General features: G+C 39.9%; 1 protein-coding gene and 1 long non-coding RNA gene across 2 annotated transcripts; one reads left to right on the top strand and one right to left on the bottom strand.

The window, feature by feature from the left end:
• Nucleotides 1-20,641: 20,641 nt before the first annotated feature.
• Nucleotides 20,642-23,758, bottom strand: LOC138907384 (golgin IMH1-like). The gene is made up of 3 exons (XM_070197982.1): nucleotides 22,586-23,758; nucleotides 22,193-22,351; nucleotides 20,642-21,073 (listed from the first exon to the last, which is right to left on the bottom strand). The coding sequence occupies exons 1-3, from the start codon at nucleotides 23,756-23,758 to the stop codon at nucleotides 20,642-20,644; spliced, it is 1,764 nt and encodes a 587-aa protein (XP_070054083.1).
• A 12,238-nt stretch (nucleotides 23,759-35,996) lies between these two features.
• LOC117275861 (uncharacterized) lies at nucleotides 35,997-60,388 on the top strand. Its single transcript, XR_004506087.2, has 2 exons — nucleotides 35,997-36,128; nucleotides 60,141-60,388. It is a non-coding gene; the product is annotated as an uncharacterized lncRNA (long non-coding RNA).
• Nucleotides 60,389-72,089: the final 11,701 nt, after the last annotated feature.

Here is a 72,089-nt window from a genome sequence, read left to right as displayed (position 1 = left end):
ACGTTTTAACTCATGCAACGCTTGCTGGCATTCTGGTGCCCAGGCGAAGTCGTTCTTCTTTTTAAGTAGGGAGAAAAATTTATGACTTTGATCTGATGATTTTGAAATGAACCTGCCTAAGGCTGCAATTCTACCCATTAAACTTTCATGCTGTCCACGATGGTAATGTCTTCGATGGCCTTTATTTTGTTGGGGTTAATCTCGATTTCCCGATTTGACACCATGAAGCCGAGGAGCTTGCTCGAACTGACCCCGAAAGCACATTTCTCGGGGTTGAGTTTCATGTTGTATTTCCTCATAATCTCGAACGTTTCCTGTAAATGGGTCAAATGGTCCTCTGCACGCAGGGATTTAACTAACATGTCATCAATATAGACTTTCATTGATTTACCTATTTGTTCTTCGAACATTTTATTTACTAGGCGTTGATAAGTAGCTCCTGCATTTTTTAGTCCGAAGGGCATTACGTTGTAGCAATATGTTCCATATTGGGTTACAAATGAAGTCTTTTCCCGGTCGTCCGGGTTCATCTGAATTTGATTATACTCGGAATAGGCGTTGAGAAAAGTGAGGATCTCGTGGCCAGCCGTGGCATCGATCATGCGATCGATGTTGGGCAGTGGAAAGGAATCTTTGGGGCATGCCTTGTTCAAATCTTTATAGTCTACACATATTCTAAGTTTGTCCCCCTTTTTAGGCACTACAACCACATTGGCTAACCATTCGGGGTATTTTACCTCCCGAATGGACCCTATTTTGAGAAGTTTGGTTACCTCATCCTTTATGAATGCGTGCTTTCCCTCGGACTGGGGTCTTCTTTTTTGCTTCACCGGTCTGAACCTAGGGTCCAAGCTTAGCTGGTGCATCGTTATATTCGGCGGGATCCCTGTTATATCTAGATAGGACCATGCAAAACAGTCGATATTATCAATAAGAAATCGAATGAGTTTCTTCCTGAGTTCGGGGCTCAAACCCATCCCCAGGTATACCTTTCGCTCGGGCCAACGTTTGATCAGTATGATTTGCTCCAGTTCCTCAATCGTTGATTTGGTGGCATCTAAATCATCGGGGGTTACGAAGGATCGAGGGATCCATCGATCATCATCTTCTTCAATGTTCCGCTTACCTGACTGGGTCGAAGCCGATATCTGTGATTGCTATTTGGCATTCTGTTCTTCGATTGTATCTCCTTATGAACCCGTTCCTTTTATCGGTGAAGATGAAGATATTAATTTTGCTTCCTCGACGGCAAACATTTCCTTTGTGGCCGGTTGTTCTCCGTACACTATTTTGACACCTCCCGATGTAGGGAATTTGAGGGCCTGGTGTAGGGTCGAAGGTACAGTTCTCATGCTGTGGATCCATGGCCTTCCGAAAAGGGCATTATATATCATATCGCCTTCGATCACGTGAAACTTTTTTTCCTGGATGGTTCTGGCCACATTTATCGGTAGGGTTATCTCGCCTTTGGTGGTTTCACATGCCATATTGAATCTGTTTAGAACCAGAGTTGCGGGTACGACCTGGTTCTGCAGGCCGAGCTGTTCTATGACCCTCGATCTGATGATATTGGCTGAGCTACCTAGATCAATTAACACACGCTTAATTTTAGTTTTATTCATGAGTACGGATATTCCCAGTGCATCGTTATGGGGTTGGATGATTCCCTCTGCATCTTCATCATTGAAAGACAAAGTCCCTATGGGTGTGTAATCTTGAGTTCGAGATCGCTTTTCCCTCACAATCGATGTTTTAGTGCGTTTAAGCACCGGTCCCTGAGGGGTATCGACGCCGCCGACGATCATGTGAATGACATGTTGCGGTTCTTCTAGCTCATTTTTCTTGCCGAAGTCTTTGTTCTTGAACTGATTCTTCGCCCTATCACTCAGAAATTCCCGAAGGTGCCCTTTGTTAAATAAGCGGGCTACTTCCTCTCTTAATTGCCTGCAATCTTCCTTTCTGTGGTCATGGGTGCCATGCTATTCACACATTTGATTGGGATTCCTTTGGGCAAGATCGGTCTGAAGTTACGATGGACGATACGATGGCGGATGTATCGACGCTGATGTTATATTCCGATAATAGAGGAACTTCTACAAGATCAACATATTTATCAAAGCCGCTCTTACTCATAAGTCCCCGAGAATTTTTCTCTCGATCAGTCCTTCGGTTGTTCCGAACTGTATCACATGCTGAACCGTTATCCATCCGATCTGTGACGTATGGTTGGTATCGGTCTCTGTTTGATCTTTGTTCTCTGTTGATTTCCCTCTGATTTTTACTGACAGTGCGGTTCTGATGTGCGGGTCCGTACGGGGCTCCCAATTGGTCATCTTCGACCCTGATTTTTGATTGGTACCGGTTATGTACATCTGCCCAGGTTATTGCCGGGTACTCGATCAAATTTTGTTTCAGCCGATGTGATGCTGTCGAACTTAACCCGTTCAACCCTTGAGTGAAAGCTTGTACGGCCCAATCGTCTGTGACCGGCGGTAAATCCATACGTTCCATTTGGAATCGGGATACGAATTCCCTCAGTATTTCGTTACCCCTTTGTTTTACTTTGAAGAGGTCTGATTTCCTTGTTGCAACCTTAATGGCACCAGCATGTGCTTTTACGAACGAATCTGCTAACATGGCAAAAGAATCAATGGAATTTGGTGGCAAATTGTGGTACTAGATCATTGCTCCTTTTGCGAGGGTTTCTCCGAATTTTTTCAACAACACGGATTCGATTTCATCGTCCTCCAAATCGTTGCCTTTGATGGCACATGTGTAGGAGGTGACATGTTTATTAGGATCGGTTGTACCGTTATATTTGGGAATTTCGGGCATACAGAATTTTTTGGGGATTGGTTTTGGGGCCGCGCTCGAGGGAAAAGGTTTTTGAATGAAATTTTTCGAATCAAGCCCTTTTATCATCGGCGGAGCCCCCGGGATTTGATCAACCCTAGCATTATATGTTTCCATTTTTTTGTTGTTGGCTTCGACTCATTTTGTGAGTTCCTCGAGTAATTTAGCAATTTCAGGAGTGGTTCCTGATTCTTGCTCGTTTGTTTTGACTATGGCGGGCTCCGTTACGGGGGTGACATCTCGAAGAAATGGATTGAAGTTCGGCCTGCTTTGCATATGAGTTTGGCTTTGTAACTGAGCTATCACTGCTTGTTGGGCTTGTAGCATATCGAAAATCATACGCAAGCTGACCCCGATTTCCCCCATGCTGTGGGTGTCTAGGGCTATGGGTTGAGCATCGCCCTGAACGCTTCTTTCCGGTTCAGAACGTTGATTCGCTTCTAGAGCTATTTGTGAATTGATATCCAATGGTACTTCGGCTCGAATTTCAGGCTCTTCAATCGGAGTCTCGTTGCCGTTGTCAGGTAGCCTTCCAGCCTCGGGCGCCAAGTTGTTGGTTTCATCTTGAAGGCCGGCTTCGAGGTTGATAGGTAGAGCCATTGCTGGTTTGAGGTTGTAAGCTGGAGTGTACTGTAGATTTATATCAAACAATCACTGTTACCCTTAGCCCCACGGTGGGCGCCAAACTGTTTACCCGAAAAATCGGGAAACGTTGAATTTAGGTGTGGTTCTAAGGATACGTAAATTCCTTATGATACAAAAATGACAATACCAGTATTTTGCTATAAAATGGGAATAATCAATAGCAAGACTCAATGAGCAACATGAACTCTTAATGTATCTTGGGGAGAATGAGTCTGTTGTAGTCTATCCCCCTCTTTTATAATAGAGGGTCACTACTTTATCTATAACAACATAATAAAATAATGTATATAGTGGAGGACCCATGATGGTTTGTCTCTTCCTTGATTCCTGCCAAGATTCTCTCCCTTGGTGCGGTTATGATGACTTTTGTCGGCGAGCTCTGCATTGGCCCGAGCTTGGTGTTAGGTCGAACCCCCGATCTTGGTCTGAGCCCGTTCTGCCTTGGGCATCGATATTCGGGGCCTGTGTCAGTTGGAGTTGCCTCGTAATTCGATTCGGGTACGGGCTCGATAATGATGCCGAGTTTTGCCATCGATCGGTCTTATAGCTCGAAAATCGACGCCCTTACTCCGGAATTCGCCCGAGCTTGATATGTGGATACCCTTCGATCGAGATGTCATTGTCTTGGTCAGTCTTTATGACTGAGAATCGATTTTGACTGTACACAAACATAATAGTGTAAAAGAAGTGTCACGACCCAAAATCTCACCTATCGTGATGACATCTATCTCAATACTAGGCAAGCCGACAATCTCAATAAACCACCATATCTTTGAAGTTTGAAAACATAATATTTAAATTCAGTGGAAAATCACTCACAAATACAAATATAAATATTCCCAAAATCCGGTGTCTCTGAGTACATGAGCATCTAATATGAATATAAAGTCTGACTGATAAAACACTGTCTGAAAGTATAGAACAATACAATAACTAAGAGAAAGAAAGTCAAAGTCAGCGGACTCCAGGCGACTACCTTGAAAGTCTCCAACTGATAACACTCTGAGATCTAACAGTCGCCGTGTCCGAAAGCACCTGGATCTGCACACGAGGTGTAGAGTGTAGTATGAGTACAACCAACTCAATAAGTAACAAGACTAACCGTTGGGCTGAAAGTAGTGACGAGCGCCGCAAGTACAATCCAGTCTAAATAATGATACAGAAATCTAGGCATGCTTTCAAGTTCAGCAGTTAAACTAAGTACAAGTGAAATAGATCAATATTGTATGATATGAGGAATATGTCATCTCAGTGGAAAGATCTCATATAATACTGGTCACAAATCATTCGGTCCCTCGGTACTGTTTATGGCCAATCCAGCCCAGGGATATTGCATCCTGTATATATATACACATCGACTGACAGTCAGTCACTCAGTACCGTATAAGGCCAATCCAAACATGGGAAATTTATCCCCAAATATAAATTATACGAACAAGATCCATGTCCATGGAAATTCATCACAACATAAATAAGTAAGGCAAGTCCATGCCCTGGGAAATATTTATGAACGCACAACTCGATCCCATAAATATCCTCATAAATGATAAAAATGACTGAGTGTGAAATGTACATTTTCAAAACAATTAATTTAACATCAACACGACCCCATGGGTCCCAAAATATCGGCACGTAGCGTAAACATGATCTTTAATAAGAGCCTTAACTCAATTTCTCTAACACGTGAAAAATGTTCAGATAATAACATGATTCTTTAATTTTTACAACTTCATAGAATTTACTTAAGTCACAATTTCAATGGTGCACGTCCACACGCTCGTCAACTATTATGTGCGTCACCTCCAAACAATTTATATAACACCAATTCGAGGATTCATACCCTCATAACCAAGTTTAGAAGTGTTACTTACCTCAAACCGTGTAATTTCTTACTCCGCGCCCTTGCCTCGTGAATTGGCCTCCAAACGCCTCGAATCTAGCCACAAATAATCTGATTTAGTCAATAAAAATTATTGGAATTAATTCCATAAGAAAATACTAATTTTTGAAAAACATTCAAAATTTAACTCAAAAAGAGCCCGTGGGACCCACGTCTCGGAACCCGACAAAAGTTATAAAATCTGAAATTCTACTCAACGACGAGTCTAACCATACCAAATTTACCAAAATCCGACCTCATTCGACCTTCAAATCCTCAAATCTTATTTTCAAATCTCTAGGTCCAAAACCCCGATTTACACCTCAAAAACATGTAATCTAGTCAGATTAGTCGATGATAATTCAATATTATGGAGTAGAAATGATCAAAAGTGACTTACCTCAAGTTTTCAGTGAATTCTCTCTGAAAAGAACCCCAAAAACCGTGCTTGAAAGTCCAATAATGGCAAAACTCGGAATCCTTTCGAAATGTTTATTGTCTGGGGGTTCCGCACATGCGACTCACTTAGCCGCTTCTGCGGTCTCGCAGGTGAGAGAAATCAATAGCTTCTGCGGTTTTCCAAGACCTCCACTGCCTTAGCTTCTGCGATCTAGAAGCCGCTTCTGCAGGCTCGCATTTGCGAGGCTCTCTCCGCTTATGCGGAGAATACGCTTCTGCGTCCATCTGTCCTCATCTGCGATCACGCAGGTGCGGAAATTCCCACGCACCTATGACCACTGCCTCATAGCCCACTGCCCGCATCTGCGCTTTCCAGGCTCGCTTCTGAGATCTCGCGTTGCGAGCCCATTTCCGCAAGTGCGATTGCATTAGATGGCAGCAGGTTTCCAATTTTGCTCTAAGTCTGAATTCGATCTGTTAACCATCGGAAACTCACCCGAGACCCTCGGGACTTCAACCAAATACACCAACAAGTCCTAAAATATCATACGAACTTAGTCGAGCCTTCAAATCACATCCAACAATGCTAAAAACATGAATCACACCCCAATTCAAGCCTAATGAACTTTGAAATTTCCAAATTCTAAAGACGACGTCGAAACCTAGCAAATCATGTCCGATTGACCTCAAATTTTGCACACAAGTCATAAATGACATAACAGACCTATTCAAATTTCCATAATCGGATTCCGACCGCGATATCAAAAAGTCACCCCCCCGGTCAAACTTCCCAAAAATTCAAATTTTGCAATTTCAAGCCTAATTCCAATACGGACCTCCAAATAATTTTTCGGACACGCTCCTAAGTACAAAATCACCATATGGAGATATTGGATTCATTAGACTTCAAATCCGAGGTCGTTTACACATAAGTCAATACCCGGTCAAATTTTCCAACTTAAATTTTCAATTATGAGACTAAGTGTCTCATTTCACTCCGAAATCCTTCCGGACCCGAACCAACTAACCCGGTAAGTCATTAAACAATTGTAAAGCATAACTTGAGCAGTAAATGGGACAACGGGATTATAATACTCAAAATGACCGGTCGGGTCGTTACATTCTCCCTCTCTTAAACAAACATTCGTGCTCGAACGAATTTAGAATTATACCTTGAGTCTCAAATAGGTGTGGATATTTGCTTCACATCTCCTGCTCAATATCCCAAGCAGCTTCTCCGACTGTCTGGCCTCTCCACTGTACCTTCATTGATGCTATCTTCTTTGACCTCAGCTTTCAAACCTGCCGGTCTAAAATGGCCACCGGCTCCACATCATAAGTCAAATTACCATCCAATTGCATTGTACTGAAATCCAAAATATGAGACGGATCCCCGACATACTTTCGGAGCATGGATACATGGAACACTGGATGAATACCTGATAGACTAGGTGGCAAAACAAGTTCATAAGCCACCTCTCCAATTTTCTTAAGTATCTCAAAAGGACTAATATACCGAGGGCTCAACTTGCCCTTCTTTACAAACCTCAACACACCTTTCGTGGGTGAAATCATGAGCAGAATCTTCTCCCCAACCATGTAAATAACATCACAGACCTTCCTGTCGGCATAACTCTTCTGTCTAGATTGCGCGATGCAAAGCCATTCCTGAATTGCTTTGACCTTCTCCAAAGCATCCTGAACCAAGTCAGTACCCAATAGCCTAGCATCACCCGGCTCAAACCAACCCACCGGAGACCGACACCGTCTCCCATATAAAGCCTCATACGGAGCCATCTGAATGCTTGATTGGTAGCTGTTATTGTAAGTAAACTCCGCGAGCGGCAGAAACTGATCACAAGAACGCCCAAAATCAATGACACAAGCGCATAGCATATCCTCCAATATCTGAATAGTGCATTCGGCCTGTCCGTCCGTCTAATGGTGAAAGGCTATACTCAACTGAACTTGTGTGCCCAATTCTCGTTGCACTACTCTCTAAAACTGTGATGTAAACTGCGTGACCCGATCTGAAATGATAGACACAGGCACACCGTGTAGATGAACAATCTCGCGGATATAAATCTCAGCCAACCGCTCCGAAGAATAATTAGTACCAACTGTAATAAAATGCACGGACTTGGTTAACCGATCTACAATCACCCAAACAACATCAAACTTCCTCAATGTTCGTGGAAGTCCAACTACGAAATCCATGGTAATACGCTCCCATTTCCACTCTGGAATTTCAAGTCTCTGAAGCAATCCTCCCGGTCTCTAATGCTTGTACTTTACTTGTTGATAATTTAAACAACGAGCTACAAATCCAACTACATCTTTCTTCATTCGCTTCCACCAATAGTGCTGCCTCAAATCCTGATACATCTTCGCGGCACCTGAATGAATGGAGTACCGCGAACCATGATCTTCCTAGAGAATCAACTCACGCAAACCATATACATTAGGCACACATAGCTTGACCTGCATCCATAATACACCGTCATCCCCAATAGTGACCTCCTTGGCATCACCGTGCTGAACCGTGTTCTTAAGGACAAACAGATGGGGGTCATCATACTGACGTTCTCTGATATGATTATAAAGAGAAGGCTAAGAAACCACATAAGCCAAAACTCGACTCAGCTCTGAAATATCCAATCTGACAAACTAGTTGGCCAAGGCTTGAACATCCAAGGCTAAAGGCCTCTCTGCTACCGGTAAGTATGCTAACCTGCCCAAACTTTCCGCCTTACGACTCAAGGCATCGTCCACCACATTGGCCTTTTCGGGATGATAGAGAATGATGATGTCATAATCCTTAAGCAACTCCAACCGTCTCCGCTGCCACAAATTAAGATCCTTCTGTTTAAACATATGTTGTACACTTCGGTGATCGGTATAAACCTCACAATGGACACCGTACAAATAATGCCGCCAAATTTTTAAGGCATGAACAATACTTGCTAACTTAAGGTCGTGGACCGTATAATTCTTCTCATATACCTTTAATTGTCTGGATGCATAGGAAATCACCCTACTGTCTTGCATCAGCACTGCACCGAGACCAATATATGATGCGTCACAATACACAGTATAAGACCCTGAACCTGTAGGCAACACCAATAATGGGGTTATAGTCAAAGTCGTTTTGAGCTTCTGAAAGATCTCTTCACACTCATCCGACCACTTGAATGAAGCACCTTTCTGGGTTAATGTAGTCATAGGCATCGCAATAGACGAGAAACCCTCCTCAAAGTGACGATAATAACCAGCCAATCCGAGAAAACTCTGAATCTCAGTAACTGAAGATGGAATGGGCCAACTCTGAACTGCCTCTATTTTCTTTGGATCCACCTTAATCCCTTTACTGGACACTATGTGTCCCAAGAATGCCACCGAACTAAGCCAGAATGCACATTTAGAGAATTTGGCATATCGTTTCTCCTCTCTCAGCCTTTGCAATACATTACCCAAATTTTGTGCATGCTCCTACTGGCTACATGAGTACACAAGGATATCATCAATAAATACCAAGACAAATGAGTCAAGATACGGCTGAAATGCGCTATTCATCAGGTGCATAAATGAACTGGTGCACCCCAAGATGACACACTAGTCCTAATAAACCCCTTATTAAGAAGTTCGTGAAGTTTCTCTTTCAATTCTTTTAACTCAGATGGTGCCATACGATATGGAGGAATAGAAATAGGTTGAGTACCCGACACCAAGTCAATACCGAAATCAATATCCCTGTCGGGTGGCATACTCGGTAGGTCTGCAGAAAATACATTCGAAAAGTCTTGCACTACCAATACTGAATCAATAGTAGGGGTATCTGCATCAACATTTCTCACAAAGGCCAAATATGACAAACACCCCTTCCCCACCATATGTCGGGCCTTCAAATAAGAATTTACCCTACTGGGAACATAATCTAGAGAACCTTTCCGTTCGACCTTTGGCAATCTCTGTATCGCCAACGCCATTGTTTTTGCCTGACAGTCCAGAATAGCATAACATGGAGACAACCAATCCATACCCAGGATTACATCGAAATCAACCATACTGAGCAATAAGAGATCAACTCTGGTCTCCAGTCCCCCAATAGTTAGCACACACGACCGATATACACGGTCCACAATAATAGCATCGCCCACCGGCGTAGATACACAAACTGGGGAAACTAAGGACTCACGGGGCATATCCAGATAATGAACAAAATATGATGAAATATACGAATATGTGGAACCAGGGTCAAATAATATAGAAGCCTCTTTGTGGCACATAAAGACAATACCTGTGATCACTGCATCTAAAGCAACAACATCTGGCCTGGCAGGAAAAGCATAAAATCGAGTCTGATTGCTACCTGATCGGCCTCCCCCTCTTGGGCGACCCCTAACTGGCTGAGCCCAACCATGAGCTGGCTGGGCGGCTGGTGGAGCAATATGCGTAGAAGTAGTAGCCTAACTCCACTGCTGAACTGGACCTCGCGTAAGGCGGGGACAATATTTCCTCAAATGACCCAACTCTCCAAACTCATAGCAATCCCTCTCGAAAAATGGTGGCAAGTTCTGAGGCAGACCTCGAGAACCAGAATAACTACCAGAAGAACCTGGTATAGATGATCCTTGAACTGAAGGAGCACATGGCGTACTCTAGGATGGCATGGCACTGAGAGATGACTGACCCTGATGAGAACTGTATGAACCATAGCTGGATGATGCACCACGGTGAACTGGATGACCCATCTGAGCATGCCTGTACAAATGACCCCTACTGTGGTAGGACTGTCCTCCAGAAGGTACCCCACCTGAACTGCCCGAACCTCGAAGCCTCTTGGAATCCCTTTCACCACGCTCCTACACATCTATCTACCGAGCAATGTCAACTACCTTGTCAAAGGTAGCACCTGACACCCTCTCCCTAGTCATAAGAAACTGGTATGTAAGGCCATCAATGAACCTCATAATACTTTCCCTATCATTGGAAACCAACCAAACTATGTGACGAGCCAACTTAGAAAATCTCATATCGTACTGCATCGCAGACATGCCATCTGTAACTTCTCGAACTGTCTGCGCAGTTCCTCTCTGTGAGACTGCGGTACAAACTTCTCTAAAAATAGAACGGAGAATTCCTGCCATGTAAGTGGTGCTGCACCGAATAGCCTGCGCCTCTCATAAGCCTCCCACCATCTGAAGAGAGCCCCAGAGAATCGAAAAGTAGTGAACGAGACCCCACTGGTCTCCAGAATACCCGTTGTCCGAAGCATCCGCTGGCACTTATCAAAAAAAACCTGAGCATCCTTTGACTCAACACCGCTAAATGATGGAGGTCATAGCCTCCCAAATCTCTCAAGCCTCCTCTGCTTATCATCTTCCATAATGGGGACTACCGGGGTCTTAATAGATGCATCCGGTTAAGGTGGTAGTGCCCCCAGTTTTCTTAAGTCCCTGCACTACATGCTCTGGAGTACGGGCAATAAGGGTATGAGTACCCCCCCCCCCTCCTGAGAGATGGTAGGTGCGGCCTGAGCCGAAACCACTTGAGCAATGCCAGTGCAAACTGTCAATATCTAGGCCAAAGCCTCCTGAAGTCCTGGAATAACAATGGGAACAACTGCTGCCTGATCTGGTCCTGTCGGCTCAGCTATGTCTGGAATTTGCTCCTGGGCTGGAGCAACTAGTGGTGTTGCTCCAACTGCTGTACGAGTTATACCTCGACCTCTACCCCGGCCCCGGCCTCTCGCGACCCTAACTGGTAGCACTGGTGGCTGACCGTCCGATCTGGTAGTACGTGTCCTTACCATCTGTGAGAGAATAGAATAACAGAAATTTAGTTTCCGGAATCAACAAATTCGCACGACAGAATGCAAGAAGGTGAAATTTTCCAAAGGGTTCGACATCCTCTCGAAGATAAGTACAGACATCTCTGTACCAATCCGCAAGACTCTACTAAACATGTTCATGACTCGTGAGACCTATGTAGCCTAAGCTCTGATACCAACTTGTCACGACCCAAAATCTAACATGTCGTGATGGTACCTATCTTAATACTAGGCAAGCCGACAATCTCAATAAACCACCATATCTTTGAAGTTTGAAAACATAATATTTAAATTCAGCGGAAAATCACTCACAAATACAGATATAAACATTCCCAAAATCCGGTGTTATTGAGTACATGAGCATCTAATATGAATACAAAGTCTGAATAATAAAACACTGTCTGAAAGTATAGAACAGTACAATAACTGAGAGAAAGAAAGTCAAGGTCAGCGGACTCCAGGCGGCTACCTTGATAGTCTCCAACTGATAGCACTCTGAGATCTAACAGTCGCCGTATCCGAAAGCACCTGGATCTACACACGAGGTGCAGAGTGTAGTATGAGTACAACCAACTCAATAAGTAACAAGACTAACCGCTGGGCTGAAAGTAGTGATGAGCTCCGCAGGTACAGTCCAGTAAAAATAATGATACAGAAATGTAGGCATGCTTTCAAGTTCAGCAGTTAAACTCAGTACAAGTGAAATAGATCAATAATGTATGATATGAGGAATATGTCATCTCAGTGGAAATATCTCATGTAATACTGGTCACAAATCATTCGGTCACTCGGTACTATTTATGGCCAATCCAGCCTAGGGATATTACATCCTGTATATATATACACATCGATTGATAGTCAGTCACTCAGTACCGTATAAGGCCAATCCAAATATGGGAAATTTATCCCCAAATCTAAATGATACAGACAAGATCCATGTCCAGGGAAATTCATCACAATATAAATAAGTAAGGCAAGTACATGGCCTGGGAAGTCCATCCCCAATATATATATAATCATCTATGCTCACTAGGGGTGTGTACATAATACGGAGGGGCTCCTTCAGCCCAAACGTGATATAAAGCCGATATGGCCTACTGCAGGCGGGCAGTCCCGGTCCATATAATAATAAAGCCTATAAGGCCTGCTGCAGGCGGGCAGCCCCGATCCATATAATAGTAAAGCCTATAAGGCCTACTACAGGCGGACAACCCCAATCCATTTAATAATAATATATATATAACCAATATGGCCTGCTGCAACGCACAACTTGATCCCATAAATATTCTCACAAATGATAAATATGACCTAGTGTGAAATGTATATTTTTAAAACAATTAATTTAACAACAACACAACCCCATGGGACTCAAAATATCGGCACGTAGCCTAAACATGATCTTTAATAAGAGCCTCAGCTCAATTTCTCTAACATGTGGGAAATGTTTAGATAATAACATGATTCTTTAATTTTTACAACTTCACAGAATTTACTCAAGTCACAATTTCAATGGTGCACGTCCACACATTCGTTAACAATCGTGTGCGTCACCTCCAAACAATTTATATAACACTAATTTAGGGATTCATACCCTCAGAACTAAGTTTAGAAGTGTTACTTACCTCAAACCGTGTAATTTCTTACTCAGCTATGCCCTTGCCTCGTGAATTAGCCTCCAAGCGCCTCGAATCTAGCCACAAATAATCTGATTCAGTCAATAAAAATTATTGGAATTAATTCCATAAAATAAAAAAAATTCCAATAAAATTCGAAATTTAACTCAAAAATCCCCATTGGGGCCCATGTCTCGAAACCTGACAAAAGTTAGAAAATCCAAAAGTCCATTCAACGACGAGTCTAACCATACCAAATTTACCAAAATTCGACCTCAACTCGACCTTCAAATCCTCAAATCTTATTTTCAAATGTCTAGGTCCAAAACCCCGATTTACACCTCAAAAACATGTAATCTAGTTGGTTTATTCGATGATAATTCAATATCATGGAGTAGAAATGATCACAAGTGACTTACCTCAAGTTTCCCGTGAATTCTCTCTGAAAATCACCCCAAAAACCGTGCTTGAAAGTCCAACAATGGAAAAACTCGAAACCCCTTCAAAAAGTATACTGTCCGGGGGTTCCGCACCTGCGACTCACTTAGCCACTTCTGCGGTCTCGCAGGTGCAAGAAATCAACCACTTATGCGGTTTTCCAGGGCCTCAACTGCCTCCGCTTCTGCTATATAGAAGCCGCTTCTGCGGGCTTGCATTTGCGAGGCTCTCTCTGCTTCTGCGGATAATTCGCTTTTGCACCCATCCATCCGCATTTGTGATCACGCAGGTGCGAAAATTCCCTCGCACCTACGACCACTGCCTTATAGCCCCCTGCCCGCATCTGCGCTTGCCGGGCTTGCTTCTGCGAGCTCGCACCTGCGAGCCCATTTTCGCATGTGCGATTGCATTACATGGCACCAGGTTTCTAATTTTTCTCTAAGTCTGAATGTGATCCGTTAACCCTTCGAAACTCACCCGATACCCTCGGGACTTCAACCAAATATTCCAACATATTCTAAAACATCATACGAACTTAGTCGAGCCTTCAAATCACATCCAACAACGCTAAAAACATGAATCACACCCCAATTCTAGCCTAATGAACTTTGAAATTTCCAAATTCTACAAACGACGTCAAAACCTAGAAAATCATGTCCGATTGACCTCAAATTGTTTGTACACAAGTCATAAATGACATAACAGACCTATTCAAATTTTCAGAATAGGATTCCGATCCTGATATCAAAATGTTAGCCCTTGGTCAAACTTCTCAAAAATTTAACTTCCGCCATTTAGAGCTTAATTCCACTACGGACCTCCAAATAATTTTTCGGACACGCTCCTAAGTCCAAAATTACCATACGGAGCTATTGGAATCATCACAATTCAAATCCAAGGTCGTTTACACATAAGTCAACACCCGGTCAACTTTTCCCACTTAAGTTTTCATTTATGAGACTAAGTGTCTCATTTCACTCAGAAATTCTTACGGACTCGAACCAACTAACCCGGTAAGTCATGAAACAACTATAAAGCATAACCTGAGTAGTAAGTGGGGGAACAGGGTTATAATACTCAAAACGACCGGCTGGATCATTATAAGAAGTTTAATAATTATTAGATTCTCTAGATAATGTAATCACTCATAAGAATCTGTTGTAATACATAAAAATATATAGGTACATTGTAAAAAATATTTACATGGTTACGTGTAAACTTAAAAATTAATGCATATTAACGTTTATGTTATACATAAATTAACAATAATACCAGCATCTTGAACATAATAGTTTTACACAAAAGAATGTTATAGAGAACATGTATACCTGAAGTGGAATACATTATCACAGAGAGAGTAGAAGCATTAGTTTGAAAAGTTGGTTTTTACCTCCTTGCGAGTTGCCCTAACCTTACGTTACTACGGTCGTTAGTGATGTTTTATACTTCAATGCCACACAAGAGGGGGGAGGGTGATTGTGTGGTGTCCAATTGTTTTGTGCACTGATTATAGAAGGACCTGGTTCTTCTAAGTGTTCCTTATACTACTGTTGCAGAAATAGTAAATGCGAAAAGTAAAGAACACAAGTATTTTTACGTGGAAAACACCCGGCTCAAAAGGGGTTAAAACCACGACCTACTACTCAGTAGAATTTTCCCCAACACTTCACTAAATCACTGAGCCAAAATAGCATTTATAAAACTTATGCAAACCTAAGGATTAACTCTAATTCCGTTGAGGCAACCAACCTCTAACTATTGCGACAACTTCAAGTTAACTCTAACTTGAATACTTAGAGTACCTAATACAATTTCTTCTAGATAAAGCTGTAAGGTACAAATTGAAAACACCTACTACAATTGAACTAGAATAAAAGACATACGCTTGGAACTAGTTCTTCTATCTAGTTCATGTAGCTTCAGGTTCGCACACTTGAATCACACAAGAATTGCTTGCAAAATGCCTTGCTATTTTGCTCTCAACTCTTGTTAACTTCAGTGTTTGTGCGTACCTGTAAAATGAGAAGTTCTACAATTTATAGCGTTAGTAGAATAAGAAATAACTAGAGTTCTAATGCTACTCTTCCTTAGTGGAAGAGTTCTAGTTATTTTCAACTTCTAACTCCTCCCTTATCTTGGATAAAGTTCTCTTCAAGCAAGGAGTCCTTCACCTTTTCATTTATGCAACCTTTTCGATTAGGAGATATCAGATATAACAACCTAAGCTTATCTCCTTCACATGCATCCTTTATGCTCGAATCTTCCCGTGTCTGTGTATACTGTGTATGGACCTAGTTCATGCACCAGTTCCTTTGTCAATCATCAAAACAAAACTTCACTTGGGCCACCAAATTCCCCCATTTTGATGATGACAAACTCTGTGCATTTCATAAGCATAGGCCTTATATCAACTCAGCTCAACACCAACACAAGGTTAGAACACTTTTCATTTTAATATCACAATTCATCAAGGACCAGGTTCATTAGGTTATAAACATCACAGTCCAATGTAAAAAGCACAACCTATCTTCCCCATTTTGGCATCATCAAAAAGTTACATAATTATGTTAGATAACCAGATTTAATAGAAATTACGCATGGCCACTGGGGCTACTTTAAATGCAATCATGGAGTCAAGCATCATTTATCAATCTAATGATATTAGCCATCTAAGAAGCATCAACAAACAATTAGATCACAAAGATAGTTAATTATCATTGATACTTAGTCATCCACAAGAATAAAGAGAAATAAAAACACTAGATCATGAGCAAAATAAACAACAAACAAATCCCATCCGGGTCACTGGTTGGTCTAACTAGGCTAGGAAGGCTTAAGACTGGGAAGGACCAGGTTTTTGGTTCTTGGATTGAAGCAATTTCAGCATATCCTGATGAATGCCATCATTATTCTCATTTTCTTTTTCTAGCTCACCTCTGAGAGCATCCTTCTCAGCTTTTACTTCTTCCAACCTCTTCTTCAGCCTTTCAATTTCAACATCCTTAGCCCCAATCTCTTACACCATGGATCACACTTTGCTGTTCACAGGTACCTTTTTGGATGAACCAAGTTCTTTGGGAGTGGTATGGACTTCATAGTCACAAGTTGTCAAAGTGTTTGCCCCAAAGTGATCCTTTCTTGTACCAACTTCCCATTTCTTGATGGGTACCTTAAAGTGTGCGAGTACAACCGTGAGAATGAACCTATAGGGTATGACATGAGTTTTGATGCCAGTCAGAACCCTATCGAGAAGCTGGATGATGAATCCAGGCCAATTTATTTGCCTCCCAGTATCCAAACATTCCATAAAGACCAGGTCCATGAATGTGTCAATGTGCCTCTTTTTCCTGCCTAGGTAGCACAACTTTGTTAACAAATTCGAACAACACTTTGTGGGGTGGCTTCACCTCACTTTTGTACACAGCCTTGGGCTCAATCTCTTCTTCATTGTCACCAAACTTTCTTGTAATGGCAATGGAAGTAGGGAGATTCTCTAGACTTGGCCATTTGAGTTTCTTGTAGTCATTGTACCCTACAGTAGGCACACCCAAGATCTCTCCCAGTTCTTTGTCATCAAAGCTCACTGTCACCCCCTTCACCACACTGGTGACTCTACAACTTTTGATCTCACAATTTTCCATGAACTTCACTATCTCAGTTCTGGCAAGATTTCCATCCAACTGAAGGACCATGTCCTTCCAACCCTGCAATTGTAACTTCTCTAGCAGCTACAACATACCTTCCTCCTCCAAGTCCCTAAGGAGTCTACCTTTCAAGATAGTTCTCTTCCCAAACTTAACCATCTTATCCTTCTCAACATCAAATTTTTCTTCTTCTTCTTCTTCTTCTTCTTCTTCTTATTCTCCACTCCATGCTACTTCTTCCACTATTTTCACTTTTCAGGACTTCAAGGCAGACCTTGTTCTTTTGACCAAGGAAGATGGCCCTACAAACTTTGTCTTTGAAAGCGACTTCTTTGTAGAAGTCTTGATCTTCTTTGTCTTTGGAGTTACAACCTCCATCTCTTCTACCTCCTCTTCATCCTGAAGACCCAGGTCCATCTAATCAATTTCAACTGCCTCCAGGCTCAACCACCTTCTTCTTTCCCTTAGCAGTAGCTTTTCTCTTACTTTCTTCTAAGGTCTTTTCTAGTTCAGCCTCACTCTACTTCTTATAACTCCTCGTAGCTCTTCCTACAGTAGAAGGAGTCTCCACAGGGATAGACGAGGGATTCTAACTGATGAACTCTTTTTTCTTTTAGGATTGTAACTGTCAAACACCTTTTTTTTCAGTAAGTCTTCATCAGGTTCCTGCTCAAATGGAACAGGTTTTTGAACCTTCTTCCCCAATCTAATTAACCCCTCAGCAGCTTCTCTAGACCCACTTACCTCTTTTTCTTTTTCAGCCAATTCCTCAGTCCCTCCTTCCATAACTCTAATTTGTTCAGTCTGGCTAACAGGGGTGGGTAAAGATTCAGCCATTCCTTGTCCCATTCCCCTTACATCACCTTGATCTCCCTCACTCTCCTTTTCTTTTCTCTTTTTATTTTACCACCCATTTTCTCAGACTCAACAGTCTCTACCCCAACCATTTTTCCAACCAGAATAAATCTAGTTTCCAGATTTTCAGTAGCCTCAAAGGTTACTTCAGATGTAACTTTAGAACCAGATTTTACCTGCTCTATTTCAGATGAAACAATTTCTTCCCCCTCAGTTGCAGATTTGAACGAGTCTTCATATTTTTGAGGTTTAACTCCCTGACTTGCCCTCAACTGCTTATTGATTTTCTTGATTTGCTCTTTTCCAGCAACAACCTTGCGAGCCAGCATCTTGACCCTTCCTTTCTTAATTGTGGGTGTGATTAAGGGTATGATGGATGGTGTGGGTGTTGTTACCTTGGGGGTGGTGATTAAGGATTCTCATAAGGGTTTGCCATCGTTGTGTTTGGGTATAAGAGAAGATGAGGATTTGTGTATTTGGAAGATTAGAGAAAATAGAGAGAATTTTGATGGTTTGGGGATTAAGAATTGAAGAAACAATTAAGGCCTAATCAATTTAAAGAGGTGGAGTTTAATTGGGTAACAACTACCTTTTCAGAAGTTCAGAGGTCTAATCAACCTGCGAGTCAGTTTGAGGAGTCGTTTGTGACTTTTCCTAGAATCTAGGCATTTATTACATTTTTGGACTCTTTTGAATGAAACTGGTTCATTTCTTAATGGATAATCTTAAGGAGGTTAGGATTAAATGGGACTCTCCTCTTAAACATAATCCAAATATAATTATTTCAAAATATGCAGAGTGGAGAATACCTACGATGTAATCTTTATGAACCAGGTTCTTCACTGAGAAATCTCTTGTGTAAGTCTGAATGTTCCAAAACAATAGAGATAATATCATTAGAGATTAATGAGTCACTTTAGCACATGGCATAAGAGTATACCGATGAAAGTATAAGACTGAGCAAAATCTAATTTAATTATGTACAAAAAATTCACAATTTCTCTAACCAATTTTTTTGAGTTAAAACTGGTTCCTTTTAGGTGATCTTAATCATCCCTAATTATAACCTTTTCCTTTCAAAGTGATCTCTACTTAGAGCTTTTGTGAAGATTTCAGCTATTTGCTTATCAGTAGCAAAAATTTCCACAGTGATTAAACCCTTCTCATAGTTGTCCCTTAAATAATGGTGCCTAACATCTATATGCTTAGTTATCTTGTGATGAACCGGGTTCTTGGTCATACTAATTGCACTAGTATTGTCACGAAAGATGTGGATACAAACTACATCAATTCCAAAGCCCATTAATTGCTATTTGATCCACAACAATTGAGCACAACATGAGGCATCAACAACATACTCAGCTTCAGCAATAGATAAGGCCACATAATTTTGCTGTTTAGTGGCCCAAGACACAAGACATGAGCCAAGAAAATGTGCCATACCTGAGGTGCTCTTTCTATCCACAAGAAAACCTGCATAATCAACATATCCCACTAAGTTGAAATTACTACCTTTTGGATACCATAGACAAAGGTGAGTGGTGCCTTTTAGGTATCTCAAGATCCTCTTAACAGAAGTCAAGTGAGACTCCTTTGGACTTGCCTGAAATCTAGCACAAAGGCCTATACTGAAAACAATGTCAGGTCTTCTAGCAGTGAGATATAACAAGGAGCCAATCATTCCCCTATACAACTTCTGATCAACAGATGAACCAGGTTCATCTATATCCAATTTTGTGGTTGTTGCTATATGAGTGTCAATTTCTTTGGAATCTTCCATTTTAAACCTTTTAAGTAACTCTTTCACATACTTCTGGTAATGGATCATAGTTCCATTTGAATTTTGTTTAATTTATAAGCCTAAAAAGAAATTAAGCTCACCCATCATACTCATATCAAATTTACTCCCCATTAGTTTAGCAAATTCTTTACTTAACTTATATGTAGTTGCTCCAAAAATTATATCATCGACATATATTTGAACTACCAAGAGATCTTTACCTTTTTCTTTCAGGAATAAAGTATTGTCAATTTTACCTCTCTTGTAGCCATGCTCAAGCAAAAATTTTGATAATGTTTCATACCATGCTCTTGGAGCCTGCTTGAGCCCATAAAGTGCCTTGTCAAGCTTGCACACATGATCAGGACATTCCTTGCTTTCAAAGCTCGAAGGTTGCTTGACAAACACTTCTTCCTTTAGATAGCCATTGAGGAAAGCACTCTTGACATCCATATGATGGAGAGTGAATTCCATATAAGCAGCAAAGGCTATAAGGAGTCTAACTGCCTCCAATCTTGCAACTGGAGCAAAAGTCTCATCATAGTCTATGCCCTCCTCTTGACTATATCCTTGAACCACCAATCTTGCCTTGTTCCTTGTAACTGTTCCGTCTTCATCAAGTTTGTTTCTAAAGACCAATTTTGTGCCAATTACTGATCTGTCCTTGGGTCTTGGTACCAGATGCCAAACTTTAATTCTCTCAAATTAGTTGAGTTCATCTTGCATTGCATTCACCCAGTCTGCATCCTGCAAAGCTTCAACAATATTTTTAGGTTCAATAAGAGATAGAAAAGAATCAAAAGCACAAAGATTCTTCAACGAAGATCTGGTTTTGATTTCAGAGGTTGAATCAGTAATTATGTTCTCAATGGGATGGGAACTTTGATACTTGTAAGGTTTCACAACCAACTGGTTTCCCCTAGATGTTCCTTCAGTGTTTTGTTGCTGAGGAATAGGTTCATGGACAGGTTCCCTCGAGATTTGAGGATCACTTCCTCTTTGTTCAGTTCCCCCTGTCAAGTTTCCATGGGTAGAAGGACTTGTTCCATCATATGTTCCTTCCTCTGGTGCAGCTTCAGTCTGGGTTGTGATTTCATTTGAGTTTCTTACCAGCCCAATTGCTTCATTATCATGTTCCTACCTCTCAGAAAGAATATTAGTTTCATATAAAACCACATGTATACTTTCTTCTACACACATAGTTCTTTTGTTATAGATCTTATAAGCTTTACTATGTGAAGAATATCCCAAGAATACTCCCTCATCACTTCTGGGATCAAACTTACCTAAGGAGTCTTTACCATTATTATGCACAAAGCACTTGCATCCAAATGCCCTAATATGGGATATGTTTGGCTTTCTCCCTTTAAGTAACTCATATGGAGTCTTCTCAATAAGAGGTCTAGTCATGCACCTATTTATGGTGTAACATGCAGTGTTCATAACTTCTGCCCAGAAACTATGTGGTAGTTTACTAGAAAGAAGCATAGTCCCAACCATTTCTTCCAATGTCCTATTCTTTCTTTCAACTACTCCATTTTGTTGTGGAGTCCTAGGAGCAGAAAAATTATCATTTATGCCATGCTCATCATAAAATTCAGCAAATTTAGTATTCTCAAATTCAGTACTATGATCAGACCTAATTGATGCAAGTTGATTACCTAGTTGTTTATGAGTTTTTTTAACAAAAGAAGTGAACATGTCAAAGATCCAAGTAAACCTAGAGTAATCATCAACAAGCACCATCACATATCTCTTACCACATATGCTCAATATTCTTATTGGTCCACAAAGATCCATATGGACCAGTTCCATCGTTCTGGTGATGCTTACCACTTTCTTGCTTTTGAAAGAGGAGCTTACCTGCTTCCCCCTTGCACAAGCCTCACACACTTTATCTTCCTTGAACTTAATATTATGCAGCCTTATCACCAAGTCCTTGGAGACTAGTTTGTTGAGTTGACTTAGACTGGCATGTCCAAGTCATTTGTGCCAAATGAGGGGATCATTATCCAACACACTTAAGCAAGTGGGTTCATTATCTGAAAGTGTGGACGGATCTACAAAATATATGTTGTTCACTCTTTTTCCCTGCAAAACTATCTTCTCAGTGGTAAGATTAATCATAAAGCATTTTGTAGAGGTGAATACTACCATATTACCTCTATCACACAATTGTGATACACTTATTAGACTGTACTTCGGTCCTTCTATCAAGAAGACGTTCTCAATAGAGTGAGAATCAGTCTTACCTACCTTTCCAACCCCAATGATCTCACCTTTCTTCCCAATTTCAAAGGAGACATTACCTCCTTTAAGGTCCTCAAGTGAAAGGAACTGGTTTTTGCTTTCTGTCATGTGCTTTGAGCATCCACTATCCATATACCATATTTGGTTGTTCCCCTTCACTTGGACCTGTAAAAGGAAATCAGGGGTTAGTCTTAGAAACTCAAACTAGTTTGGGTCCCTTTCTATAGGCAAAAGGATGAATCAAATTCTTTTTAGCCCAACTTGGTAGACTATTTTTCCCTTGGATAAATTCTTTATTCTTTTGACTAGCCTTTTCTTTGGCAGTGCATTCACTTTTATAGTGACCTGTTTTACCACAGTGTGTGCAAATCTTGTTCTCAGGAAGTGTGAGGTACTTGCCTTTTGGATCCCACTTAGGTGCCAGGTTCCCAAAGCCAAGTCCTCTTCTGTTGCTACTATGGTGTTCTTGTAGCCTGAAAGTGCACAGGAGGACCTATTCCATTTACAAGTTTTGTCTAGCTCATGCTTGACCTTGCTTAGATCCTCCTTTAGGATTCTTACCTGCTCATCTCTTTTATACAACTCATCTTTCATTTTTCCTACGTTTTCTTCTAGAGTGAGTTGTGTGTGATCAACTATATTTTTACATGTTCCTAATTTCAGTTTTAGATTTTCAGATCTAAGCTCTAGGACAGTTGAGTCAAGTGCATGAACCTGGTTCTTCAACATAGTGCTTTCACTTACAGTTTCACTAACCCTAAGTTCCAGGTTTTTGCACGTAGCCTTCAAAATCACACATTCTTTAGACAACTGTTCCTTTTCATTGTTTACATCCTCAGATTCATCAATTAGTTCTAGAAGTAACCCAGACAACCTTTCTTTAGACAACAACTTAATTTTGTCTTTGAGATGAATTATACTTACCTCAGTTTCTTCATCAGATTCTCCGATTGCCATAAGTGCTTGTTCATCCTCATCATCGTCTGAGCTTTTATCTGAGCTTTCTCCCCAAGCAGCGACCACAGCCTTGGTTGATCCATTGTTTTTGCTTTTCTTGGGTTGAACCTGTTCCTTCTTTGTGTTCTTTCGTTCAGCTCTTTCCTTCTTCAATTCAATTTCCCATAAAGGACAGTTCTTGATGTGGTGATCTGTCTTTCCACACTTGTAGCATCCATCATTGGTTTGCTTCTCTGGAGATTTTGACTTGCTATAGTTTCCACTTATTGAAGAGCATTTTCCTCTCCTCAGGTACTTCTTGAAGTCCTTGGTGATCATAGATATTTCATCATCTTCTAGGTCAAAACCTTCAGTGATTCTGAGTGCCAAGCTTCTTTCCTTCTTAGCTATATCCATTTTTATGGTTTGTCTCCTAAGTTCATAGGCAGTGAGATTTCCAATTAATTCATCCAGTGGGAGAGTGGCAATATTCTTTGATTCCTGAATGGCAGTGATTTTTCTCTCCCAAGTGATAGGTGAAACCCTAGTCAGTATCTTTTCCGATCTATCTTCTTCACGAATAATCCTTCCAAGAAACTTTAGTTCATTTGTCAGTGTAGTGAACCTTGTGTACATCTTTTGAATGGTTTATCCTTCCTTCATAGCAAAGTTCTCATACTGAGAATACAGTAGAGTTCCTCTGGATCTCTTCACCTGAGGTGTTCCTTCATGAGCCACTTGCAATGTGTCCCAAATTTTCTTAGCAGTGGTTCAACTTTGGATTCTGTTGTACTCATCTGGACCAAGCCCGCAAACAAGCCATTTCTTGGCTTTAGCATTCTTCTCCCATTTCTTCAAATCCTCAACAGTGCAATCCGCTCTTGTCTTTGGCACCTCTACTCCTTCAGAATTTATCTTCAAGGTAGCCAGTGGACCATCGATGACAATGTCCCATAGCTCATAGTCCTCTCCTATAATGTGATCTCTCATCCTGTTTTTCCACCAATAGTAGTACTGGCCATTAAAGAATGGTGGTCTAGCAGTAGATTGCCCTTCCCAGTTTCCATGTGGTGCACTCAACTTGATCTTCTCCTAAGGTGTTATCCTCTTCAAGGATAACCCGCTCTAATACCAATTGATGTTTTATACTTCAATGTCACACAAGAGGGGAGGGGATAATTTGTGTGGTGTCCAATTTTCATGTGCACTGATTATAGAAGGACCCGGTTCTTCTATGTTTTCCTTATACTACTGTTGCAGAAATAGTAAATGTGGAAAGTAAAGAACACAAGTATTTTTACGTGAAAAATACCCGGCTCAAAAGGTGAAAAAACCACGACCTACTACTCAGTAGGAGTTTCCCCAACACTTCACTAAATCACTAAGAAAAAATAGCATTTATAAAATTCTTTGTAAACCTAAGGATTAACTTTAATCCCATTGTGGCAACCAGCCTCTAACTGTTGCAACAACTTCAAGTTAACTCTAACTTGAATACTCAGAGTACCTAATACAATTTCTCCTAGATAAAGCTGAAGGGTACAAATTGAAAATACCTACTACAATTGAACTAGAATAAAAGACATACGCTTGAAACTGGTTCTTCTATCTTGTTCATGTAGCTTCAGGTTCTCACACTTGAATCACACAAAAATTGCTTGCAAAATGCCTTGTTATTTTTCTCTCAACTCACGTTTAACTTCAGCGTTTGTGCGTACCTGTAAAATGAGAACTTCCTGCAATGTATAGAGTTAGTAGAATAAAACATAACTAGAGTTCTAATGCTACTCTTCCTTGGTAGAAGAGGTCTAGTTATCTTCAACTTCTAACTCCTCCCTTATCTTGGATAAAGTTCTCTTCAAGTAAGGAGTCATTCTCCTTATCATTTATGTAATATTTTTCGACTAGGAGATATCAGATATAACAACTTAAGCTTATCTCTTTCACGTGTATTCCTTATGCTCGAATCTGCCCGTGTGTGTGTATACTATGTATGGACCTGGTTCATGCACCAGTTCCTTTGTCAATCATCAAAACAAAACTTCACTTGGGCCAACAGTTATTGATGGGATGTGCAGAGAGTATGTGTGATAACCCTAACGGGTGGAGGACGGGACAATTTATAGAGATTAAGACTTAGAGCCTGTTTGGCCAAGCTTCTGGGAAGAAAAAAGTACTTATTTTTGTCAAATAATAAGTACTTTTTAAAAAATTTGAGATGTTTGGCCAAAACAAAAAAGTGATTTTGAGCAGAAGCAGAAGCAAGTTTTCTACTTTTGGAGAGAATGTACAAATTCTGACTTCTTTCAAGAAGCAGAAACAGAAAATTAATTTATTCAAGAAAAAAATATCCTTACATTAAATTTATATTTTTGAAATTATCTCTCATTAATTTATCATTTTTATTTTCCTTTTCTCTTTTTACCGTACATTTCTTCTCTTTTTTATTCTATTGTATTTTTATTCTCTTTCTCCTATTTCTCTCTGAATATTCTCTCTACTATAAATAGTGATTTATAAGAGTATATTTTAATTTATATTAAGTGATGTATTTTGATATATTTAAATTATTATGTAAATAATAAGTAATACTAGAAGTCCAATATTATTATTTTGGAATAACTATATTTTATATTGATTAAAAAATTTAATTCATTATAATAAATATGTAAATTCTTTTATCTCCTTTAAATAATACTAATTGTAAACTAAACCTTTATAGTCCTTCTTTATAATTTGATACTCAAAAGTACTTTTTGAAATAATTGGCCAAACATAATTTGTTTGCAACAAGTACTACTCAATGAATTGGCCAAATACAAACTGCCAAACGGGCACTTAATCTCGTATGTTCATCAAGTAACCGACTTTATTCTTTATTAAATATTAATTATGAACTTAATGTTATTGGGCCACATACGTAATAATCTATCATTCACTCACTTGGCTAAGAGTTTTCAAGTACTATAATGAAAAATGTCTAGCAGATATTCACCTGATCATGTTCAGGAACTTTTCGTATTCAAAGAAGGTGAAAGAAATAAGTATACTTATGTAACACTAAATTATCAAAATTACATTTTTCAAAGAGAAAAAGCAGGTCAATCAATTACTAATAAGTTGCAGATAACTGATTTAGCAAAACCTATAGTACTAAAATGGTAATAGCCCGAGCTAGCCAATCTTTAGCCCCGTAAATGCAAAATAGTCACTTTGGAGTTTCAAATTCCACAAGTAAAAAGCTATGACAGTGGCTATTTTTCAATTACATAGACCGAAATTTGGCTAGTTTGTGAATTTTAGCCCAATTTTACTATGTACATTTTGAAAAATGTACATATTTAGCACTCCTAAAAATAATAGCCAACATATATATTTTTTATATAATATATGTGTAGACAATAAATTGCGTCGAGAAAATAAAATCAGGCCGAAAAATATTTCAACAATCGTAGTATTTTTTTCAAATATTTGAGTATACAATCTCTATGAATCCTCTGATTCTTCTTTCCAATAGTAAATAAATTCAAGGGCTTTTGAGCTTGATCTTGAATCTATATTTATTTTCACGAACGATAATCTTGAATTCAACTAGCACGAACTTTGATTTAAACTCGTACTCCTTGAATCTTGACTTATTCTTCGTTCTTGAGCTTGAAGTTCTTCATTCTTGAGTTTGAACTTGATTTCTTGAACTTGAACTTGATTGCTTGAAGCTTGAAACTTGTAGAGAAACTTGCGGCATTTGATCCACGAGCTCTTTCTTGCTATAACTTCTGGTGTATTTTTTGGGTTATGAAGACCCCTATTTATAGTTGTGGGAGGGAAGTGTTATGATAAGAACAAACTCTTTCTGACCAATCAGATTGAAGAGTGACAAGGCCGCATTTGATTGGCCAGAACATGTCACTTGCACATGTGGCACGGTTTCATTGGCCTTCTAATGTGACTTGGCATGCCTTGTCATTTTGACACGTGGCATGATCCTATTGGCTCTTCCGTTTGACTTGACGCGCCACGTCATTTGACACATGGTATTGGGCCTCTAGGAAGATGACATCTTGGCCCTAATGAAATGGGCTCATCACTTGTAGCCTAATTGAATGGGCTAGCCCAATCAATATTTATTAGACTTCAGTAAATAATCCAATCATATTAACCCATAATATTAATTCAAACTAATACATTTAAATATAGTCTAAATTATATTATTGAATTTAAATTCAATAAATGTTTCATGCCTACAAATGCCCCTATTCCAAGACTTATCGAGGTGTAGACTTGTCAAACATCAAAGATTAGACTTGAAGTAACTGCAAAATAACCAACCCCTTTTTATTATTTATAAAGAAATTGATATTTTCTTCCTTGATATGACTTTGAGCATGCTTACAAGTTTGTAGCTTTGATTTTATGAAGCCGCAGTAGCCAAACAAGTTTGGAACTTACGCAATGAAATTATGTTTGCATGAATCTTTTAACGTGGAATAATGCCAACGTTTGTCTTTTGGGGGGCCTTTAAATCCTTCTTTGGCAAGAATTCAACTTGGCATTCTCTTATCCCTTGACCTCATCCTAATCCAAATTCTTTTAGGAGATGTAATGATTCCTTTCTAAAGAATGTTATTGCGTCCATGAAGGTAACAATTATCATAGCCGCCTTAACTATTGATCCCACATCGAGAAAAAACCTTCCATGCCATCTTTTATAAATAAATCCATGTGCTCGTAATTGTTGAGCATCAATTCGCAATCTTCACAAGCCACTTGAGTCTAATTTTGTGGATTCGGAAGCATTAACGCGAAGGTAATTTCTTCTTCTTTTCTTGTGCTTTTCTTCCTTTGTTGCTTTTTTTTTTCTTTTTTTGTAGGTCAGATAAGAAGGATGTGTTCTTGTTTAACGAGATGATTCATGCATGAAGAAGAAGATTTTATGGTGTGAAAGGATTTGCATTCATCTCCACCCGAATATCGGAGAGATTATTAGAGATTACTCACAATATGGCTCGACTATCGGAGAGATTACTCTCAAAATGACCCGACTATCGGAGAGATTACTCTCAATGTGACTCGACTACCGGAGAGATTACTCTCAAAATAACCCGACTATCGGAGAGATTACTCTCAATGTGGCCCGACTACTGGAGAGATTACTCTCAAAATGACCCGACTATCAGAGAGATTACTCTCAATGTGGCTCGACTACCGGAGAGATTACTTTCAAAATGACTCGACTATCAGAGATATTACTCTCAATGTGGCCCGACTATCAGAGAGATTACTCTCAATGTGGCCCGACTATCGGAGATATTACTCTCGATGTGGCTCGACTATCGGAAGCCATTTCATCTATTTAGACCTTTGTGCCTATTCTAATATTCTTGATTTGGACTTTGATGACCCCTTTTTTTTTTTAGCCCGAAGAGATGGCAAATTTCAGAGACTATACCTCACCTTTCTCCAAACTTAGATATCTCATAATCGAGACTGAAGACGGCATAGAACAAACCAATATTTTGGTTCACACCTCACAAGTTGGCCGGTATGCAGCCTCATGGCCTTCTTTGAGGAATTCCTTCATGTAGAAAACTGGACCTTGGAGCACAAATGAACTTCTAATCCATTGTCCAATATCTGGTCTCTCCAAGCGCCAATCCATCTCCATATAAATATTTCTAGCACCCTTCCAAACTTAGGACGTCGCATAATTCAAGGCGAAGTACATTGGGGAAACACAACAACAATCGAGGGCGAGTATCGTCATATTTCGGGATATTGGGAATGGGCTGAAGATGTACTTAGTGGAAGCCAACAAACCCTTAGTACAACAAAGATTTACGATACTGTCTATGCGTCATTTTTCACTTATGATCGGAACTTAAACATTTTGCAAGCATTTTGTGAGGCTTGGTACCCCAAGACGAACATGCTTCTTACATCAGTCGGGGAACTATCTATCTCTATTTGGGACTTACATATCCTTGGAGGTCTGCCCATTGCGGGTTCTCCGTACGAAGAAGTGGTACCTGAGACAAGAGAACTCATCGGTTTGGACAAAAAACAGATAAGATTTATTCCTCGATCTTGCGCCTATTTATTTGATGCCTTCCATCACCTGAAGGAAGGAACGAGTGTTAACCAAAAGGTCTCCTTGAGCAAGTGGACAAATGTTTGGTATAAAAAATCTTTAATTTATAAACTTGCCCCACTGCGAAAGGAAAAGAAGTTCGCACACCTAAAGTCGACACATAATCCTAACGGAGTTATTCCCGAGATAACTAGGTGGTCGAGTGATCAAGAATATATATTCTCCAAGCTTAGGGTGAGGTCTGACAAGAAAGATGAAATATATATAGCAGCATTCTTATCGATTTGGCTATATGCCTTTGTGTTTCCCAAGGCAAAAAACTTAATTCGTCCAGAGACTTTTAAGATGGCAAGCGAGCGAAAGATTAGCCTTGCGGTCCCAGTTTTGGCGAGTATTTATCATGGTTTGAATAACATTTCGTGTTCTTCCAAACTTGATCAGGTCAAAGTTTGTTTTCCCAGCCATTATGTTTATGGCTTGCTTGCATATTACTTCAAAACCCATTATCCACTTGCTAAGGGTCTGTCCGTCCCTTTGATGGTGGCATACTCAGGAGAGGGAGCTGCGAGGTACTTTGACGAGAACGCATCCACAATGGGGAGGAAATAGTTTGGACACCAATAATGTTAACCAATTCTCGTCCTTATTATTATGTGGATAACGATGCCCCTCAAGAGTTGGAGTCAAATTACTTCATGAGCTTACATTTTAATTACCTCTCTTTGAGGTATGGTAACTCATTCATCATCGAGCCATATAGCCCACATCGGTTTGGTCGTCAATTTAGGTTTTACCAGAACGTCCCCAGTTTTTTAAAAAATGATATCTGTAGCGCCTCTCTAGATGAAGGACTCAGATTTTTGAGGATTTTCATACTTTATCGGTCTATGTCACGTGCGGCTTTTCCCCCAACGGGAGATCCTGTGGAGAAGCCTTTCTCCACCAACTATTTGTCTTGGTGGGAGAAAGCGCATGGAAAGTTTCTCGAGAATAATTTACAAGTTTTGGTAGACAATGTTGGGCTAAAATCTACTACTCCTTTAGGAGGTGAAGATCAAGGTGTTGGAAAGACACTCTCAAAAGTCAAAGAAACACCTACTCCGATCCCAAAAGTAGTTACACAACATAAGAAAAGGAAGCTTAAATCCTCAAAGGCAACTTTGAAAGAGGTGGTGTGCACTTCAACAGATATAGAGAAACACCCTCCAGTTCTTCCATTTAGCAAGCAAGTTCCTCAAGATTCAAGCTAGAGTACCAATGAAGATCAAAATTGGAAAAGGAAACGGCATATCCCAGTAGAGATCGTAGAGGTTCCAAGTGTCGATAGTCCCTCAAAAACGCATACGGCTTGTAACAAGGAGGTAAAAATACAGTTACCTTGACCTTTCTTTTTATTTTTAATCGAACGAATAGCTTCACTAAAAAATTATTCACTTTCTTTGCCTTTTCCTTATGCAGTTAAATGCCATTGGGCATCCGGTGGTATCCCCATGTGATAAGCCGCAAGTGAGTAATGAATCTATTGGAGGGCCTACATCTAAAGTGGAGTCGTCTTCAAAGGCATCATCCCTTCCTCATGACGAATCCCTAAAAGGACAAACTCTAAATGAGATAACTCGCATTCCACCAATGACAAATACAACAATATCTATTTTTGAAGGAAAGAGTATTGTCTTTAATCGCAAAAAGGAATTCATCTTAGGACTTTGGGAGGATATTTGCAACAGACTCTCCAAAACTCGTGCAAAACTGCTCTCATCTTATAGGGAGCAAGTCACTGAGATTTTCGAGCATATGAAAAAGGCGAATATTTTAGATCTTTCTCCATTAGAGTGTTTACTGGATTCTTTTTACGAGCTTGCTACTTCATATAACCAAGAGTGATCCAATTTGGCTGATAAGACGAGTCAAAATGAGAAGCTGGAGCTGATTTTGAAAGCTAAGGAGCGTCTTGAATCGTTTAAACTTGAAGCAAGTGAGAAAGTCAAGAAAGTTTCCTCTAGTGAAAAGAAACTGAAGAGAGTTGTGAAGAAGTTGCAGACATTACAACAAGAGAGGGAGAACCTCGAAGGTGTTATAGAAGTGACTCAAAAGGAGGTTGAAGATATTCAGGCAAAAGTTTCAGCTGCCGAGACTGAGATCTCTTCATATGACAACGTAAATTTGCTGACTGATGAAGATTCAGCCAATTTGGAGGAGGAGAAGAAGAACCTGGAGACTAGCTGTCAAGAATTGATCAACTACAAGTTTTGTTTAGATTAAGATATTAGCATTATCTCCCCTTTTATCTTTATGTTAGATTGACCTAGTGGATATTTATTTCATATTAAATAAGATTGCTTCTCTTTTGCTTTACATTGCCCGATATTTATCTTAGTTGCATAATTTTTATCTTTACGAGCTTGTAACGAAAGCTTCATATCTTGTTGTGGGAGAGTCCAAATAATGAACCGTTTAATTTCTCAAAAATTAGACTTCAATATCTAAAATATGTCCAAAACTTAGAATCAAACACCTTCAGAATCGACCCAGATAATATTTTGAAACCAACTTTAGATTCCACCACGTAGAAAATTTCAGACTTGCGCAGTCTCACAAATAAAATCATATCTTTGTGTAGGAAAGTCAAAATCACGAACCGTTTAATTTTTTGGAAATTTAACTTAAAGATATATAACATATCCAAAATTAAAAACTTAATGCCATAAGTATGGTTTCAGATAATAGTTTGAATTCAATACTAAATTCTGACACGGCGTCGATTTCAGATTTGCGCGACTTCACTAAAACTTTTGTATCTTGATGTAGGAATGTCAAAATCATGAACCGTTTAATCTATTGGAAAGTAAAATTCAAAATCTAAAACATATCTAAAATATAAAATTTAATACCTTAATTATAGTTTCATATGATAGTTTGAATTCAATACTAAATTCTGACATGGCGACGATTTCAGATTTGTGCAACTTCATCAAAACTTTTGTATCTTGATGTAGGAATGTCGAAATCACGAACCGTTTAATCTATTGGAAACTAAACTTCAAAATCTAAGACATATCCAAAATATAAAATTTAATACCTTAAGGATAGTTTCAGATGATAGTTCGAAGTCGACTTTGGTTTCTAATATGCTGACAGTTCCAAATTAGTGCGACTTCACCATTTTTTTGTATCTTGGTGTGGGAAGCCTCGAGATCGCAAGAACTTTTTAATTGCCAGAAGTTTAAATTCAAGAGCTTCATTCTCATCAAATGTCTTGGGTTCAAGTCTCACTGAATTTGAAACGTCGTAAAGGCTTGCTAAAAAAACAACTTGAAGGTTTGGATAACATGAAGGCATAACGAATTCTCGGACTTCAATGCAAATGCTTGGCAGCCCCCTAGAAGGTATTAATCATTCCATTGCAGACACCAATTTACCATAGCGGCTTGCCCCATTTAAATCAAATGGGATCCAAAGTTCAAAAGAATAATAAAATTTCAGCCTGATTTTCAAGTGTTGTTTGAATAAATTACTTCCATCATACTTCATTTGGACAACGACTAGGGCAATATGTATCTTTTGAACTTATGTGACTGAACTCAAAATGAAACTCTAAACTGCCTACGTACCTCGGTGAAGAGGTTCAAGTCATACCGTAGTTTAGAATGGGTGGATATTTTTTTATTTTTTTATTTTTATTTTTATTTTTTTATTTCCTAACTTTTGCTTAGGCCGCCCCTTTCGAGGTTTTCAACCTAGCGGACTTTTTATTTTTATTTTTTATGTCCTTACTTTTACCTAGGCCGCCCTTTCGAGGTTTTCAACCTGGCGGACTTTCCTCTTTTTTTCTTTTTTTTTTTATGTCCTAATTTTTGCCTAGGCTGCCCCTTTCGAGGTTTTCAACCTAACAGATTTTTCTTCTTTTTTTTTTGGTGAGTCGTACACAGTTTAGACTCATACGGGCCAAGAGTATAGGAACATGCAGTTTAGGCTCATGCGTCAAGGAGCGTTGCATCTTCAAGGATAATACTTCTTCAAAAACTTGCCATTGATAAGGTCGATTCTCATGCCATCTGCATCAACTAGCTTGTAAGCCCCACTTGAATAAGCTTCTTTTACGACATATGGCCCATCCCATTTTGAAGTGAAATTCCCTACAGGTTTTTGGGAAGTAATTATGGGTCTTCGTATGGCAAGGACTTGATCTCCTACTTGAAAGGATCTCGGACGAACTTTTTTATTGAAGGCGCGAGACAATCGAGCTTGATAATATTCAAGACTCTGTTGAGCTTCCAACCTCTTCTCGTCAAGAGCCTCCAACTCTGCTAATCAAAGTAGAACATTTTCTTCATCAGTGATCCCTTCTTGAATAGCTAGTCGTAATGAAGGTATTTGACGCTCGAGTGGCAAGACGTCTTCGACTCCATAAACGAGTAGATAATGAGTCGCTTGTGTTGGCATGCGGTGAGTCGTCCTATATGCCCATAGAGCTTCTTCCATACGGTCATTCCAATCTCGTTTGGATTTGGAGACGACTTTCTTTAACAAGTTGCATAGAGTTTTGTTGAATGCCTCAGCTAGACCATTGGCGGCAGCATTGTACATCAAAGAGTTAGGTTGCTTGAAGCCAAAGAGATCACAAATCTTGTTCATCAACCTATTATCGAATGGCTTTCCATTATCCATTATTATGTAGCGAGGAATGCCAAAGTAATAGATTATGTTTACTCGAATGAAACTTGCAACATTTTCCTTCTTTACCTCCTAAGAGCAATAACTTCAGCCCATTTTAAGAAGTGGTCAGTTGCTGCCAAGATGTATAGGTGCCCACTAGAGGACTTTAGCAGTGGTCCAACAACATCCAATCCCCAAGCGTCAAATGGACAGGATGCCACAGTCGGGTGCAACACTTCAGGAGGTTGATGAATAAAACTCGTATGGAATTGACAAACCTTGCATCTTCGAGTGTAGTCCAAGCAATCTTTTACAATCATTGGCCAATAATATCCCATCCTTTTTATATGGAAGTGGAGCTTTGGTCCAGACTGGTGTGACCCACATACCCTAGAATAAGCCTCTTGCAAAGCTTGGAGTGCTTCTTCTTCCCCTAAGCATCGCAAGAGTACTCCCTCGGATGACCTTCTGTATAGAGAATCTTTGTAGTAAAGGAAGTGAGTCGATGACGGATTTCAGTGCTTCTCCTCGGATTTTCTAGAAGTATCCCATAGCATAAATAGTCGATAATGGGTTGTCGCCATTCTTTTTTCTCAACTTCAGAAACATCAATAAGATACTTAAGTTCATTTTCTCCACCTTCAACCTCATTTGGCGGTGGTACTACCCATTTTTGGCAGACAGTAACTTGCCCTAGATCAGGCAGGGTTAACGATGAAGCTAAGGCAGCTAAAGCATCAGCCATCTTATTTTCTTTTCCTGGCACATGCTAAATACATCACCGAGCCACCCCATTAATTATTTTGGGTAATCATGATATGGGCGTAGTTCAAGCTTCTTGACCTCGTAACTACCTAAAAGTTGATTGACCACTAACTGGGAGTCACCAAAGACTTGCAATTGCAATTGCTTCATATCAACGGCCATTTCAAGCCCAAGTATTAATGCTTGATACTCAGCAACATTGTTGGAACAGAGTTGTGTCAAGGTGAAGGAGTAGGGCAAGACTTCACCTTAGGAAGTAACAAATACTACGCCAGCACCAGCTCCTCCACGATGCGCAACACCATCAAAGTACATCTTCCATGGAGGTTGAACTTCAATGACCATTGCGTCCTCATCAGGTAGTTCGTCAGTTAGCTCCCAATCATCAGGTATCGGATGATCTGCCAAGAAGTCTGGCAATGCTTGTCCTTTTACAGCCTTTTGAGGGATATACAAAATCTCGAATTGTTGAAATTGGAGGTACCATCTCGCTAGTCGATCACTAAAAATAGGTTTTGACATCATGAACTTGATGGGATTATCCTTAGAAACAAGAAGGACAATATGAGCTTGAAAGTAGTGCTTCAACTTTTGAATTGAGAAGACTAGCGCCAAACATAATTTTTAAATTGGCGAATAATTCAGCTCGTTTGGTGTCATCATCCTGCTTAAGTAGTAAATGGAGTTTTCTTTCCCTTCCATATTTTCTTGGGCCAATAGCGCTCCAACAGACCTTTCTTGTGCTGAAATGTATAGTATCAGCAACTTTCCAAGCATAGGGGTTGCCAAAACTGGAGGCTTCATCAAGTAGGATTTAATGCTCTCAAAGGCATTGCTACACGCTTGTGAGCACCTAATTTTTGACTATATTTGAGTTTTTCATCACTTTTTAGTATGTAAATATATTTTAAGTTTAATCTACATATTTTAACTCTTATTTATCCTTTTATATATATTACTTAAGAAAATTGAAAACAATAATAAATTAAAAAAAAGAATCACATTTTTTACTATAGGTTTTATCTTCATTTGCAAAAAAAAAAAAAAGTTTTAAAAAAATTATTTTTAACATCTGTATTAATTTAATTTCTAAGTTAGATGCTTTAATAAATAAGATATTAAGTATGTAGTAATTTTACCTTGCTATTTTTTTAGTTTAGTAGGAGTATGTTTTTTTTCTCTTCTTTTTCTTAGTTATTATCAAAAAAAGAAAATCAACCAAAAAAAAGTGAGCAAATGAGATTATGCCACCTCAACACAAAATGACAAAGTTTCATAACAAAGTTTGATTCCTTTTTATCCAAAATGCTCATGGCATCACATGGGCATTTTGGCCGTTTCAGTTTTTTGAAAAAATATTCTATCCACACTCCTTCATTTTATCCCCATATATTCACCCCACATGATAAAAAAGGACGGAGGGACCACACAGAAAAATAGAGAACATCATCCGCCGATTTTTTTTCATCGCTATTGAAGAGATTTGCTCTTTCCCAGGTTCACCTCTCCCTTTTTCTATCTTGTTTATGGTTATTTATGATGAATATAAGCATTGGAAGAGGCATTTTAAGATTGGTTAATGTTTGGTTGATTCATATTGGTTTGGTTTATGGCTTTCAGTTATTGTCTTCCATAATTTCTTTTAGTAAATTTTCTGTGATGGAGTTTGGATGAATTCAAAATGTGTTAGGTCCTCTGTTTGTTATTTTGCTCTTTTAATTTCGAACTTGAGTGTCTAAGCTTAGTAATCTCATAAGACCTTGTATAGATTTGATTTCCTGTTTTTGAGACCTTGGAAATACTAGTGTAAATGGGGTTGTTAATTGATGCTAGCTTCAATTGAATAATATCCGAACATCTTAGTTTGCTTTAGGCGCGACTAATAAATTATCGTGATTATGGGTACGGTTCCCGTGGCATAGTCATGATACGTAATCCCCAATTCGGGTGTGCATTTCATCTGACCCGACTATAACTTCGAATAATAATAAAAATAAACATATCGTAAATTGCGGGTGCATTTCATGTGGCGCGGTTTACAATGTGTATCAAAATGACAAGTGTACGACATCGTGACTTGTTCCAAAAATAATTTCATAAATAATTAAAAGCGGTTAAAAAGTAAAATGCACAATAGGTTTAAAACAGGTAATAAATCAGATAATTAAGCCAAGTATTAATAGTTAAGCAACCGTGCTAAAACCACGGAACTCGGGAGTGCCTCACACCTTCTCCCGGATTAACAGAATTCCTTACTCGGTCTTCTGTGTTCGCAGACCATAAATAAGAGTCAATTTCCTCGATTTGGAATTTAAAATAAACCGGTGACTTGGGACACCATAAATTATTCCAAGTGGCGACTCTGAAATAAATAAATAATCCCATTTCGATTAATGTTACTTTAATTGGAAAAACTCTCTATCATACCCCTTCGGGAAAAAGGAGGTGTGACAACGCTTAGTCCCATTTGAAAGGGACACCTTTCTTCATAAGGCGACTGAATGCTTGGCACCTCCCAGCTAGATTTTATATGACTCTCCTAAGATACGCTAACTTTCCTTGCAAACCTTTTCAATTCGTGAATATCCCGAGGCTCAGGAATTTTCTAGATAACATCTACTTTGGCTTGATCAATTTCAATCCCTCGATGTCGAAAAATGAAACCAAGAAACTTTCCGGAAGTAACTCCAAAGGTGTATTTCAATGGATTCATCCTAAGTTGGTACCTCCGGAGCAACTCAAACACCATTCTCAAGTCTTTCAAGTGGTCGCCCTTCTCTCTTGATTTTACCACTAAGTCGTCAATATAGCATTCAACATTCTTGTGGAGAAGATCGTCAAAAATATTCTGCATAGCCCTTTGGTAAGTAGCACCAGCGTTCTTCAAGCCAAAAGGCATTACCTTGTAGCAATAAATACCCTTGGGGGTGCGGAATGCAGTAAGCTTTTCATCTTTTGGTGCCATGCGAATTTGGTTATAGCCCGATGAACTGTCCATGAAAGACATTTCCTCGTAACAAGTAGTAGCATCGATCATCAGCTCTGGAATAGGGAGTAAGAATTCATCTTTGGGACATGTATTGTTGAGATCCCTGAAGTCAATGCATAATCAAATCTGGCCATTCTTCTTCCTTACAGGAACAATACTTGAAACCCATGTTGGGTATTTAACTTCCCAGATAAATCTAGCTTCAATGAGTTTGTTAACTTCGGTTTCGATCAAAGGAACCAAGTCCGGCCTAAAGCGCCTTTGAGCTTGCTTAACAGGACGAGCACCATTCTTGACTACAAGGTGATGGACTACTACTTTAGGGTCCAAGCCAGGCATTTCTTTGTAACTCCAAGAAAGACATCCCTAAACTTCTTGAGTAACTCAATATAAGTGCTTTCTTCATCAACTTCTTGTAAAGCACTTAGGTAGGTGGGTCTTGGTTTTTCATTAGTTCCAAGGTTAACTTCTTTTCAGGTATCAATCGTTGCCTTCACCCCTTCTTCAAGTTTCGGCGGAGCATCTTTTGCATCTTCATCTTCTTGAGGGTCCCCATCGTTGAAGGATATGTGATAACACGGTGAAACATCGTCCAATCTCTCGTCATCCTCCATTAGAGATAAAACACCATGCTCGCCTTATGCAGTAACATGATACGAAGAACCTATACTTTCTTCGTCTTCATCATGTTCTTTAGTGTAGACCACAGTGTATGACTTCATCTTCAGTACCTCATCACACGAAACCATGACTTTTATTTGTCGTTTCATTCTAGAAGGAACCACACTTGGGAAATCTTTAGAGATCTTCTGAATTTTGGGCAAAGCGACTATTTTTGTATTTCGATAATTTCTCTAGAACTTATTCCCCTTCTTTAATGGACCCAATCTCTCAAATACAGAAGTTCTCAGAGTTGATTTTCCAAGTCGATCAAACACAGAAGGCCTGTTAGAAGCAGCAGATTCGTCTTCTACAGTGATATAATTGTTGCTCGAACTTCTTATGGAGATTCGCATTGGTGACGGTTGCTTGTATCCCAAACCTTCACGTGGTTGCCTCGTCGCATCTTCTGATGGGAGCTTCCCTAACTTTGACGGCTCATTATGATTGTATCCAGCTTTTGCATATAGCCTATAAGCATTAGGATCAAAACCTTCATCTGTTCGCTTTGTAGGAAGTGCCACATTCTGCAAACGATTTTGGGCTACAAACCAGCAAGTGGCTTTGAGGACAACTTTATTGCCTTAATTCATTTTACTGAAAGAGTTAACTCCTTTAGCATGTTAGTTTGGATATTAGATTATTCGCCTTCTTCTTTATTTCTTTTAGGGACATATTGGAGTGCATGACTTACTTTCTTGCCATAAGACATAATATCCCCTCTATGAGATTTATTCGCGTTGAGTTGTACCTCCACAGTAATAGCTTTGGCTCTACCAGCAATCACCCCAGCTCTTTTAGTTGTGGGCTCGTCATTCTTACTTTTCATGTTATCATCAGTTTTTAGCTCCTTCACAATGCGGTTCTTCAAATAGAACTTTGCATCGGCGAAGTGTGACTCCGCCTCGGTGAATGGCTCATCATCAGCAACTATTTTCTTCTTGACTTCACCCTTGTAGTACTTCAAACATTGATGGTAGGTAGATGGAACCACTTTATTCTCATGTATCCAAGGCCTTTTGAGCAAGACGTTGTATGAAGTCTTTGCATCGATCACATGCAGCCATGCACTTGATTGCATATCTTCAATAGTGATTCCCAACCTGATCGCACCTATGGCTCTTTGCCCCCCTTGGTTGAATCCTTGGATCATCACATGACTTTCTGAGAGTTCGTTCATGATAATACAAAGTTCTTTCACAGTGCGAATTGGCAAAATATTCACTGAGAATCCTCTGTTCGATTTACCCTTTCATCACACATATAGACAACCAGGTACAATGGGCGGTTATGAAAAGTGTCACCTAGCAGAAGATCGTCATTTGTGAACGTGACTTTTTCCTCGCAAGCATTAACTTCTTGAGAAGTGGACTCGTTGAGCTTTTCCGAAGATGGTGCCAATGGTAGGTCATCACTCTTTTCTTTCCCTTCGTCTGTATGGCAACAAGAGGCATCGATACCCCCATGAGAAATCTTCATGCGGAACCAACTTGGTAAAAACTCCTCCAAGCTCACTGGATTTCGTGGCTTTTGAGAGTGGTGCACCTCCACTTTTGCTTTCTTTAAGTGCTTAACCGGATTCCATCTCCTTGGTCTTTTTACCATCATTTTCCTTGTTGGTTGTTCTACTGATTCTTTTCATGGGCTCCTTTTGTGGCGCCTACGATGAGTCACCAACGTCCAACCTTCATCGTCATTAGGTTGATTGACTTCAACTTTATTGTTCTCCACTAATTTTCCATCTTTACTTTCTTTAAAACAATATAATTCATCTAGACTAAATGAGCCAAAGGTGATAGAGACTTGGTTTGCACTTGCTTTCTCATCTTGAAGACAAAGGTGATAGAGACGGGCCAAGTCCATAAATTTGTCCTTGAAGATAAAGCACTTCTCCATAGGGTGGCTCACAAGTCGATGGTATTTGCAGTAATTTGGGTCATTTGTTTTCCCAGCTTCATTTGGTCGCTTCATCTCCGGAAGCTCAATGAGATTTAACTCGAGGAGTTCTTTAAAAATAGCAGGCACATCAGAATCCAGAAATGGGTATTCTTTCTCTTGCATTTCTTTTAGAGTCAACTTTTCACTTGGCTTATCTTGAAAAGGAGTGGATTTCATACTCTGCTTCTTGCTCACCTTCGTCGTGAACTTTACAGGTGATGTATTGACATTCATAGCTTCTTTGCTTTCAGGCTTGGGTACGAACTTGCCCCACTTCCTGACTTCTTGCTTGTCATTCCCCTTTGCGAGGTTCATAGATGGACAGCCTTTTGTTTCCAGCAGAGGCCATGCTAAATTCCATGTCATGGGCACGAGTTACAAGTTCTTCAAATGTGCTAGGCTTGATACCTTGCAAGATGTAGTGCAATCCCCAATGCAGGCCTTGGATACACATCTCTATGCCCGAAGCTTCACTAAGCATGTCTTTGCAGTTGAAGCTTGCATTCCTCCAATGATTGATAAAGTCGATAACTGGTTCACCCTTTCATTGTCGAGTATTTGTAAGTTCTATCATACTCACAGTACATCTCGTGCTATAAAAACGATTAAAGAATTCTTGCTCTAGTTGATCCCAGCTATCAATAGATCCAGCATCGAGGTCTGTGTACCAATCAAAAGCATTTTCTTTTAATGAGCGGACAAACTGCTTGACGAGGTAATCACCATAAGTCCCAGCATTGTTGCATGTCTCGACAAAGTGCGCCACATGTTGCTTTGGATTTTCTTTGCCATCAAACTGTTGAAATTTTGGAGGTTGATAGCTAGCAGGCATCTTCAACATATTGATCCTTGAAGTGTACGACTTTGCGTAGGTAAAGGAGGACCTAGAAGCGACTTCATATTTGTTTTTTATAATCCCTTCAATAAACTCCTTTAGTTGATTGATTGGAATCATCCCTTCGAAGAGACTGGAATTTCCTTAGTGGATGCAACTTGTCGTGGGGGAGGATCAATCTCTTGAACTTCTGGGAGATTGCTAGGTTAATGGGTGGATTCTACTTCCATCAAGATTCCCACCCTATCTGTTAGCTTGTCGATTCTAGCATCTTGATTTTACATGCACTTGGTCAAGCCAGCGATTGCTCCCGTCAAGTTTGCCAACTGCTCCTCCACAGATGAAGTGTTTGTCATCATGGCTTGCATGATTATCGTGGACGATGGAGAGTAGTATGGATTTTCACACAGATTGATCCATGATTGGATCACGCTATGTGGTGTAAGTAGGGAGGATCCATCACTTGAAGCATCATCTTCTTCCTTCATAGCAGAGTGCTTGGATCTAGAGAGGTCAAGCAGAGCAAGAGTTTTCTTGATCTTTTCAGCAACATCGCTTCCTCCTGCGGGTGCGTTTGTGAAAGATCTTGCTCCTTTTGAGGATGAAGATCCGAAAATAGGGGTTGATGCGGACGGCACTTGGGGTGCTTGTTGTCCTAATGAGCTTTCTTTACTCCTCGTAACTGGTCCAAAGCTTCCAAAGGTAACATCGAGGATGCTTTTCACATCAGCATAGAACCTGGAATTAGCAGCCTTGGTGGAAGTTGAACCGGAGTTGATTTTCTTTGAAGCCATTTCAATGTTCTTGAACTTTGGTGATTGAAAAGTTGAGATGAGAGGTAGAGATTGTCCCACTGGGCGTGCCAGAATTTGTAGACAATAAATTGCGTCGAGAAAATAAAATAAAGTCGAAAAATATTACAACAATCGTAGTATTTTATTTCAAATATTTGAGTGTATAATCTCTATGAATCCTCTAAATATTCTTTCCAATAGTAAATAAATTCAAGGGCTTTTGAGCTTGATCTTGAATCTATATTTGTTTTCACGAACGATGATCTTGAATTCAACTAGCACGAACTTTGATTTAAACTCGTACTCCTTGAATCTTGACTTATTCTTCGTTCTTGAGCTTGGAGTTCTTCATTCTTGAGTTTGAACTTGATTTCTTGAACTTGAACTTGATTGCTTGAAGCTTGAAACTTGTAGAGAAACTTGCGGCATTTGATCCACGAGCTCTTTCTTGCTATAACTTCTGGTGTATTTTTTGGGTTATGAAGACCCCTATTTATAGTTGTGGGAGGAAAGTGTTATGATAAGAACAAACTCTTTCTGACCAATCAGATTGAAGAGTGACAAGGCCGCATTTGATTGGCCAGAACATGTCACTTGCACATGTGGCACGGTTTCATTGGCCTTCTAATGTGACTTGGCATGCCTTGTCATTTTGACACATGGCATGATCCTATTGGCTCTTCCGTTTGACTTGGCGCGCCACGTCATTTGACACATGGCATTGGGCCTCTAGGAAGATGACATCTTGGGCCTAATGAAGTGTGCTCATCACTTGTAGCCTAATTAAATGGGCTAGGCCAATCAATATTTATTGGACTTAAGTAATTAATCCAATCATATTAACCCATAATATTAATTCAGACTAATACATTTAAATATAGTCCAAATTAAATTCAATAAACTTTGCATGCCTACAATATGTAACATATATATATATATATATATATATATATATATATATATATATATATATATATATATATATATATTTTGCTAGCGAATATAATTGAGAAGTTTACTAGCCAATTTTGCATTTTGCTCTATCATTTTGGGTTGGAACAAGCTTGGGCCTACCCCTCGTGCGATGGGCTCCAAATTAGGAAGAAATTTTCGAGTAGAAATGACAGGCAGCTACTCTAAAGGACTGTTATTTTGGAATTGGCAAGTGCGTCCTGGATTTTAGTTTTTCAGTTTAATTTTTCAGGACAAATGTTCTGAATTGTCCTGAATTAAGACTTTTAGTTTATATATTTAGGACGTAATAAGTAATGACTAATATCTAAATAACATCCCGGAGAATGACTATCTGTGCACTTAACCCGAAATCCAACTTTAATGCTTTTATAGTTTCATATATTGGATGTGCCATATTTAATTACTCTCTGATTTGTGAACGTTGACATATCTAGTTCTTAGACTTAGATCCATACCATCCCATACCTGAAGAAAGAGGATCGGAAGACGATACTTAATTCATTTCTTTAATAATTATTTCCCTTTTATGGAATCAAGAACATTCAAGAATAAAAGATATTAATGATATAATAATTAATGATCAGTGAATAGGGGTGCTTATCAGGCGGAGAGGGCGGATAATTACGCTTAACGGTTTGGCTTAACGGTTATCGGATTATAAATACAGTAATCCGCTAGCTATCCAATAAGACAACAGGTAGATTGGTATCGGATTAACAATTATCAAACATTTTGAAGAATCTTCAGGACTACTCATACACGTATTAACCAAGTTCAGAAATCAATCAAACATTCATTCTTTTCAAGTCAAAAAAAGACATTCGTTCTTCTACAAAAGCAGATTTTAAAAAAGGATATAAAACCAGACAATCCAGTCAAGTACTTCTAGTTCATTGCACTACAATATGAACATTGATCAATTCCACAAAACTCATCAATCATCCTCCTATTCATCTAACAAAAGTATTTGAACATATAATGGCCACCAGCTGTCCACACTTGCTAAGTTGCATGACAAAGAATTGTCCGAGAAAGGATCATCATACTTCAGCCCCCTTAGTAATAACCTTTCATTTGAATTCCTCTTCCGTCTGTTCTGCGAGGGAAGATGTCCAACTGATACAAGTCTTGGCATTTTCCATCTAATATATAATGCATTCTTAAGTACATATGGTAGATAGAAATCGACATCAAGCCTATTTTGGTCAAACAAAGTGTAAATACATAAGGGTTTCAATAGTACTTTATATATATAGGTGTAAAAGTGTAAATATAAAAATTGTTAACGGGTTAACGGTTTACCCGATAAGAAAATTGAGTAATCCACCCCCAAACCGTTAAGCCGTTAATTATAAAATCTCAATCCGTTCACCATTCATTACTCCGATAATCCGATACCAATAAGCCAATAAGTCATCGGTTCGATTCGGTTAACGGTTTCGATTCGATTTTGAACAACCCTATCAGTGAACGAATTTATTTAAATATTTTAATATGCAAATGCATATCATAATTACAAACACAAAAATGTGCGTGTACGTATGTATATAGGGAATGGTGTGTATGTGTGCATGATTTATAACTTCTAATTATAAATCATGCCATATCGCTAGGAAATAGTTAAATGGGTAAGCACTTAGAATGAGGGTGTTAATCGGACCGGATCGGCCCACTAACAACCCGGTTTGACTCGGTTCAGCCCGGGTACGTCCGGTTCGGTAAGGGATGGGACGGGTTGGCTAGGGTGGGGGCTTGTGCCGGACGAGGTCGGGCCTTTTTTGGCTACCGGTGCACCAAAACCCGGCTAGCCCGCTAACCCTTCCAGCCAGGTCCAGCCCGATTTATGTTGTAATTTTATTTTATTTTTAAATTCTGAACGGTCATTATTTACCGTTGGGAAACAGCCATTTTTTGTACTTTTAGCCATTTCGACCTATCCCCTTACTAAAATAGCCCCTACACCCCCTAATAATTGATAAATTACATTCTTAGCCTTCTAATAACTATAAATAGCCCCCCTCTTCTTCATTTTTTCAAAACTTGGTCTCTTATTCTACTCTAATTCTCTCTCAATTCCCTTTTGATTATTGAATTACTTATTGCTCTCAAGTTCTCAATTAATTAATATTTTAAATTTTATCAATTATTTACGGTAGCCACTATAAAATTATAATTATCAAGTGAAGTGTGGTTATAATTTTTGTTAGGTTCAAGTTAAATCATCCCCCGTGCTTCTAGAGTGCGTTCACATATTTGGAAACACTTTGAGGTGGTATAAAAAATAAAAAAGTTCTCAAAGTAGACTGCAAGAATTGTGGTCGAGTCTTTAATGTTCATCGAAAGTGGGAGGGCACAACTGGTTTAAGGAGGCATATCAAGGGTTGTCTTGTGCGTCCTTCAGGAATTCGTGTTTAAGTTGATTTGATAGAATTTGGGTTATTTTGAATTTGTTATACTTATTTAAGTTTAATGTGTTAGTTTATAAGACAAGTTAATTTGAAGTATTATTATGCAATAAAAATATGAAATGAAAGCCTTTGAAGTTTGATCCTTACATATTGGCCTTATTAAATAATTTTATGTACCCACTTAATTTCAATTTTTAAATTTTAAAATTTAAATTTTAAATTTAAAACTTTAAACTTTAAAAGTTTAATTTTATGCCTTAAAATACATATTTTATCATTTAAAAGTTTGCAAACACTTAAGTAACAATTACATTGAACAAGAAAACATAATACACTAAACAAAATTAACCCGTCCCGGTCCGGACCCGATAAGCCCGAACCCGAATGGGCCCACCAAAATCAGCCCGGATCCCAGCCCGCCCCAATAACCGGACGGGCTATTTTTTCCCATGTCCAGACCGTCCGGTAAACACCCATAACTTAGAATTAAGCTTACGTTGTCTTCAAAAATAATTATAACCGACTGACCATTACCAACTCTACTAAATTTAGGTAATTTGGTGAAATAGGAGCGACTAGTTCTTAATTACTACTTCTTCGGTTCACTTTTAGTTGTTCACTTGAGATTTTGTACTCCCTCTTAGAAAAAATAAAGAAAGTATAAATTTTATAATTTTACCCATAATAATGATAGTGTTTTCAAAAGTCTTTGGAAATAATTTGGGGAATAAGTAGTTAATGATAGGGGTAAAACAGAAAAAACGATTGTCTTTCTCTTAATGGACAAGTAAAAGTGAAAATACATTTTTAGTATAGTGGACAAGTAAAAGTGAATGAAGAAAGTATAAGCTTAGGGATAATATTAATTAATAACGGCATGTCACAACTGTCGCTCCCCTTTTTCTCACGAAAGCGGGTTTCGACATGTGATAATTCTCTTAAGCGGAAACTAAAAGAGAAGAGTCGCCACCTTACGATTTTTAAGGTACGTTAAGGCACATATTTGTAAATAACTCTATTTAATTAGTCTACATCACCAAAGATCGGGTAAGGGCTCAAATTACCTCAAAGATAAGGTGTTAGGCACTCTACGAGGTCCACAAATATGGGTCTCGGTCGACGTTTATACTATGTGGGATTATCGAATTATAATTGTCCTATGTGATCATATATGTGAGGAAAGACAAGGAATTTAAAGGTTTTAAAGGTTCTATTATGAACAAGTGTAAAGAGAATTGGACAATAATTAAACTATATAGATAATAGCGAACAAGTCTTTAGAGGTTACAAGGTACAACTTAATTGTTCCAAGTTCAAGAGACGAAGTGCAAACAATAAACATATAAAGGAGGAGGGGTTCTAAGTTTTTTAGCCTAAAGGATCACCCCGTGTAACATAAATAATACTTCGCAACTCCCTTAGGGTAGGGGTAGCTCATATTATTCAGCGGGTATAGACTATCATCTCCTGCTACCCGATTACAATGTTAAGGTTGTTTATTTAAAGCGCTCTAATTCAATTGTATATCGTCTCCTATGCGTGCACTACCCATCCCATGCCTATTGTCACGACCCAATTCTCCCTCCGTAAGACGTCGTGACAGCACCTAGTCTCTACGACTAGGTAAGCCTAACAAAAAGCAGAAATATCAAAAATAAAAGCAAAACTTAACAACTAACGGCAACACATAACTAAATAACTGGTAACAATGCCGCTCGGCATTTATAATAAGCAACACTCTAGTAATACACAGTATTTCCAAAACCCGGAACATCATAAGCCACAAGCTACAGAAGGAAACTAGTATCTCTATACACCAGAGTCTAATAAAAGAAGTACGTAAGGTAAATGACATAGGAGAGAATAGAGGGGGACTCCGATGTCTACGGACGCGGTAAACGTACCTTGAAGTCTACGTACAACAGCAAGCACTCTCAGCTAGTAGCGGGGCTGATAAGAAGTACCTGAATCTGCATACAAACATGTGTAGAAGAGTAACATGAGTACACCACAACGGTACCATGTAAGTGACAAGCCTTACCTCGGTAGAGTAGTGATGAGGTAAGGTCCGGGCCCTACTAGGATATACTAACAAGACAGATGATATAGTAAAAATGAAGCAAAACAGAGAATTTAACCAAAATAATTCACATAGAAATAACAACACATCACAATGAGATAACAACAGGGGTTCTCCCGAGATACCGTCTCGTAGTCCCAAAAGTAAATATGCGAAGAGATCTCCCGAGGTACCGCCTCGTAGTCTCAAAGGTAAATATTCAGGGAGAAATCCCGAGGTACCGTCTCGTAGTCTCAAAATTAAATATGCAGGGAGAACTCCCGAGGTACCGCCTCGTAGTCTCAAAAGTAAACACACAGCTCAACCGATAAATACAATAGTTAACAGCAAGAATTCTACAGTTAAGACTGATAAAGATCAAGGAAGAACAGGATCTTAACTAGGCATGCTGCACAGAGTTCAAATAAGCAGTTAAAGCACGTAGACATGCGATATTAGGCTACACAGGATAACTACGCATGTTGTTATTACTCAATTAAGATGAAAACAGTTGCTACTTAGTAAAGGTCGGGTTTTACAACAAATAGCATGTGTACGCACTCGTCACCTCATGTACACGATGCTCACATATCATAACAGTACCAAATCCTTAGGGAATTTCTGCCACACAAGGTTAGGCAAGCCACTTACCTCGAACCAAGCTCATTCAATCAGTAAGAATGCCATTTTCTTGATTTTTCGACACTGAATGGCCCAAATCTAGCCAAAAATAATTACATATCATAAATACAACTATAATAGACTAATCTAATTAATGAAATCAAGACTTTAACAAAAATTTCGAAATTCGTCCAAAAAAGTCGACTTGAGCCCACATCTCGGAATCGGGTAAAAGTCACAAAATACGAACACACAATCAACCACAAGTTAACGCGTACCAAAATTATCAAAATCCGAATCAAAACTCAAAAATATATTTGAAGAACTTTCCAACTTTTCCCCAAATTTCTCAACCAAATTCCTTAATTAAATGATGAATTCAACTATAGATTAATGGAGTATAACCATAAATGAGTTAGGAATCGTTACCTAATAGCTTTCTCTGAAAACCCCTTGAATTATCGCCTCAATCCGAGCTCTCAAAGACCCAAAATTTAAAATGGAATAAAACCCTTGAACTTAGCCTTTTCTGCCTAGCGATTTCGCTTCTGCGGGTCCAGTCGCACCTGCGATGCCGCACCTACGGAAATTCCATCATAGGTGCGGACTTGACTTAAGTCTCCTGGGTCCGCATCTACGAGAGGAGAGCGCACATGCGGATGCGCTCCTGCGACCAAGGAGCTGCACATGCGGCCTCATCACTCCTGCGCACATTCCCACCGCAGAAACGAGGCCGCTTCTGAGTAAATCTTTACGCACCTGCAAACCCATCCTGGGCTGCCCAAATTCGCCTCTGCGATCCTCCATTCGCACATGCTTGTCCGCACCTGCGGCCAACCCCACCGCAAGTGCGATGACACCAGAAGTTGAAACATTTCAGCAGCTACACAAGTCCAAATTTCGATCCATTAAGCATCTGAAACTCATCTGAAGCCCCTGGGACCTCAACCAAACATACCAACAAGTTCTAAAACACCATACGAACCTAGTCGAGCCCTCAAATCACATCAAACAACTCTAAAAATACAAATCACTCTCCAATTCAAACTTAAGGAGTTTTGAAACTTCAAACTTCTACAACCGATGCCGGAACCTATCAAATCATGTCCAATTGACCTCAAATTTTGCACACAAGTCATACTCAACATTACGGACCTATTCCAACTTCTGGAATCGGAATCGGACCCCGATATCAAAATGTCCACTTTCGGTCAAACTTCCCAAAAAATCGATTTTTGCCATTTCAAGCCTAAATCAGCTACAGACCTCCAATTTACATTCCGGACACGCTCCTAAGTCCAAAATCACCCAACAGAGCCAACCGAACCGACAGAACTCCATTCCGGAGTTGTCTTCACACAGTTCTAACTATAGTAAAAAATCCTAGAACTTAAGCTTTCGTTTTCGGGACTAAATATCCCAAAACACTCCGAAACTAAAAACGGAACCTCCCAACAAGTCACATAAGCAGAAAAAGATACGAGAAAAGCAGTAAATAGGGAATTAGGGTCATTACTCTCAAAACAACAGGCCGGGTCAATACACCTATGGTCCAGGAGGATTTGGACATACTATTTTGGTGGTTCTAGACTTCACTTAGGGTGCTCAAAATAATAAAAACTAGGTGCACATTCAAAACATATAGGACTTCACATAAATACAATCAAGGGTTCAAGTTAGCCTCAACACATAATGTCATGACCTGAAATTCTCACCTTCGGGACCGTGATGGCGCCTAACATTTCACTTGCTAGGGAAGTCAACATTAGAATAATCTTAACTATTTTTAAATAAATTAAATTAAACGGAAGTCAATTGCTGAAATAAAGTGTGGAAGACCATAACTACCGAATCATCAAAATACATCCCCGCATCTGGTGGCACAAGTGCACGAGCTACTAGATTAATACAAATAAAGGTATGAATAAAAATCAAGTTGTTTGAAAGATAATACACAACTAAGATAAGATTAAAGGGGACTTCAAAATTGCGGACGTTGTGCAGTTATACCTCAAGTCTCCTTTGGGTAGCTGTATCCGAGAAACTCTATGGTATGCCACTGGGACCAACTCCAAATTCTGCACAAGAAGTACAGAGTGTAGTATGAGTACAACTAACCCCATGTACTCTGTAAGTATCGAGCCTAACCTCGATGAAGTAGTGACGAGGCTATGACAAGACACGTACATAAACAACTTGTACAAGTATATACAAATACGAAGCAACAGTAACACAATAAATAACAATTTATAAATTTGGGAGGGAACATGCGAAGGGGGATGATATAATAATTTCATCAGAAGAAGTGTCACGTAGCAGCCAATTAATTCATCAACAATAAAATGAGCAGCTGATAATATGAAAATGGCACGGCACCACTCTTCGTGCTTTTACTCTCATTCTTCCCATAAATTGATAAATAAATAATAAGATTGGCACATCATCACCCTTCGTGATTTAGCTCTCTTTCTTGCCATGAATTGATAAATAAATAATAATAATTGGTACGACATCACCCTTCGTGCTTTAACTCTCTTCTGGCACGGCATCACCCTCGTACTTTTACACTCAATGAAAATGGCACGCATCACCCTTCGTGATTTTACACTCTTTCTCACCATGACAAGGAATATAAATGGCACGGCATCACCCTTCGTGCTTTTACACTCTTCGACAATATTCAACAATAATTAAATTAACAATAATGTCATGAATAATGATCAAATAATCAATAATAAACTTAGGATGGAATATCTTAATTAAATAGGCAATTAATCAAAATGAACAAATTCCTCCAGCATGCTTTGACTCAACCACAACTCATAAGTACTTGCCACCTCACATATATGTTGTACCCACACATTAAATCAAGTAGAAAATAGACAAACAAGTCATACTCCCTCAAGTCAAGGCTAACCACGACACTTACCTCAATTTGCAACCAACTCAAGATTCCAATAAACCTTTGGCTCGTGAATTGGTGTCTGAATGCCTCAAATATAGTCACAAATAATTCAATATACTCAACATGAATTATTGAAATAAATTCTATATGAAAATACTAAATTTTCCAATTAAAATCCGAAATTTAACTCAAAAATCGCTCGTGGGGAACACGTCTCGGAACCCGACAAAAGTTACAAAATGAGAACTCACATTCAACCACGAGTCCAACCATACAAATTTTATCAAATTCCGACAACAACTCGACCTTCAAATCCCCAAATCTTATTTTCAAATCCCTAGCCCCAAATCCTCGAATTCACCTCAAAAATACGTAATCTAGTAGGAATAATCGATGATAATTCAATATTATTGACTAACAATGATGACAAGTGACTTACCTCAAGTTTTACCGTGAATTCTCGCTCAAAAATTGCCTCAACCCGTGTTGGAAATTTCCAAAATGACAAAAATGTCGGAACCCTCTGTTTTTGTAATCTGTCCAGTGCTTTCGCACCTGCGGACATTTAACCGCATCCACTTCTACGGACTCGCTTCTACGATGAAGCGTCCTCTTTTGCGACGAGGCTGCCCATTCCCCTTTTCCACTTCTGTGATGGATGTGCCGCTTCTGCAGTCGCGCTTCAGCGAGGAATCATCTACTTCTGCGATGCCAGGCTCTCTTCTGCGATGCCAGGCTCGCTTCTGCGAGCTCTCACCTGCGAGCCAATTTTCGCAGGTGCGATTGCATCAGTAGGCAGCAGCAAGTTTCAATTGTTCACCATCTGAAAACTCACCTGAGGCCCACGGGACCTCAATCAAATACACTAGCAAGTCCTAAAATATCATACAAACTTAGTAGAGCCACAAATCACATCAAACAACGGTAAAACACGAATTATACCCCGATTCAAACCTAATTAAACTAAAAAATTCCAACTTCTATTATGGATGCCCGAAACCTATCAAATCAAGTCCGATTGACCTCAAATTTTAAATACAAGTCATAAATGACATAACAGACCTATAAAAATTTTCAGAATTGGATTCCGACCCCTATATCAATGAAAGACAATTTGTGGTCAAACATTTGAAATCTTTAAGCTTTTAAGCATCAAATTTTCAATAAATGGCGATAACTCAAGCTAGGGACCTCCAAATTAAATTCTGGGCATACGCCCAAGTCCCAATTTACGATACGGACCTACCAAAACTGTCAAAACACTGATTCGATTTGCTCAAAATGTTGACCAAAGTCAACTTAAGTGAGTTTTAAAGTTCCATTTCACATTTTAATCAATTTGTTTTTTCACATAACAACTTTCCAGAAAGATTTATAGACTGCGCAAGCAAGTCGAGGAAACCTGAATGGTGCTATTTGAGGTTTTAGAACACAAAAAATTATTAATTTTAAAGATGACCTATAGGGTCATCCCATTCTCCACCTCTAAAACAAAAGTTCGTCCTCGAACGGAATTAGAAAAGTACCTGGGCTGGTGAAAAGGTGTGGATATCTACTTCGCATGAACGACTCGGACTCCCAAGTAGCTGCCTCAATCGACTGACCTCTCCATTGCACCCGAACTGAAGGATAACTCTTAGACCTCAACTATCGGACATGTTGGGCTAGAATAGCTACTGACTCATCCTCATAAGTCAAATCCTTGTCCAATTGGACTGAGCTGAGATCTAACACATGGGACGGATCACCATGATATTTTTGGAGCGTAGACACATGGAACACCGGATGAACTGTTGATAAACTAGGTGGTAATGCAAGCTTGTAGGCTACTTTACTCACCCTTTCAAGAATTTTGAAGGGTTCAATATATCTAGGACTCAACTTGCCCTTCTTTCCGAATCTCATTACACCTTTTATAGGTGAAACCCGGAGTAATACACTTTCTCCTGCCATGAATGCAACGTCACAAACTTTACGGTCGGCATAACTCTTTTGCCTAGACTGAGCAGTGCGAAGTCGATCCTGAATAATCTTGACCTTATCCAAGGCATCTTGTACCAAATCGGTACCCAGCAACCGAGCCTCTCCCGGTTCAAACCAGCCAACTGGCGAATGACATCGCCTCCCGTATAATGCTTCATATAGAGCCATCTGAATGCTCGACTTCCAATATCTGAATAATGCGCTCGGACTGTCCGTCCGTCTATGGATGAAATGATGTACTCAACTCAACCCGTGTGCCTAACTCACATTGTACAGCCCTCCAGAATTGCGAGGTGAATTTTGTACCTCGATAAGAAATGATAGACACGGGCACACCGTGAAAGCGGACAATCTCGCGGATGTATATCTCTGCTAACAAGAATAGGTAACTACTACTGGAATGAAGTGGGCTGACCTAGTCAACATGTCCACAATGACCCATAATGCATCGAACTATCTCTGAGTCCGTGGAAGTCTAAAAACAAAATCCATAGTGATATGTTCCCACTTTCACTCAGGAATTTCTAACTTCTGAAGCAAACCACTAGGTCGCTGATGCTCGTACTTGACTTGCTGACAATTTAAACACCGAAATACATATGCAACTATATCCTTCTTCATTCTCCTCCACCAATAATGATCCCGCAAATCTTAATACATTTTGGCGGTACCTGGATGAATAGAATACCGGGAACTGTGGACCTTTTCAAGAATTAATTCACGAAGCCCATCCATACTAGGCACACAAATACGACCATGCATCCGCAAAACTCCATCTTCCCCCTCAGTAACCTGCTTGGCACCACCGTGTCGCACCGTGTCCTTAAGGACAAGCAAATGAGGATCGTCATACTGTCGCTCTCTGATACGCTCATATAAAGAAGACCGAGCTACTGTGCAAGCTAGAACCCGACTGGGCTCTGAAATATCTAACCTCACGAATTGATTGGCCAAAGTCTGAACATCTGCAGCTAACGGCCTCTCACCAACCGGAATATACGCAAGACTTCCCATACTCACAGCCTTTCTACTCAAAGCATCGACCACCACATTGGCCTTTCCGGGGTGATACAAAATGGTGATATCATAGTATTTCAACAAATCCAACCATCTTCTCTGCCTCAAATTGAGATCTTTTTGTTTGAGCAGATATTGTAGGCTACGATGATCAATAAATACCTCACACGAGATACCGCAAAGCTAATGCCTCAAAATCTTCAGTGCATGAACAATGGCTACCAATTCTATGTCATGAACAGGACAATTCTTCTCGTGAACTTTTACCTGCCGCGACGCATATGCAATTACCCTTCCATCTTGCATCAATACTGCACCAAGCCCAACGCGAGATGCATCACAATACACCGTATAATATCTTGAACCTATGGGTGATACCAACACAGGCGTTGTAGTCAATGAGGTCTTGAGCTTCTGAAAGCTCAACTCACACTCGTCTGACCATCTAAATGAGGCACCTTTCTGGGTCAATTTGGTCAATGGAGATGCTATAGTCGAAAATCCCTCCATAAATCGGCGATAATATCCTGCCAAACCCAGGAAACTCTGGATCTCTATAGATGAAGTAGGTCTAGGCCAATTCTGAACTGCCTCAATCTTTATAGGATCCACTTTTATGCCTTCAGTCGATACTACATGCCCCAAAAAGGCAACTGAGTCTAACCAAAACTCGCATTTCGAAAATTTGGCATATAACTGATTATTTTTCAAAGTCTGAAGCACAATCCGAAGATGTTGCCCATGCTCCTCTCGACTGCTATGAGTAAATCAAGATATCATCAATGAATACAAACACAAAAGAATCCAAATAGGGCTTTAATACCCGATTCATCACATCTATAAATGTCGCTGGGGCATTTGTCAGCCCAAATAATATCACTAGGAATTCGTAATGCACATACCGAGTCCGAAAAGTTATCTTAGGGACATCGGATGCCCTAATCTTCAACGGATGGTAACCATAACTCAAATCAATCTTTGAAAATACCTTGGCACCTTGAAGCTAATCGAATAAGTCCTCAATTCTCGACAACGGATACTTGTTCTTGATAGTGACCTTGTTCAACTGCCAATAATCTATACACATTCTCATCGACCCATCTTTCTTCTTCACGGATAACATGGGCGCACCCCAGAGCGAGACACAAGGTCTAACGAAGCCCTTATCAAGCAATTCTTATAATTATTCTTTTTATTCCTTCAACTCTAGTCGGGCCATACGGTATGGTGTAATAGAAATGGGTTGGGTTCCCAGAGCCAAATCAATACATAAGTCGATATCTCTGTCGGGTGGCATCCCTGGTAAATATGCAGGAAATACATCCGGAAACTCATAGACAACTGGGACCGAATCCATAGAAGGAACATCCGCACTAGAGTCGCGAATATGAGCCAAATAAGCTAGACAATCTTTCTCGACCATACATCGAGCCTTCAGATAAGAGATAACCCTACTGGTAGAATGGCCAGGAATCCCTTTCCACTCTAATTGAGGCAACCCCGGCATGGCTAAGGTCACCGTTTTGGCGTGACAATCCAATATATCATGATAAGGTGGCATCCAATCCATACCCAAGATGACATCAGAATCTACCATATCAAGAAGTAAAAGATACACGCTAGTCTCAAGACTCCCAATAGTAACCACACACGAACGATAGACATGATCTACCACAACAGAATCTCCCACCGGTGTGGACACACACAGAGAACCACCCAGAGAATCACGAGGCACAACCAGATATGAAAAAAAATAGGAGGACGCATAGGAATAAGTAGATCCTGGATCAAATAGAACTGAAGCATCTCCATGGCAAATTGGAACAATACAGGTGATCACGACATCGGATAACTCGGCCTCATGCCAAGTTGGAAAAGCATAAAATGGGGTTGGGCCCTACCACTTTGAATCGCGTCCCTGGGACGGCCTCTAACTAGCTGGCCTCCACCTCTAACGACCTGACCTCTACCTCTAGCTGTCTGACCCCTGCCCCTAGCTGGTTGGGCAGGTGGCGAAACAGCTGGTGCTGGAATCATAGCATGAGAACCCTGTTGATGCATGTTGCCCTGAGACCTAGGGCAAAATCTAGCAATGTTCCTCGGATCATCACAAGTATAACAGGATCTCGGCTGTTGTGACTGCTGACCCTAGAACTGGCCATGTCGACTTGGATAACCACTCTGATGACTCCGGATCGGAGGTGAACTAATAGGAGATGGTGGTGCACTGTAAGCTAGCTGGTCAGAATGAGACACATGAGGGTCGTGACCACCTGAAGCACTGTGGGATCCCTAGAGCACTGAATGAAACGGCTTGGAAGGATGGCCTCCACCAAAATTACCCCTGCCTCCAGACGAGGCACCACAGAATCAACCGAACTGACGAGGCCTCTTATCAGACCCCTGCCATCTCTCTTGTGCAAGAACCATCTAGATCCTCCTAGCAACATTAGTAGTCGCCTGAAAGGGAATCTCACTTTCGGTCTCCTTGGCCATCTAAAGGTTGATAGGGTGAGTGAGTCCATCAATAAACCTCTTCACTCTCTCTCCCTCAGTAGGAAGTAAAAGGAGAGCATGACGGGCTTGATCCACAAAACGGGGCTCGTACTGAGTAACAGTCATACTGCCCTACTGGAGACGCTCAAATTGCATGCGGTAATCCTCTCTCAATATGATAGGGAGGAACTTCTCTATAAATACCCATGCGAACTGCTCCCAAGTCAGTGCAGGCGACCCAGCTGTTCTGGTCAACATAAAATCTCTCCACCACCTCTTGGCGGAACCCGTCATCTGAAATACAGCAAAATCGACCCCATTGGTCTCAACTATACCTATGTTCCGCAGCACCTCATGGAAGCGGTCAAGATAATCCCATGGGTCCTCAGAAGGTGTACCACTGAAGTGAACTCGAAATAGCCTAATAAACTTGTCCAATCTCAATAAAGCCTCAGAAGATATGGCGGGTCTATCACTGGCATGTGCCGCAACACTTGGCTGAACTACCCCAACTGGCGGGACTGCTGGAGCGTGATACTGGGAGCCATCTGCTCTGGAGCGGGAGTAGTGGGAGTCTGTGCTCATCCCCCAGCCTGTGAGACAGCTGGTGCCACTGGAAATGTAGCATTCTGGGCCACTAAAACTGGAGTAGCTATGAATCCTTCTGGGACCTGAAACTGGCCCAACGGGTGCAGTCTAAACTGGAACCTCCTCCTGAAGATCCACCTGAGGCTCCACTACGGGTGTTGCTTCTTGAGCTCTGCCTCTGCCTCTGGCATGACCTCGGCCTCGACCTCTACCCCTGGTCATAGTTGCCACCTGGGGCTCTAGCCTCTGTCTGTCGTTAGATGTATTACGTCTTCTCGCCATCTGCGAGAGAATAAGAATAGAATGGTTCAATCAACGATGATAGAATAAAATCACACGACAGAATAAGAAAGAAGTAATATTGTTCCTAAACTTCATAGCCTCTGGATGATAAGTACAGACGTCTCCGTACCGATCCTTCAGACTCTACTAATCTTGCTCGTGAGTTGTGAGACCTAAGTAACCTAGTGCTCTCATACCAACTTGTCACGACCCAAAATTCCCACCTTCGAAACCGTGATGGCGCCTAATATTTCACTTGCTAGGCAAGCCAACGTTAGAATAAACGTAACCATTTTTAAACAAATTAAATTAAACAGAAGTCAATTACTGAAATAAAGTACGGAAGACCATAACTACCGAATCATCAAAATACATCTCCGAATCTGGTGTCACAAGTGCACGAGCTACTAGAATAATACAAATAAAGGTCTGAATAAAATTCAAGTAGTTTGAAAGATAATACACTGCTAAGATAAGATAGAAGGGGACTTCATAACTGCGGACGATGTGTAGTTATACCTCAAGTCTCCTCTGAGTAGCTAAATCTGAGCAAGTGTATGGTACGCCGCTGGGACCAACTCCAAAATCTGCACAAGAAGTGCAGAGTGTAGTATGAGTACAACCGACCCCATGTACTCCGTAAGTGTCGAGCCTAACCTCGACGAAATAGTGACGAGGCTATGACAAGACACGTACGTAAACAACTTGTACAAGTATATACAAATACGAATCAATAATAACACAATAAATAACAATTTATAAATTTGGGAGGGAACATGCGAAGGGGGATGATATAATAATTTCAGAAGGAGAAGTGTCACGTAGCAGCCAATTAATTCATCAACAATAAAATGAGCAGCTGCTAATATAAAAATGGCACGACACCATTATTCGTGCTTTTACTCTCATTCTTCCCATAAATTGATAAATAAATAATAAGATTGGCACGGCATCACCCTTCGTGCTTTAGCTCTCTTTCTTGCCATGAATTGATAAATAATTGGTACGGCATCACCCTTCGTGCTTTAACTCTCTTCTGGCACGGCATCACCCTTCGTGTTTTTACATTCTTTGAAAATGGCACGACATCACCCTTCGTGCTTTTTCACTCTTTCTCACCATGACAAGGATAATCATACTATATTAAATATTACTCCTATTATGATTTTGTACAAAATTGTAATTTTTTATTCTAATAAATGGTACCGTATTAGATATAAATATCGTATAATAAAATAGAATCATCCGATTAAAAATCCAAAAAGTCATCTCTATTAATAAACAATCATTTCTTTCCTAAAGAGAACCCAATGGCCACATTATAAACTATGTTTGTCCAACGGGACGGGACAAAATTAACGGGACGAGATGGGACGACATTTAGCTAGGACGGTGGCGGGACGGGACAAAACGGGACGGGACAAACGGGACGAAACGGTAGGCCCATCCCGTCCCTCTAACAAACGGGATGAGACGGGACGGGACGGGTTCGCGAGCCTTAAGTGCCGTTTTTAAAAAAAAAAAATATTTAAGCATTAAGTTTGGCAACGACTATTTTTTTTACAATGACTAAGTTTTTAAAGTTTGCAACGGCTAGTTTTTTTTACTTATTTAATTTAAAAATTAAACAAAAATTAGAAAACTAAGTAAAGAATTATAAAATATTAAAGCAAAAGACTTGTAATGAAATATTCTAGTAATTATAAATTTATAATAGAGTTATAGTTTATTTAAAATAATTTTAAGTCATTAAGTAACTAAGTAAGAGTGTAAGACAATTCATACAAAACATTCAACGCTTAGAGCCTTTTATTTTATTAATATAACTTTCAAATCTCACATACAAATATAATTCTTTTGAAGAGCACCTAATCCACGCAGCCACCTTCCAGGAAGGGTTCTGTTTGAACTAGGCCTCTTAGTAGCCAATTACAAATTATCATACTAATATTTGTAAGCTCCTATATAACTTCGTTGTAACTTATCTTTAATTTCTCTCAGAAATTGTTCTGGAATTGGCAATGTTGCGGGACTAGTGGGTGTTTCATCTAATTTTTCTTCCTCATTTTCTTCATCCTTATTTTCTTCGTCCTCAATAAAAATATCATTGCCAAATTGTCTATGTAAAGTTTCATGATCTAGTTGTTCTCTGAAATTAATATTATAACATGTGGAGTTGGTAAAATGAAGTTTCATCAACATGAGTCATTTCATTTATATGTTTTCTAATTCTAGGAGAAGGGCTAGGATTAGGACTAGGATTAGGATTACTACTACTTTCACCTTTACTACTTTTTTTACTAGTTTTTTTAAATATGCCAAATACATTCTTAGGTGCCATAATTTAAATACGAAATTAAATTTAAAAAGTTAACACAAAAATTAAAAACACAAATGAAATACGAAAATAGAACACGTAAAGTAAATACAAAAATTAACCCAAAAATAAAGAAGGATGCGGGACGGGACGGGACGGGACGAAGCGGGATAGGCGGGACAGGACGGGACGAAATAAGACGGGTTAAACGGGACGAAATGGCCATCACGTCTCATCCCGTGTCCCGTTTAACATGGACCCATCCCGTTTATAACTAAATGGGATGGGATGAGACGGGACGGGATGGGATGGGACAGGACGCGGGATGGGCCGGCCCATCCCGTTGGACAGCCTAATATAAACAACCGTTTCTTCCTTAAAAGAAACTTCAAGTTTTTCCACAAATGAAAGCATTGTTTGTCTTCCATACACCACTTTGCACTTGTTTATTATCATGCAAGTCAAATCAATATTTTGAACTGAATAAGTTTCTCATATTTGCCATCGTTCCTAGCTTTTGTCGATCTCTATTGGTCCCTACTTTCTCTCCTTTTTTTGTTTTGTTATTGTTACTGTACTAATGTTATGTCTTAACTTTGCAGCACCAATATCTGATGACATAAAAATTCTTGCTTTTTGCAGGTAATATGTCTCTGAAATAATGGTGGTGATCGATAATTTTTTCCTTTCTTATTTTGTTTTCTCTTTTTCGTTTTTTCTGAAAACGTTTAAGCGGCACATCTTATGAACTAACAAACATAATTTTTCCTGTTTGTTCTTTGTTTTTCTTATTTTTCATTTACCATTTCTTTTAAATTTCAAAAGTGTCTAGATATTGTTACTAATAGATACTATTTGCAATAACAAATATTATTTTTGAAACAATACTATGACGGCAAATTCAATGATTCATTCTATTAAGTCTTTAAAATTTGACAAAATGTCTCCAATTGAACAACATTAAATATCATATGTGAAATAATAATATTATGGTAAATTTCATGATTCATTGTACCTAAGTCTCTAAATTTCCTTATTTCTCCAAACATAATTTTCATTTCCCTTATATCAATTTCTCGACTTTCCATCCAAGAGTCTGTTAATATACTTACTAATAATTCTGTTCAGAATAATATTTAATATCTATGAATAAAAGTTATACAGGAATGGAAGGCGAGAGGACTGAGATAAGACCAAAAGCCTCCAATTATGAGGAACATTAAATCAAAATAAAATCACTAATAAATATAGTATTTACAATAATTAGTAATCCATTGTTTATAACAACCTTTAAATAGGAAGGGACGCTAGACGACTTATGTTACATTTTTCTCTACAAAATGAATGTTAGCTTATCCTTCCCCAATTTAGAGGGTCGTTAATCAAGAACTCTGTTATTTATAAATGTACAAGAAATCATGCGATGCATTTATTCAAATTAATTTTTCCATTGTTCATATGTATTTTTTTTTATATATTTATTTGATATTCAATTATCATATTTACTTATTTTAAATATATATTGTGAAACGGTGTCTGTGTGAATGGAGTATATTGCAAAGAGTACAAAAATATATTCAAATAAATAATTGAGTTTTGAAACCGTACCTAAAATCGTAAAAGAGACATTTCATGACGATAACAATAATTGTGATAATGCAAGGGAGTCTCTTCCATTACCAATCATTAATTCACTCTTAAAAGCATGAAGTTCAAAAATAAGTGCTGTTAATCTAACCTTGAAAAAAAATAAAAAGACTACTATAATAATCTTATCACTGAGGTTGAATAATGGGAATTACAAAGAGTCAAGTCTCTCGAGGCACTTCATTTTGGTTTGATAGTGAGTTATATATCTAAACTTGAGAGCAAATGAAAAGATTATTTCTATAATCTCATAATTTATGTTGAATTAATGGAATTAGAAAGAGTCATGTGGCCTTCTCATAATTTTAACATTTATAATGTTGAATGTGCAATCTAGCTAGAGAAGCACTTTTTAAGGCTATATATAGTAGCTATAGGATTTACCAAACTTCGGAACTAATTTGGTTTCAATTGGATAAATGACTTAGTGCCATGGCTTTCTTAACACTAATAATTAAAAGAAATATATCGCTTAAACTAATTATTATCATATTCTTTTCCAGAAACTATATTGGTATGATAGAAAGAACTTACAGCCACAATTTAAAAGTGTGGTGTTTGGGACCGGCCTATAGAGTACAATTTTTATTAGCACCCATAAGTTCAGTGATAAAGCTAAATTAAATACAGTTATTTGTTTCTCTCTTCTTTTTCTTCCACATATGAAGAAATTACTCACTCTCATTTATCATTTTGAACTTGTATTTTTTCCTTTCAGATTTGAACTTAATCATCAGGCACATGTTTTAATAATATTTATGCAATTTAAAAAGTTTGTACTTATTGATATGGAATACACGTGCAACGCACGTGTCCAGAAACTAGTATAAATAATATAAATGGCACGGCATCGCCCTTCATGCTTTTACACTCTTCCACAATATTCAACAAAAACTAAATTAATAATAATTTCATCAATAATGATCAAATAATCAATAATAAACTTAAGATGGAATATCTTAATTAAATAGGCAATTAACCAAAATAAACAAATTTCTCCAGCATGCTTTGACTCAACCACAACGCATAAGTACTCGTCACCTCACATATACGTTGTACCCGCACATTAAATCAAGTAGCAAATAGAGAAACAAGTCTTACTCCCTCAAGTCAAGGTTAACTACGACATTTACCTCGATTTGCAACCAACTCAAGATTTCAATAAACCTTTTGTCACGACCCAAAATCTAACTAGCCGTGATGGCACCTAACCTCACCCGCTAGGTAAGCCAAATAACACAATTCGATTCAATTAATATTTAACTGACTCTAATACACTCCCCAAGGACAGGTAGTACAAATCATGAGCTTCTAAGATTCAGAATTTACAAAGCTGGTGTGAAATAAAAATATGTCATATGTTTGAATTATACATGAACAGATTAAAATTCTAAAGCTACCATGAACAAGTGGCAGCAATAATTGGGACGCATGTACATCTTCAGATCCAGCTCTCGCCGTACGCAGCTACATCAGCATCCGAAATCTGCACGCAAGGTGCAGAAGTGTTGTATGAGTACAACCAACCCCATGTACTCAATAAGTAATAAGGCTAACCTTTGCGCTGAAAGTAGTGACAAGCTCAACAGGTATAGTCCAATATAAAATAATAGTACAAAAATATAGGCATGCTTTCAAGTTCAACAGTTAAACTCAGTACAAGTAAAATAGCTCAATTCTAAATGATATGACATCTCTATATCTATATGCCAATGTACATACTGTATGTGATGCATTTCAGTGGAAATCTCGTATACTCAAATCTCAAAATACTCAATCACTTAATACTGTATATGGCCCATCCATCCCATGGAAGATTCATCCCATATATATAAGCACATCGACTGATAGTCAGTCACTCAGTACTGTATAAGGCCAATCCAGCCCAGGGAAAGATCCATCCCCAAATATAAATGATTCAGACAAGATCCATGTCCAGGGAAGATCCATCCCTCAATATAAATAATTCGGGCAAGATCCATGCCCAGGAAAGATCCATCCCTCAATATAAATGCTTCGGACAAGATCCATATCCAGGGAAGATCCATCCCTCACTATAAATGCTTTAGAAAATATCCATATCCAGGGAAGATACATCCCTCAATATAAATGCTTCGGACAAGATCCATGTCCAGGGAAGATCCATCCCTCAATATAAATCATCTACGCTCACTGTGGGGGGTGCAAACTCCAGAGGGGCTCCTTCAGCCCAAGCGTGATATAAAGCCGATATGGCCTGCTGCAGGCGGGGCAGCCCCGATCCATATAATAATAAAGCCGATATGGCATGCTGCAGGCGGGCAACCCTGATCCATAATATATATATATATATATATATATATATATATATATATATATATATATATATATAAAAGAGCCAATATGGCCTGCTACAGGTGGCAGTCCCGATCCCATAAATATTGCCACAATGGATGGACATGAATGAGTATGAAATGTACATTTTAAAAATAATTAAATTCAACAGCAATACGACCCTATGGGTCCCAAAAATATCGGCATGTAGTCTAAATACGATCTTTAATACGAGTCTTAACTCAATTTCTCTAGCACGTGGAGGATATACAGATAATAACATGATTCTTTAATTTTACAACTCCACAGAATTTATTCAAGTCACAATTTCTATGGTGCAGGCCCACACGCCTGTCACCTAGCATGTGCGTCACCTCCAAACAATTTATATAACACAAAATTCGGGGATTCATACCCTCAGAACCAAGTTTAGAAGTGTTATGTCACGACCCAAAATCTCACCCGTCGTGATGGCGCCTATCTCAATACTAGGCAAGCTGAAAATCTCAATAAACCATAATTTCTCTCAAGATTGAAAATATAATATTTAAATACAATACAAACATTCCCCAAAACCTGGTGTCACTGGGTACATGAGCATCTAATTATGAATACAAGTCTGGAAAAAATAGTCTATAATAGTCTAAGACCAAATACAGTGAACAAAGAGATAAAGAAGGAGAGACAAGGTCTGCGGAACACGACATCTACCTCAAAATCTCCTGAAAATCAACCACGCGAAAGGATCAACACCCGCTATGTCCGGAAAGACCTGGATCTGCACACGAAGTGCAGGGTGTAGTATGAGTACAACCAACTCAGCAAGTAACAATAATAAATAAGGAACTGAAGATAGTAACGAGCTACACAGTTATGGTTCATTTCCAGTAATTCCAGCAAAAGAATAGACATGCTATCAAATCTGGCAGTTTAATGTCAAATCAATTTTTATATAGTTCTTGTTCATGTAATCCGTATATCAACAATCTTTCAGAGATTTTACAACAATGACAGATAGCAACTAAGTGCAACAACAAATAAAAATCAAGTACAACCTCTTAGGACAACAATCACTCACTGGGCTCCCAGCCCTCATCACTCATTCTCAATGGGTACCCGCGCTCACTGGGGGTGTACAGACTCCAGAGGGGCTCCTACAGCCCAAGCGCTATAAGCACGGACAACTCACGTGCTGCACGGACAACTCACATGCCATAATATAAATATCTGAATCCGCACGGCCAACTCACGTGCAATAATAATATAAGGATCCGTACGGCCAACTCACGTGCAATAATAAGCCAATAAGGCCTGCTGTAGGCGGGCAGCCCCGATCCATAAAATATTCTCACAATCAGGCCCTCGACTTCCCTCAGTCATAAATCTCTCCAGTCTCTTGGGCTCTCAATAATCATGAAATTAGCCCAAACAACAATGATATAATGTATCAATAATAATAACAGAGACTGAGATAAAATATACAAGTAAAAACTGAGACTGAGTAAATATAGCATTTAGCAGGCAATTCAACAAGTACACGACCTCTGTGGATCCCAACAGTACTATCACATAGCCTAAGCATGATTTCTAACATGATTTACGGTCAAATTTTATCAACACATAGAGGGCATATAGCTAACAACAAATTATTTAACTTTACAGTTTCCCGGGACGGACCAAGTCATAATCCCCTCGGTGCACGCCCACACGCTCGTCACCTAGCATGTGCGTCACCTTCAAAATAATCACATGATACCAAAATCCGGGGTTTAATACCCTCAGGACCAGATTTAAAACGGTTACTTACTTCAAGCCGTGAAATTCTTATTCCGCAATGTCCTTTCCCCGTGAATTGGTCTCCAAACACCTCGAATCTGGTCATAAATAATTCATTTCAGTCAATAAAATTCATTGGAATTAATTCCATAAGAAAATAATGATTTTCCATAAAAATCCAAAAATTAGCTCAAAATTCGCCTGTGGGGCCCATATCTCGGAACCCGACAAAAGTTACAAAATCTGAAAGCTCATTCCACCACGAGTCTAACCATACTAATTTTACCAACATCCAACATCAACTCGACCTCCAAATCATCAAATCTTATTTGAAATTCCTAAGTTCAAAACCCCCGATTTACACCTCAAAAACATGTAATCTAGTCGGATTATTCGATGATAATTCAATATTATGGAGTAGAAATGATCACAAGGGACTTACCTCAAGTTTTCCCGTGAAAATCTTGCTCAAAATCGCCCAACCCGAGCTTGAAATGCCCAAAAATGGCAAAAGCTCGGAACCCCTCTGTTTTATACTGCCCAGAGGTTTTCGCACTTGCGGCAACTTGGCCGCTTCTGCGCCAACCGCAAGTGCGGAAAAAGTCCCGCATCTGCGCGCCTATTTGCGCTCCTGCGCAAGTCGCTTCTGCGTGCGTCCCTCCGCATCTGCGCTCACACAGGTGCGAAATTTCCCTCGCACCTGCAACCACTGCCCCACAGTCCAATTGCGCATCTGTGCTTGCCAGGCTCGCTTCTGCGAGCTCGCACCTGCGATGGAATTTTCGCAGGTGCAATTGCAGCAGAGGGCAGAAACTTCTGCTATTTCTTCTAAGTCCGAATTTAATTCGTTAACCATCCGAGACTCACCCGAGGCCCCCGGGATCTCAACCAAATATACCAACAAGTCCTAAAACATCATACGAACTTAGTCGAGCCTTCAAATCACATCCAACAACACTAAAACACGAATCACACATAGATTCAAGCCTAATGAACTTTGAGTTTTCCAATTTCTACAAACGACTTCGGAACCTATCAAATCACGTCCGATTGACCTCAAAATTTGCACACAAGTCATAAATGACATAATGGAGGTATTCAAATTTTCAGAATCGGATTTCGACCCCGATATCAAAAAGTCAACCCCCCGGTCAAACTTTCCAAAAATGTATCTTTCGGCATTTCAAGCCTAATTCCACTATGGACCTCCAAATAATATTCCCGATACGCTCCTAAGTCCAAAATCACCATACAGAGCCATTGGAATCATCAAAATTCAAATCCGAGGTCGTTTACACATAGGTCCATATCCGGTCCATTTATTTTCTAACTTAAATTTTCAATTATGAGACTAAGTATCTTATTTCATTCCGAATTCCTTCTGGACCCGAACCAACTAACCTGATAAGTCATAAATCAATTGCAAGACATAATTTGAGCAGTAAATAGGGGAACGGGGTTATAATATTCAAAATGACCGGCCGGGTCGTTATATTCTCCCCCTCTTAAACAAACGTTCGTCCTCGAACGGGTTTAGAATAATACCACGAGTCTCAAATAAGTGTGGATATTTGTTCCGCATCTCCTGCTGAGTCTCCCAAGTAGCTTCTCCGACTGGCTGGCCTCTCCACTGCACCTTCACTGATGTTATGTTCTTTGACCTCAGCTTTCGAACCTTCCGGTCTAAAATAGCCACCGGCTCCACATCATAAGTCAAATTACCGTCCAGTTGTACTGTACTGAAATCAAGAATGTGAGACGAATCCCCGACATACTTTCGGAGCATGGATACATGGAACACTGGATGAACACCTGATAGACTAGATGGCAAAGCAAGTTCATAAGCCACCTCCCCAATTTTCTTAAGTATCTCAAAAGGCCCAATATACCGAGGGTACAACTTCCCCTTTTTCCCGAACCTCAACACACCCTTCATGGGTGAAATCTTGAGCAAAACCTCCTCCCCAACCATGTGTACAACATCACAAACCTTTCTGTCAGCATAACTCTTCTGTCTAAACTGTGCCGTGCAAAGCCTGAATTACTTTGACCTTCTCTAAAGCATCCTGAACCAAGTCAGTACCCAATAGTCTAACCTCACCAGGCTCAAACCAACCCACCAAAGACTGACACTGTCTCCCATATAAAGCTTCATACGGAGCCATCTGAATGCTTGACTGGTAGCTATTATTATAAGCAAACTTTGCGAGTGGCAGAAATTGATCCCAAGAACCCCCAAAATCAATGACACAAGCGCGTAGCATATCCTCCAATATCTGAATAGTGCGCTCGGATTGTCCGTCCATCTGAGGGTGAAATGCTGTACTCAATTGAACCTGTGTGCCCAATTCTCGCTGCACTGCCCTCCAAAACTGCGAGGTAAAATGCGTACCCCGATCTGAAATAATGGACACCGGCACACCGTGTAGGCGAACAATCTCGCGAATATAAATCCCAGTCAACCGCTCCGAAGAATAATTAGAACCAACTGGAATAAAATTCACAGATTTGGTCAACCGATCTACTATCACCCAAACAGCATCAAACTCTATCAAAGTCCGTGGGAGTCCAACTACGAAGTCCATGGTAATACGCTCCCACTTCCACTCCGGAATTTCAAGTCTCTGTAGCAATCTGCCCGGTCTCTGATGCTCGTACTTTACTTGTTGACAATTTAAATATCGAGATACAAACCCAACTATATCTTTCTTCATCCGCCTCCACCAATAGTGCTGTCTAAAATCCTTATACATTTTCGCGGTGCCTGGATGAATAGAGTACCGCAAACTGTGAGCTTCCTGGAGAATCAGCTCACGCAAACCATCTACATTAGGTACACATAGCCTGCCCTACATCCGTAATACACCGTCGTCTCCAATAGTGACTTCCTTGGCATCACCGTGCTGAACCGTGTCCTTAAGGACAAGCAGATGGGGATCATCATACTGGCGCTCTCTGATGCGATCATATAAAGAAGACTGAGAAACTACACAGGCTAAAACTCGATTCGGCTCGGAAACATCCAATCTAACAAACTGATTAGCCAAGGCCTGAACACCCAAGGCTAAAGGCCTCTCTGCTACCAGTAAGTATGCTAAGCTGCCCAAACTCTCCGCCTTACGACTCAAGGCATCGGCCACTACATTGGCCTTTCCGGGATGATAGAGAATGGTGATATCATAATCCTTAAGCAACTCCAACCACCTTCGCTGCCGCAAGTTAAGATCCTTCTGTTTAAACAAATGTTGTAGACTCCGATGATCTGTATATACCTCACACTGGACACCGTACAAGTAATGTTGCCAAATTTTCAAGGCATGAACAATAGCTGTTAACTCAAGATCGTGGACTGGATAATTCTTCTCATGTACCTTTAACTATCTGGACGCATAGGCAATCACCCTACCGTCTTGCATAAGTACTGCACTAAGACCACTCTGCGACGCCTCACAATACACAGTATAAGACTCTGAACCTGTAGGCAACACCAATACTGGAGCTGTAGTCAAAGCTGTCTTGAGCTTCTGAAAGCTTTCTTCACATTCATTCGACCACCTGAACGGAGTACCTTTCTAGGTCAATTTAGTCATAGGCGATGCAATAGACGAGAAACCCTCCACAAAACGACGATAATAATCGGCCAAGCCGAGAAAACTCCAAATATCAGTAACTGAGGATGGTCTGGGCCAATTCTGAACTGCCTCTATTTTCTTCGGATCCACCTTAATTCCTTCACTGGACACTATATGTCCCAAGAATGCCATTGAACTAAGCCAGAACCCACACTTAGAGAATTTGGCATAAAGTTTCTTCTCTCTCAGCCTCTGTAATACAATACCCAAGTGTTGTGCATGCTCCTCCTGGCTACATGAGTACACCAGAATATCATCAATGAATACCACGACAAATAAATCAAGATATGGCCGAAATACACTATTCATCAAATGCATAAATGTCGCTGGGACATTGGTTAGCCCAAAAGACATCACAAGAAATTCATTGTGGCCATAACGAGTCCTGAATGCCGTTTTTAGAATATTCGAATCCCGAATTTTTAATTGGTGATACCGAGACCTCAAATCAATTTTGGAGAACACCCTCGCTCCCTGAAGCTGATCAAATAAATCATCAATACCGGCAATGGATATTTATTCTTGATTGTAACTTTGTTCAACTGCCTATAATCAATGCATATCCGCATAGTACCATCTTTCTTTTTCACAAACAGAACCGATGCACCCCAAGGTGACACACTAGGCCTAATAAACCCCCTTTCAAGGAGTTCCTGAAGTTTCTCTTTCAATTCTTTTAACTCAGCTGGTGCCATACGATACGGAGGAATAGAAATGGGCTGAGTGCCCTGCACTAAGTCAATACCGAAATCAATATCCCTGTCGGGTGGCATACCCGGCAAGTCTGCAGGAAATACATCTGAAAAGTCTCACACGACCGGTACTGTATCAATAATAGGAATATCTGCATCAACATCTCTCACAAAGGCCAAATATGACAAGCATCCCTTTCCAACCATACGTTGGGCCTTTAAATAAGAAATTACCCTGCTAGGAACAAGATCTAGAGAACCCCTCCATTCAACCTTTGGCAACCCCGGCATCGTCAACGTCACAATTTTTGCGTGACAGTCCAGAATAGCATGACATGGAGACAACCAATTCATACCCAGGATTACATCGAAATCAACCATACCGAGTAATAAGAGATAAAATCTAGTCTCTAATTCCCCAATAGTTACCACACACGACCAATACACATGATCCACAGTAATAATATCGCCCACCGATGTAGATACACAAACAGGTGAAACTAAGGACTCACAGGGGCATATCCAGATAATGAGCAAAATATGATGATACATATGAATAAGTGGAACCAGGGTCAAATAATATAGAAGCCTCCATGTGGCACACTAAAACAATACATGTGATCACTGCGTCGGAGGCAACAGCATCTGGCCTGGTAGGAAAAGCATAAAATTGAGCCTACCCGCCACCTGATCGGCCTCCCCCTCTTAGGTGACCCCTAGCTGCCTGACCCCTACCCCGAGATGGCAGGGCGAGTGGTGTAACTACTGGTGCTAGTGCCGTCGGTCGAGAACTCTGCTGTGAAACCCCACTCAACAGCCTAGGACACTCTCTCTTGAAATGAACAAATTCTCCGCACTCGAAACAACCCCTCCTCTGACGGAACTGCTGCTCCTGATAACCCAAGGAATGACTTGCAGAATCCTGTACGTACGGGGTATGATGAGAACTCTGCACTGGTAGTGCACCGAATGAAGACTGGCCTGAGTGAGCACTGTAAGAACCATGGCTAGCTGATGCACCATGATGAGCTGGACGACCCGTCTGAGCGTGTCTGTAAGAACGGCCCCTACCACGGTAAAACTGACCTCCTGAAGGAACACCGATGTAATCACTCGGACCACAAGGCCTCTTAGCCTCTCTCTCTCTCCACGTTCCTGGCTACGAACCATCTCTATCTGCCGAGCAATGTCCACTACCTCATCAAAAGTAGCACCAGATACTCTCTCTCTAGTCATAAGTAATCGCAGCTGATATGTGAGGCCATCAATGAACCTCTTAATCCTCTCCCTATCAGTGGGAACCAACCAGACTGCGTGACGAGCCAACTCAAAAAATCTCATCTCGTATCGCATCACGGACATATCACCCTGGCAAAGCTGCTCAAACTGTCTGCGCAGCTCTTCTCTGTGGGACTGTGGTACGAACTTCTCCAAAAAGACCACGGAGAACTGATGCCAAGTAAGGGGTGTTGCGCCAATAGGCCTACATCTCTCGTAAGTCTCCGACCATCTGAGTGCAGGCTAAGAAAATAGAAAAGTAGTGAATGAGACCTCACTAGTCTCCAGAATACCCGCTATCTGAAGCATCCGTTGACACCTATCCAGAAAATCCTGAGCATCCTCTGACTCAGTACCGCTAAATGGTGGAGGTCGAAGCCTCTCAAATCTCTCAAGTCTCCTCTGCTTATCATCTGCCATAACAGGAACTATCGGGGCCAGAGGAGCTGCAACCGGCTGGGCTGGTAGTGCCCCCGGTATCTGAAGTCCCTGTATTACCTGGTCTGGAGTACGGGCAATGGGGGTATGAGTACCTTCCCCAGCCTGAGAAGTGGCAGGTGCGGCCTGAGCCGAAACCACCTGAGCAAGACTAGTGCAGGCTGCCAATAACTGGGCCAAAGTCTCCTGAATGCCTGCAATCTAAATGGGCACAGTTGATGCCTGAGCTGACCCGGTCAGCTCAACTATATCTGGAATCTGCTCCTATGCTGGAACAACTGGTGGTACTACAGGTGCTATCCCAACTGGGGTACGAGCTACACCTCGACCTCTACCTCGGTCTCGGCCTCTACCACAGCCTCGGCCTCTCGCGGCCCTAATTGGTGGCACTGGTGGCTCACCGTCGATCCGGTAGTACGTGTCCTCACCATTTGTGAGAGAATAGAATAGCAAAAATTTAGTTTCCAGAATCAACAAATTCGCACGATAGAATACAAGAAAGTGAAATTTTCCTAAGGGTTCTGCAGCCTCTCGAAGATAAGTACAGACGTCTCCGTACCGATCCGCAAGACTCTACTAAACCTGCTCATGATTGTGATACCTATGTAACCTAGGTTCTGATACCAACTTGTCACGATCCAAAATCTCACCCGTCGTGATGGAGCCTATCTCAATACTAGGCAAGCCGAAAATCTCAATAAACCACAATTTCTCTCAAGATTGAAAATATAATATTTAAATACAATACAAACACTCCCCAAAACCTGGTGTCACTGAGTACATGAGCATCTAATTATGAATACAAGTCTAGAAAC

Source organism: Nicotiana tomentosiformis, chromosome 3 (assembly GCF_000390325.3).
Source record: "Nicotiana tomentosiformis chromosome 3, ASM39032v3, whole genome shotgun sequence".
Taxonomy (NCBI): Eukaryota; Viridiplantae; Streptophyta; class Magnoliopsida; order Solanales; family Solanaceae; genus Nicotiana; species Nicotiana tomentosiformis.
The sequence above is the reverse complement of the archived record's forward strand: the minus strand, read 5'-3'. Positions and strand labels throughout refer to the sequence as shown.

What these genes read in the sequence shown, in the direction of transcription:
- LOC138907384 (XM_070197982.1), bottom strand. Translation starts at nt 23,758, where the DNA reads ATGTACACAAGGTTCACTACACTGACAAATGAACTAAAGTTTCTTGGA. An exon ending in ACCTAAGTGGGATCCAAAAG is followed by an intron (nt 22,352 to 22,585) that starts GCAAGTACCTCA and finishes TTCCTTTTACAG; the next exon opens with GTCCAAGTGAAGGGGAACAA. An exon ending in AGATCATTGGGGTTGGAAAG is followed by an intron (nt 21,074 to 22,192) that starts GTAGGTAAGACT and finishes TCTGAGAGGTAG; the next exon opens with GAACATGATAATGAAGCAAT.